General features: G+C 43.3%; 3 protein-coding genes and 1 long non-coding RNA gene across 7 annotated transcripts; 3 read left to right on the forward strand and 1 right to left on the reverse strand.

Moving 5' to 3' along the window:
* Positions 1–2,861: 2,861 nt before the first annotated feature.
* On the forward strand, positions 2,862–5,949 carry LOC120063797 (protein CREG2-like). The gene is made up of 4 exons (XM_039014102.1): positions 2,862–3,409; positions 4,428–4,597; positions 4,747–4,860; positions 5,013–5,949. The coding sequence occupies exons 1-4, from the start codon at positions 2,975–2,977 to the stop codon at positions 5,152–5,154; spliced, it is 861 nt and encodes a 286-aa protein (XP_038870030.1). The 5' UTR covers positions 2,862–2,974; the 3' UTR covers positions 5,155–5,949.
* A 470-nt stretch (positions 5,950–6,419) lies between these two features.
* Positions 6,420–53,987, forward strand: LOC120064309 (alpha-1,3-mannosyl-glycoprotein 4-beta-N-acetylglucosaminyltransferase A-like). Of its 3 annotated transcripts, none has more exons than XM_039014792.1 (17): positions 6,420–6,546; positions 7,057–7,644; positions 40,551–40,718; positions 41,309–41,449; positions 45,754–45,887; positions 47,390–47,436; positions 47,554–47,667; positions 48,254–48,329; positions 49,559–49,673; positions 50,038–50,168; positions 50,258–50,365; positions 50,591–50,665; positions 50,884–51,002; positions 52,054–52,132; positions 52,389–52,449; positions 52,621–52,733; positions 52,872–53,987. In XM_039014792.1, the coding sequence occupies exons 2-17, from the start codon at positions 7,551–7,553 to the stop codon at positions 52,896–52,898; spliced, it is 1,602 nt and encodes a 533-aa protein (XP_038870720.1). In that variant the 5' UTR covers positions 6,420–6,546; positions 7,057–7,550; the 3' UTR covers positions 52,899–53,987. The 3 variants fall into 3 exon arrangements, with proteins under 3 accessions (XP_038870720.1, XP_038870722.1, XP_038870723.1); XM_039014794.1 differs by having other exon boundaries at positions 7,147–7,644; XM_039014795.1 differs by lacking the exons at positions 6,420–6,546; positions 7,057–7,644 and adding an exon at positions 24,120–24,257.
* Positions 53,988–57,326: 3,339 nt separating this feature from the next.
* LOC120063798 lies at positions 57,327–58,950 on the forward strand. 2 transcript variants are annotated; one of them, XR_005478548.1, is made up of 3 exons: positions 57,327–57,882; positions 58,195–58,380; positions 58,503–58,950. It is a non-coding gene; the product is annotated as an uncharacterized LOC120063798 (long non-coding RNA). The 2 variants fall into 2 exon arrangements; XR_005478547.1 differs by having other exon boundaries at positions 57,328–57,427.
* Positions 58,951–63,538: 4,588 nt separating this feature from the next.
* LOC120064310 (inosine-uridine preferring nucleoside hydrolase-like) lies at positions 63,539–71,151 on the reverse strand. The gene is made up of 7 exons (XM_039014796.1): positions 71,029–71,151; positions 67,539–67,636; positions 66,243–66,433; positions 64,915–65,094; positions 64,730–64,841; positions 64,481–64,617; positions 63,539–64,388 (listed from the first exon to the last, which is right to left on the reverse strand). Exons 1-7 carry the CDS (start codon positions 71,121–71,123, stop codon positions 64,041–64,043), a joined length of 1,161 nt encoding a protein of 386 aa, XP_038870724.1. The 5' UTR covers positions 71,124–71,151; the 3' UTR covers positions 63,539–64,040.
* Between the last annotated feature and the right edge of the window lie 391 nt (positions 71,152–71,542).

Here is a 71,542-nt window from a genome sequence, read left to right on the forward strand (position 1 = left end):
ATATGCTACACTAGAATAAAAATGACAGGTTACACCAGAATGATAAAGACTTATTCCTCTGAGGGAACGTTGTGCTTGTTGTAACACCATGACAGTACTATGTGTCATCATGTGAATGTGTCTAATCCCATGTCTACAGTAACCTCAGCCCAGCCTGCCCCCTCATCTCTCACTAAAGAGGCCCAAACCACCCCAGCTATCCCTAAGGTGGTCCAAACCACCCCTGTCCCAGCCATGGAAGCCCACACTACCTCCTCAGCCACTCAGGACCCCACGACTGGCCCCCAGGCGCCCCCCAAGGCTACCGTATCCTGGATTAGCATGGCATGGGGGAAGACCAGGGGCCTCCAGCAGCTCTTCACCAGCAGTCTACCCAGAGACTTCACCGGCATGCAGTCCCCAACTCAACCGCAATGTCAGACCACAACACAACCACAGACGTCGTCACTGGCTCAGATCATGACACAAACTCAGAGACAGAATGCAACACAACCACAGACACAGACGACAATGACACCACAGGCTCAGACCACAGCACAACCACAATCACAGACCCCAATGCAACCCCTGACTGCTAAACTACTGCAGTCACATAATTCATCACAACCACAACAGACAGCAGCACAAACACCCACACAGACCACAAAACAACCGCAGACTGACAAAACACCACAGACACACAACACAACACAACCACAGACAGTGACCCAACCATCAACACAGAACACAAAACCATCAACACATGTGTCAAACCAAACCAACACTCGGGCAGCACAACTATCCACCGCCCCTCAACCGCTAGCGCAATCTACCCTAAGTTCTGTGTCTCAGGTGACCTCACCGTCCAACCTACGAGCAACCCAGCACACCCTGCGCTCCACTCCACAGACCCAAGCCCAAGGCACACTACGATCTGCCCCAATGTGTGCCACTTCCACTCAGCCCCTGGCCTCGTCTTCCCTCTCTTCAAGCCCAAGCTCCACACCCAGCCAGCCCCCATGGAGCACACGAGGTCACAACCCGACCCCTCAGCCCAAACCAGCCTTAGCCCCAACAACAACCCCAGCCCCAGTCCAAGCCACAGTCCCAGCACTAGGGAGAGGTGAGAGGACCCCTGTTCTCCAGGGGAAGAGTGAGGAGGCGGCTATGCCCACAGAGAAGTGGGTGGACAGGCCAGGGACTGTGGGAGGGAGGACAGCCTTTCTGGAGAAACGGGCGGAGTGGACCCCTCTTGCTTGGAGCAAGGTAACCACTTCTCTCACACATCATCTGAGAACAAAGGTGTCAATAAACCAGAGTTTAATTTCACTCTCACTCTCCTCCCCCATGCAGGAGGAGCTCAGGAGAACGAGGACCCCACCTGAGTCTCAACCCACAGCTGAATCTGCTGCTCCTTCCAAAACGCCACCCACTCACAGAAACACTAAAGTTGCTAAACTTGATGGGAGGCCAGGTACAGAGATGTTAATTAAATTGGATAGGTTGAAAAAACTACTGAATTATATGTTATAGTTATAACATTTTATAAATGTTGCTACGGTTGTGCATAGTTAAGATCTTATTAATTTCTATGGTCATTACCGTCTCTCTGTCTTCCTCTCTCAGAATCAAGCCCAACCAAAGTGGCAGGCAGGCTTGCAGACAGAGAGCACAAATGGCTGAAAAAGAACATGGCAACGTCGTCATCTCCTTCATCATTACCTTCGTCATCATCCCCCCTGCAGACCATCTCTGACAGCGGGGGGCAGCCATCTTGGATGGAACTGGCCAAGAGGAAGTCAATGGCCTGGAATGACAAGACCATGGACTGATAGAATGAGAACGAAAGAAACAGAAAAAGAGAAGGGGAGAGGGATAAGGAGAGAGAGAGGGAGCGTCAGGTGGTGGGTATATAGAGATAGGGAGAGATACATAGAGAGAGAGGGGGAGTTCCTTATTTTAATGCACTTATTGTTAGTTGCTATAGACAAGAGTGTCTGCTAAAATGTCTCAATTGCAAGTTGTGAGAGTGGTAGAGACGGAGCAAGACAGAGGGAGAGAAACAGCAACAACAGTAGTGATGGGAATGTAGAGCGAGTGAAGGACAAAGTGAGATGTTGAGTTCATTGAAGTGGAATTGAATTGGCCTTGGAAGCAAAAGCTATAGGTAAGCTGTAAAATCTGCTTCCCTTGAATGTACAGGCTTGCTTTGTTTGTGACATTTTTTTTGTATTGTATGTTTGCGTATGGGATGACCATGATGTAGAATGGTTCACCATCTCTGAATTCTTACGTTTTCTGTCTCTCTTGGTTTTGATCCAAATATATTTTTGTCCCTAACTCTGGGCTTATGTTAGAGATGGGAAAAATATTATTGATATATTGTTTGAATAATATTTTAATTATATCTCAGAAATAAATAATGTATAAGATATTTATGAAATCAATAAATGCTTATGTATGTGACTAAATGCCCCAGTGTTGTTCTAACTATTTATCTTTAATTATTTATGATGAATAATAAAATTACAAATGTTTTCTGTCATTTTATTTTTGCTGACCACACAAACAGAGCAGTTAAAGTATTTAATTTCAAAACTATTTCGGGTATGTTCAAAGCAAATGTACATCTTTAGAAAGCACCACTGAAATATTAATGCACAGAAATATGAAGTTTGCCAAACCAAATTTAAAGCAGCATGTATGACTCTTGTTCAATGTCTGTTGCAAAATACCATAGAGGGGGAGTAGGATAGTAATAGTTCTGGCCTGAGAGAATTTCTCAATATAGAAAGGAGGGAAACGTTCACCCTATTATTCCTTGGCGTACCAGAGGGTGGCGCTGTGGCAATTCTCGTCTACCAATTGTGTAACTTGTGGCTCCGCCCATTCCTCTCCTTGTGTTATGAAAACACCACAGACACACGTGAGTCAGTAAACACAAACATAGACAGAAGGACGAACTGGAGAAGGAAAGTAAATATCCAGCAGTTTGATGAAGCCACATCACCTTTCCCTGGCATTATTTGCCGCGCTACTGCGCCTTTGTGAGAGCTACACTCTCAGAAACTCAGTATCTTGGGCTGTTGCCTCCAACGATGTCGTGGTGGAGGGAGAGCTGGACGCCGTTTCCGAGGAGGAGGTCGCCCCCGCTTTGCTAGTGGACAACAGCGGGCTGTGGAAACAGGCATACCCGCCCTCCGTGTTACGAAATGGTGCGGAGAAGCCCAAAGAAACCGTCAAATCGAAAAAGGAGGATGCAGCGCCCGTGTCATCTGCCTCCAGGGTGTTCTCCTATCGGATGGAGGAGGTGAAAGCGCCCGCCAGTGCCCCCTCACCTCCCCCACATCAGGAGACGGCGAGAACAGCCAGATACATGGCCCACTACAGCGACTGGGGACATCTCGCCACCATTTCCACTCAAGACAAGGTACAGTAAAGCTTGTAGGCCTACTTAAAGTGCCCTCTCCTCAGCATTGCAATTGCTCCATGAAGCACATTAGCACTCAATGTACTAAGCTTTGTTTTCAGACCACAGCCAGGTAGTCTGAAGCCTGTATGTATGTATGTATGTGTAACAGTATAACTTTAAACCGTCCCCTCGCCCCGACACGGGCGCGAACCAGGGACCTTCTGCACACATCAACAACGGTCGCCCACGAAGCGTCGTTACCCATCGCTCCACAAAAGCCGCGGCACTTGCAGAGCAACACTACTTCTAGGTTTCAGAGCAAGTGACGTAACTGATTGAAACGCTAGTAGCGCGTACCCGCTCACTAGCTAGCCATTTCACATCCGTTACACTCACCCCCCTTTCAACCTCCTCCTTTTTCCGCAGCAACCAGTGATCCGGGTCAACAGCATCAATGTAACAGTATAACTTTAAACCGTCCCTTCGCCCGCGAACCAGGGACCCTCTGCACACATTAACAACAGTCACCCACGAAGCGTCGTTACCATCGCTCCACAAAGGCCGCGGCCCTTGCAGAGCAAGGTCCAACACTACTTCTAGGTTTCAGAGCAAGTGACGTAACTGATTGAAATGCTACTAGCGCGTACCCGCTAACTAGCTAGCCATTTCACATCCGTTACACTCACCCCCCTTTCAACCTCCTCCTTTTCCGCAGCAACCAGTGATCCGGGTCAACAGTATCAATATAACTTTAGACCAGTCCCCTCGCCCCGACCCGGGCGCGAACCAGGGACCCTCTGCACACATCAACAACGGTCGCCCACGAAGCGTCGTTACCCATCGCTCCACAAAAGCCGCTGCCCTTGCAGAGCAAGGTGCAACACTACTAGGTTTCAGAGCAAGTGACGTAACTGATTGAAACGCTAGTAGCGCGTACCCGCTCACTAGCTAGCAATTTCATATCCGTTACATATGTATGTATGTGTGTGTGTGTGTGTCTGTACCTGTGTATAACAACTTTATTTTGTATCCTCAGATTAAGGGCCTTCCTTTCGGGAATATCTTCTCGGTCAGTGATGGCCCAATGGACAACAGTACAGGTGTTGTCTACTTCTACGTCACTCTGATGGACAACTCTGTAGCAGACCTGAGAAGCTTCCCATTCGCCTCTCTCACCTTTTCAGAGGCAGAGGGAGACTTCTGCAGGTAGGACTGAGTGTCACCCACCTCCTTTTCTTGGGTGGGTAATCTTGGGTCCCCACCCAGTGTTAGGTTGAAGTGGCACATTTCAAGTCTTGCTGTGTGGGATGGTTACACATTGTGGTCTGTTCGCACATTGTGCTCTGTTCCCACAGGCAGCAGGTGTATGATCCTGAGGACCCACGCTGTGCCAGACTGACCCTGACAGGCAAGATGGTGGAAGTGGGCCCAGAGGAGGTGGAGTTTGCCCAGGAGGCCATGTTCTCTAGGTGTGTGCATGTTAATCACTCGTCCTCCCTGAACATGTTCTGTGTGTGTTTGGCTGTCCAATTGTCTCTCACCAGTAATGAAGTCAGGGACTACACATAGCCTGCCTGCTTGTTTAGTGTGTATAATGCTGTATTTTCTCCTCTCCCTCCAGACACCCTGTGATGAGGAAATGGCCAGTGGGACACAACTGGTTCTTTATGAAGCTGGAGCTCAAACAGGTCTGGCTCCAGGATTGGGTTGGAGGGGTGTCACTCATCCCCCTGGAAGACTACTTCAAAGCCACACCCTACTGAGAGGAACTTCATCCACGGTTTATATTAATTTACTGCACAGTGCCAAATATGACACACGTGTACCAATATAATACAGGGTGTTAGCATCTCTGGGTGCCACAACAGCTGTCCTCTGACCATATTCATCACCACTCAAACACATAACAGAATGGGAGGATCTAAAAGCTCCAGTTCTGGAATATTTTGAAGAGAAATGGGGGGTGGGGGTGTTCAGTTCTAGATCTTCTCAAGGCTGAGTGTGAGTGGTCTAACCATGGTGCATGTAGAGGTAACAACTAAATGTAAGATGTCCCCAATATCAACCAGTTTGCACTAACTGATTAAAGTGCTTCCACAGTTCATGGGGAAAGCTTCTACAAAATGTGAATATAAAGACAAGTAGATATAGACGCCAATAAGCAGACACTGGAGATTGTTCCTATTTATGTAAAGATGTTGTTGAATGTACAGAATGATTTATTTGCTTTGAAAATGTTTTTCCAATGCTACCACCAATCTTTTTCACAATCTTCTGTTCAACAGCTAGACAATGACAAATCAACAATCCACCTAAAGTAGACTCCTCTGGTGGACAATAGATCTTGACTTTGATATTGAGTTTTGTTGAGTGCCGCATACTGTCAAGTCACATTTCTATTTTGTGCTGAGTCTGAAGAAATCATCTTTTAAAATGTAAGTGTCAATGACATTGTGCATGATCTAAAGCAGAAGTTTAATTAATGATACATTGTTATAGATTGTAAAACTGTGTACATGCAATGTTGGGAACATAATACAAATGATTTGGTCAAATAATTTAAATGTCTTCCCAATCTTTCACTTGCTGTATTTTTGAAGCATTGTGTGTCTTGGTGCTTATGTGTTTTCTACTAGTAAAGCTGATAGAACACTATTTTTTTAATCATTAGGTCACTTAATTTAGGTATGCTCTGCATAATTATGCAATGCTCAGATGCATATGTATCTAGCAGCTGTAGAATGATCGTATGAACGCACGTTGGCGATCTTTAAAAATAAACAAAATTATAGTCCGCAAAATAAATGCTGGACCCAAAAGTCCTGAAGTAGTGCTTCATATATTTAGTTATAAAAACTGTAGCGTTTTTTTGACAAACGGTATATTTTCTAATTTTGATGCTGAAGCGAGGCGTGTGTTTTACTCGCGCATCCCATAATACTGTACTGCGCAAGTTCGCGGTGTGTTGATACCCGGCAACAAATGGCGTCTTGAGTGGGCGGCGCCTCGTGCATTGGCAGACCGTTGGCGTTGCCTGACAGAATGTTTTGCAGATAAAGGAGTTTTCCCCCCAATCAATGATTATTCGTGACAAAACACGAATTTGGTCAATTTCGAGAATACACATATTTCAGACTGCAACAGTGTACTAGAGGGTAAGTGTAGCAAACGTCGTTTTTAATTGTTAAACTGCCACTTAGCTATGTATCACGTAGCTAACGTTAGCTAATCATTGCATGTTCAAGAAGCGTCAATAGTATAACCAGCCAGAAGCCTGCGTGGGGGTCTTATCAGACAGGTAACTTATGTATTAGCCTGCCAGCTGCTAGTGTAGGTGTAACTAAGTCAGTGTCTTAATGAATCTATTTAACCTTATCTTGGATAAGAGCGTCTTTTTATTGACTCAAATGTAAATACGATACTAGTTAAGGTCTGTGGAGAAGCACAGTCACCACATATTGGTCTGGTTCCTAGAAAAGACTGGCCTTAACTCTTACCCTCTAGCATCTAAATGTGCCAGTTACAGTAACGAGATAACGTTAGTTTTTTTCTTCAGTGTTTGCTGCTTGTTAACTTTGATAAGTGAAAAAGAAAGCCATCTAGATTAATGCAGATGTTCTCTTCGTGTCAAACCAGTTGATTCTGCTTACTCTTGCCATCCCCAGAATCACCAGAGTGCAGAAATTCAAGGAGGCGTATCGTCAACACTAAGGTTCAGGATCTTTAATCTTCCGTTTCTCCATCATTTTGTGCAGTGACTGCCACTGAGTGGAGGTGAATAAGCATACCGCCCGACCATGCTCACATCACGGGGAGATTCAGATTGTAGAACGCGCAGAAGCCTCGGTGTAGGAAGGGTTGCCTCGTGACTGACCACCCTCAAGCGAGAGGGAAAGAGAGATCGACAAGTCACTCACTCACCGAGACTGCACTGTGAGTGTGGACTCATTGCGACAGACCGGGAACGATTAGAAAAGACATCATCCACCTTTAAAGCTAGCCCAGCTTCTCAATCCTCCTCCCTTCCTTTCCCCGTTCCTACCCGAGGCGAGTTACTGTATGTACGCACCTCTGCCTGGATTGAAAACCCCGAAGGCAGTGAGTGAGGCACGCCGGCCCCGGGGTCCCCGCGCTTCGTTGAGAGAATCGCTGAAATGAGATGAGGCTCAGAAATGGAACGGTTGCCACTGCTATCATTTTCTTCACGTCGTTTCTCAGCCTGTCTTGGTACACAGCCTGGCAGAATGGCAAAGGTAAGCAAGCGAACGCTGTTGTGTTAACAGCTAGTGGCTAGTTACCACTGGATTACTGTAAATCAATTACTGACAGCTGGCTAACCTAGCTAGCTAACGTTTTTGACAGCTGTTTATGACTGGTAGATGGAAAGCAGGCTGGCTAGCTAGCAACACATTTTATAACTGAACTTACTGCAGTGACGGATAGATAGACGGACGAACAGACAGGCACTTCATATGAGGGTCTTGTTGGCTGTCTAATACTTTAGCATCTTCAAAACTAGGGCTGGGCGATATGGCCAGCATATATCACGTAATTTTTTAAAAATGTTTAGATGGTTTGAGGGTATTTTATATTTTTGAATAATTAGTTATACATTTACAAGTAGTGAGTGACCCTATGGTGTCCACATACTTTTGGTCATGTACTGTATGTGGACACATGCTTGTGGAACATCTCATTCCAAAATCATGAGCATTTAATATGGAGTTTGTCCCCCCTTTTGCTGTTATAACAGCATCCACTCTCTTCTGGGAATGTTTTTCACTCATTTTTTATTTATTTCACCTTTAATTAACCAGGTAGGCCAGTTGAGAACAAGTTCTCATTTACAACTGCGACCTGGCCAAGAGAAAGCAAAGCAGTGCGACAAAAACAACACAGTTACACATGGGATAAACAAACGTACAGTCAATAACACAATAGAAAAAATCTATGTACAGTGTGTGTAAATGTAGAAGATTAGGAAGGTAAGGCAATAAATAGGCCATAGAGGTGAAATAATTACAATTTAGCATTGGAGTGAAGGATGTGCAAGTAGAGATACTGGGGTGCAAAAGAGCATAAGATAACATGGGGATGAGGTAGTTGGGTGTGCTATTTACAGATTGTCTGTGTACAGTGATCGGTAAGCTGCTCGGACAGCTGATGCTTAAAGTTAGAGAGGGAGATATAAGACTCCATCTTCAGTGATTTTTAACATTTGTTCCAGTCATTGGCAGCAGAGAACTGGAAGGAAAGGCGGCCAAAGGAGGTGTTGGCTTTGGGGATGACCAGTGAAATATATCTGCTGGAGTGCGTTCTACGGGTGGGTGTTGCAATGGTGACCAGTGAGCTGAGATAAGGCGGGGCTTTACCTAGCAAAGACTTATAGATGACCTGGATCCAGTTGGTTTGGCGACGAATATGTAGTGAGGGCCAGCTAACGAGAGCATACAGGTCGCATTGGTATGTAGTATATGGGGCTTTGGTGACAAAATGGATGGCACTGTGATAGACTACATCCAATTTGCTGAGTAGAGTGTTGTAGGCTATTTTGTAAATGACATCACCGAAGTCAAGGATCGGTAGGATAGTCAGTTTTACGAGGGTATGTTTGACAGCATGATTGAAGGAGGCTTTGTTGCGAAATAGGAAGCCGATTCTAGATTTAATTTTGGATTGGAGATGCTTATTGTGAGTCTGGAAGGAGAGTTTACAGTCTAACCAGACACCTAGGTATTTGTAGTTAGCCACATATTCTCAGTCAGAACCGTCCAGGGTAGCAATGCTAGTCGTGCGGGCAGCAATCGGTTGAAGAGCATGCATTTAGTTTTACTAGCGTTTAAAGGCAGTTGAAGGTCACGGAAGGAGTGTTGTATGGCATTGAAGCTTGTTTGGAGGTTTGTTAACAGTGTCCAAAGAAGGGCCAGATGTATACAGAATGGTGTTGTCTGCATAGAGGTGGATCAGAGAATCACCAGCAGCAAGAGCGATGATATATATATATATATCTGCTGGAGGTCATTTTGCAGGGCTCTGGCAGTGCACCTCCTTGCACAAAGGCGGAGGTAGCGGTCCTGCTGCTGGGTTGTTGCCCTCCTACGGCCTCCTCCACATCTCCTGATGTACTGGCCTGTCTCCTGGTAGCGCCTCCATGCTCTGGACACTACGCTGACAGACACAGCAAACCTTTTTGCCACAGCTCGCATTGATGTGCCATCCTGGATGAACTGCACTAGCTGAGCCACTTGTGTGGGTTGTAGACTCCGTCTCATGCTACCACTAGAGTGAAAGCACCGCCAGCATTCAAAAGTGACCAAAACATCAGCCAGGAAGCATAGGAACTGAGAAGTGGTCTGTGGTCACCACCTGCAGAACCATTCCTTTATTGGGGGTGTCTTGCTAATTGCCTATAATTTCCACCTTTTGTCTATTCCATTTGCACAACAGCATGTGAAATGTATTGTCAATCAGTGTTGCTTCCTAAGTGGACAGTTTGATTTCACAGAAGTGTGATTGACTTGGAGTTACGTTGTGTTGTTTAAGTGTTCCCTTTATTTTTTTGAGCAGTGTATATATCACACACACACACAGAGAAAAGAGATGTTGGAACATTGATGCAGGGACTTGCATCCATTCAGCTACAAGGACATTAGTGAGGTTGGGCGATCAGGAAAGCTTGTGTGGCCTACCGCTAAGCCATTGTTGCCACTTCACAATAACAGTTCTTACAGTTGGCAGGGTAGAAATTTGACAAACATACTTATTGGAAAGGTGGCATCCTATGACTGTGCCAAGTCATTGAGCTCTTCAGTAAGGCCATTCTACTGCCAGTGTTTGTCTATGGAGATTGCATGGCTGTGCGCGCGATATATATATATATTTTTTTTTACTTTAAAATATATATATATACAGTGGGGAGAACAAGTATTTGATACACTGCCGATTTTTTGCAGGTTTTCCTACTTACAAAGCATGTAGAGGTCTGTAATTTTTTTATCATAGGTACACTTCAACTGTGAGAGATGGAATCTAAAACAAAAATCCAGAAAATCACATTGTATGATTTTTAAGGAATTAATTTGCATTTTATTGCAATTATTATTTATTAATAATTATGTAATAATTCGGGCAAATAATTTCGCAATGAGCCAAGCGGCCCAAACTGTTGCATATACCCTGACTCTGCGTGCAATGAACGCAAGAGAAGTGACACAATTTCCGTAGTTTAATATTGCCTGCTAACATGAATTTCTTAACTAAATATGCAGGTTTAAAAATATATACTTCTGTGTAATGATTTTAAGAAAGGCATTGATATTTATGGTTAGGTACATTCGCGCAACGATTGTGCTTTTTTCGCAAATGCGCTTTGTTTAAATCATCCCCCGTTTGGCGAAGTTGGTTGTCTTTGTTAGGAAGAAATGGTCTTTACGCAGTTCGCAACGAGCCAGGCGGCCCAAACTGCTGCATATACCCTGACTCTGTTGCACAGAACGCAAGAGAAGTGACACAATTTCCCCAGTTAAAAGAAATTCATGTTAGCAGACAATATTTGAAAATATATACTTGTGTATTGATTTTAAGAAAGGCGTTGATGTTTATGTTTAGTTACACATTGGTGCACCGACAGTGTTTTTTTTCGTGAACGCGCTTGTTAAATCACCCGTTTGGGGAAGTAGGCTGTGATTCGATGATAAATTAACAGGCACCGCATCGATTATTTGCAACGCAGGACAAGCTAGATAAACTAGTAATATCATCAACCATGTGTAGTTAACTAGTGATTATGTTAAGATTGATTGATTTTTATAAGATAAGTTTAATGCTAGCTAGCACCTTACCTTGGCTCCTTGCTGCACTCGCGTAACAGGTGGTCAGCCTGCCACGCAGTCTCCTCGTGGAGTGCAATGTAATCGGCCATAATCGGTGTCCACAAATGCAGATTACCGATTGTTATGAAAACTTGAAAAACCCTAATTAAACTGTCGACCTCTAATAGTGGGTGTTTTGAATAGTGTTTTACATTACAATGAATGAAAAATGTCAGGGAGGAGTTATTGTGACAGGGTAGAAACCCAAGTGTTCCCTAGGGGACCCTATAATCTTTGGCTACGTTGAATGTATTCTCTTAGCTACTTCATGTAGCTAACATATTCATGCTTCCCATATTCCTCTTTGATTTAGAAGGTACTGTTGCATAAACAACATGCTGATTTCGGTCTACAACATCACTGGTTTTATCAGGCTTTATAGCTAGTTACGTTTGCTTTGACCAAGTACATTTTATTAGCTTTTTAGCTAGCCAGCTAACTAGTGATTAGCTTTGGCGTCTAACAAGATTTAGGCCCAACTTGCTAAGAGAAGACAAACTAGCCATTTTTTGCAGATGTAAGAAACAAACTAGTGTAATTATAGAAAGCTAGTGGATTTATATTAAGAAGTGAAACCAGCATCGTTATCATCAACATTGTTGTTTGTGCTGCATTGACCATGTAGACTGAATGCAAGTGTCTCGTGGTCAAGCAACAACAGCGTCCTTGAGTGATGGAACGGGGCTACGTCTGTGTGGAAAGCGGCATGGAGAGAGAGGGATGACTAACGTATCGGAGTGAACAATAAAAATGGACGTTACACACGGCATATCGCATTGAACAAATCTAACATTAAAATACCATTAAAGAAGGTAAAGTAAAACCCGAAACCGGTCCGTGCATCAATACCGGTATATTGTAAAATACGGTATACCACCCAGCCCTATTCCAAACTGGATATTGACACAGATGGCTATGTAACAGGTTCCTCTTTGTGCAAGGGCTATAGATGGCAACCATCCCTATACTATCACAGGGGGACATAGCTGTCCATAAAAATGATCGCATCTGGCTGGCTGTGTGAAAATAGCAGGTTATTCAAGCCAGATACAGCAAAGCTATGAAAATCCACACCCATTGACTTTTGCATGCAGGCTAGCGTGCTGAGGACAAGATCAATGCTCATGTATTTTGACAGATCATCATTCAGCAGTCAATTATTTCCTGGTTTGACTTGTCTATTTATTGATTAGAAGCAATTTTACATGCTCCGCCATGACTGCTTGCTGCTCATTAAAAGTGTGTGTGGTGTGCGTGCTTGTGAAAATGTAGGCCTAGTATGTTAAGATGCCAGCTACGTCTTCTGTTTCCCCCCTCGTTTCTCTTTTGCTTCACTTTCTTTTTGCTTCACTTTCTTTTTGCAAATAACGAAAGCAACGTGATTCATAGGTGTGTTCCTTCCAACTAAATGCTTCGGTGGTTACTCTTCACAACTCAGTTTCAGAAACACACAGACACACACACACACACACACACATTCAATACTGTAATATATGTGTCTGGTCCAAGGTTAACTCAGTCCAGTGTGGGAACTGAAAACGGTTATATGGGTGGCGGCGGCTTGTTATCAGCAGAGTGTAAATTAATTGTGACCTTTTAGATAAATTCCAAGCCCTCACAGTGATTTAGGTTTTTTAAAAGCTCAATGGTATCATAGCTACACAGCTCTCGAGGGAATCAAGTGCCTTTACTGCCTTAGCTAGGTCAGGCCAGCAGAGTTTCATTGCTTGGATCAAAATGAAGGACAAATTGGGTGTGTTGTGTACCAAAGCAAGGATGTAGGCTAGTACATAAGAATCCTTAGTATAAGGAAGGATTGTACATCATAAAGCATCACTCCTCTTTTCATGCTTCTATTGGTACCACCCTAACTGTTTAAGTTAAGCTTGTATGGAGAGGGCAGGCTTTTCCAAATTGCGTGTATGAGAGGTGTGGCTCATTGTGAAACCAAATACTGTTTGTTTTGTAAATGGGTTGTTCCATTTGATTTCAATCACGTTTTGACTGTACCCCTTTTTAGATTTAAACAACAATTTTAAAGCTTTCAAAGCTTTTTAAACTATTTAATAATTTATTGAAGAAACTACATTTTCACACTACATGACCAAAAGTATGTGGACACCTGCTCGTCAACCATCTCATTCCAAAATCATGGGCATTATTTTGGAGTGCCCCCCCCCCCTTCTGCCATAACAGCCTCCACTCTTCTGGGATGGCTTTTCACTAGATGTTGAAACATTGCTGTGGGGACTTGCTTCCTTAAAGCCACAAGAGCATTAGTGAGGTCGGGCACTGATGTTGGGTGATTAGGCCTGGCTCGCAGTCAAGGTTCCAATTCATCCCAAAGGCGTTCGATGGGGTTGAGGTCAGGGCTCTGTGCAGGCCTGTAAAGTTCTTCCACACCGATCTCGACAAACCATTTCTATTTCTGTATGGACCTCGCTTTGCGCATGGAGGCATTGTCATACTGAAACAGGGAAGGGCCTTCCCCAAACTGTTGCCACAAAGTTGGAAGCACAGAATCACCTATAATGTCATTTGTATGCTGTAGCGTTAAGATTTCCCTTCACTGGAAATAAGGGGCCAAACCATGAAAGAAAAAAAATCCCCAGACAATTATTACTTGTCCACCAGACTTTACAGTTGGCACTAAGCGTTGGGGCAGATAGCTTCTTCCTTGCATCTGGCAAACCCAGATTTGTCCGTTGGCCTGCCAGATAATGAAGCGTGATTCATCGCTCCAGAGAGTGTTTCCACTGCTCCAGAGTACGATGGCGGCAAGCTTCACACCACTCCAGCCGACGCTTGGCATTGCGCATGGTGATCTTAGGCTTGTGTGCTGCTGCTCAGCCATGGAAACACTTTTCATGAAGCTCCCGACGAACAGTTCTTGTGCTGACGTTGCTTCCAGAGGCACTTTCCAGAGGAAAGAAAATGTAGCATTTTTAAAGCCAATTTCCCGCAATTCTATACATTTTGCATGGGGCAGAGATTTATTTGTTGCTGTATTAAAGCTAATTTCCTGCAATTCTATGCCTTCTTCCATGTCTTGTGTGTTTATGATACAAGGGGTCGAAGCCTGAAACGTGTTCAAAAAATATATATTACACACACGGTACCAGTCAAAAGTTTGGACACCTACTCAGAAACTATGAAATAACACACAGAATCATTTAGTAACCAAAAAAGTGTTAAACAAATCAAAATAGCTACCCTTTGTCTTGACAGCTTTGCACACTCTTGGCATTCTCTCAACCAGCGTCACCTGGAATGCTTTTCCAACAGTCTTAAAGGAGTTTACACATTTTTGGGGGGTTACTACATGATTCCTTATGTGTTTAGATATCTTCACTATTATTCTAGTGTGTGTGTGGATATAAATATGTTTTTTTCTGGGACCTGCACTCTGTATTAATCCCGTTCTAGGTACAGATCTGGTCCATGGTCCACCAGTTGAGTATGGAGAATCTAAGGTGTTTGTTGTGCCCGCCATCAGTTGAGACACTGCATACTCTTGAATACAGGGTGGGTGCCTTTTCAATCCTAGAAATAGAATCAGACCACTGCAATTTAGCTGGTACCAGGGTTGGGCGGTATCCAGATTTTCATATGGTCATACCGTCCCTCTCTCAAAACCGATTTACAGTATTACTGGCTTAGTACGTAAGGTGGTGCCAAAACATGCAAAAAAAACACCCTTTGGGCTTCTATTACCAGAATGCTAACAAAATAAGCACACGTAATAGCACATTTCCATGGAGGCTGCTATCTAAATATGCTAACGATTGCAAACTGTTTTTATTTTTAGCAAAGAAAGGCAGTACAACTCATAAAGTTGTGCGTGTATACACTACCGTTCAAACGTTTGGGGTCACTTAAATGTCCTTGTCCTTGAAAGCACTTTTTTTGTCCATTTTTTAAATAACATCAAATTGATCAGAAATGCAGTGTGGACAATGTTGTAAATGACTATTGTAGCTGGAAACGGCAGATTAAAAAAAAAGAATATCTTCTTAGGTGTGCAGAGGCCCATTATCAGCAACCATCACTCCTGTGTTCCAATGGCACGTTGTGCTAGCTAATCCAAGTTTATAATTTTAACAGACTAATTGATCATTAGAAAACCCTTTTGCAATTATGCTAGTACAGGTGAAAACTTTTGTGCTTTTTCCCCGAACAAGAATAGACTGCCGAGTTTCAGAAGAAAATTCTTTGTTTCTGTCCATTTTGAGCCAGTAATCAAACCCACAAATGCTGATGCTCCAGATACTCAACTAGTCTAAAGAAGGCCAGTTTTATTGCTTCTTTAATCAGAACATTTTTCAGCTGTGCTAACATAATAGCAAAAGGGTTTTCTAATGATCAATTAGCTAATCCTAGTTTATCATTTTAAAAGGCTAACACAACGTGCCATTGGAACACAGGAGTGATGGTTGCTGATAATGGTCCTCTGGATGCCTATGTAGATATTCCATTAAAAATCAGCCATTTCCAGCTACAATAGTCATTTACAACATTGACAATGTCTACTCTGTATTTCTGATCAATTTGATATTTTAATGGACAAAAAAATAGCTTTTCAAAAACAAGGACATTTCTAAGTGTCCCCAAACTTTGAAATGGTAGTGTATATAGGTAAGAGCTACCAAATTTCATTTTTGAACATGTATAACGTGACCCCTGTCAATATACAGTTGGACTCACATGTTCCCGCTTTCTCCAGTTGTGCTCTTTACAAATACGTGACTGGCTCATCTGTTCTGGGGAACTACGGTAAGCTTCATAATGTGACCGGTGAATTGAAGAACACAGTCTGCTTTATCTTAACATATTGCACAAGTTGACTGCAGGTATTTACTTAGAAAGGAGCTGCACAATATAATAATAGTTATGACGGTATTGGCAAAACCATTCCATGGCTATTTCCAAATACCCCGGTATACCGCCGAAGCCCAGCTTGTATGTCACTGAAATATTGAATTGAATTGAATTGAAATGGACTTCCAATTATTACCACCATGATGGCTGCTGGTTTACCCACTGTCAAATGTTTATTTAAGTAGGAATATCTATAATTGTATATTTCTATGATTTCAATAGGTTTCATATACTGTCAATTCTCTATAATTTAAAACAGATATTCACATTCAATTCAACATTGTGTGGACTCAACCATCTTTGATACCATTTGAAAGTTTACAATTATCATCCGAAATGAGACACCCAGCCTGTATTCAAGAGTATGCTTTGTCTCAACCAAGGGCATAACACAAACACATCAGATTATGTAAAATAGGGTCTAAGCTACAATATATTTGAAAATAAAAAAAGTTTGCGTTTACGCGGTAGGGTGGGGTGGGTGTATGCAAACAGCAGGTCCGGAACAAGGTAGCACGTCCGGTGAACAGGTCAGGGTTCTATAGCCGCAGGCAGAACAGCAGAAACTGGATTAGCAGCATGACCAGGTGGACTGGGACAGACACGAGTTATCAGGCCAGATAGTCCTGGGGCATGGTCCTAATGCTCAGATCGCCTGGGAGAGAGAAATGGGAAAATTAGAGGTTGCCTACCTAAGATCACACAGGACACCAGATAAGACAGGAGAATTACACCAACAGGCTGATCCTAGCCCCACGGCACATGGGCTATTGCAGTATAGATACTGGAGACTGAGACAGGGGGGTTCGGGTGACACTGTGGTCCTGTCCAAAGTTTCTCCCGGACAGGGCCAACCAGTCAGGATATTGCCCTACCCACTTTTCCAAAGCACAGCCCCCACACTACCAAAGGGATATCAACCGACCACTAACTTACTACCCAGAGACAAGGCCAAGTATAGCCCATGAATATATCCACCACTGTACAAGCCCGAGGGGGTGCAAAACCGGACAGACAGGAAGATAACGTCAGTGACTCAACCCACAAAAGTTGTGTATAGTGTAAAAAAAGCCTGCTACATGGGAGAGTGTGAGCAAGCCCGTGACTAAGCCCCTGTAATGGGATCAGAGGCAGAGAATCCCAGTGGGGAGAGGGGAGCCTGTTGTTGCAACCGTTGTCATGGTAACCTGACAGCTACATGTTCTAAATTCCTCAATTTTAAAGGGTAGGAAGCATGTTTTTATTCCAAGTAACAACAGTGTGGGCAAAGAAAGACTTCGGTAACCATATTGTTACTGTAACTACAAACATGGTTATGTTTTATTTTTTAAACACTTTTATTCATTCATTTCCAGTTATCTTCGGAACTACCCACAATCCACTATTTCTACTTTATGCTACCGAGTTTGTATGCTAGCTCAAGCTGTCTAACATTTAGTCACACCTCATGCTCCTCAGACTTTGTGCCTATGTTATCTAGTGTGAACCCCGGGATGCTCTGGGGCCTTCTTGCCGTGGGCTCAAAATAAAATTATACCTTCTTGCTCTAATTGTGTAACCGTGGTCCCTCGTTTGCTCCTTTTTTGTTTTGTCAACTTTTCGGCATGTTCTCTGAAGTAGGCTTGGAGTTTTGTAACTTTTTCCACCTATAATGACAAAGCGAAAACTTTATTTTTTTAGCTAGTGTGTGTGTGTGTGTGTGTGTGCAAATATTTTTTTGAAATAAAATGTAGGTATTCAGACCCTTTGCTATGAGACTCGAAATTGAGCTCAGGTGCATCCTGTTTACATTGATCATCCTTGATGTTTCTACAACTTTATTTGAATCCACCTGTGGTAAATGTATTGATTGGACATGATTTGGAAAGGCACACATCTGTCTATATAAGGTCCCACAGTTGACAGTGCATGTCAGAGCAAAAACCAAGCCAAGCTACGGAGTTGTCCGTGGAGCTCCGAGACAGGATTGTGTCAAGGCACAGATCTGGGGAAGGGTACCAAAAAAGATCTGCAGCATTGAAGAACACAGTGGCCTCCATAAAATTTAAATGGATTAAGTTTGGAACCACCAAGACTCTTCCTAGAGCTGGCTGCCCGGCCAAACTGAGAAATTGGGGGAGAAGGGACTTGGTCAAGGAGGTGACCAAGAACCAGGTGGTCACTCTGACAGAGCTCCAGGGTTCCTCTGTGGAGATGGGAGGAACTTCCAGAACAATCCTCTCTGCAGATTGGCCAAACGGAAGCCACTCCTCAATAAAAGGCACATGACAGCCCACTTGGAGTTTGGTGAAAGGCACCTAAAGGACTCTGACCATGAGAAACATTCTCTGGTCCGATTAAACCAAGATTGAATTATTTGGCCTGAATGCCAAGTGTCACGTCTGGTGGAAACCTGGCACCATCCCTACGGTGAAGCATGGGGGTGGCAGCATCATGCTGTGGGAATGTTTTTCAGGGATTGGGAGACTAGTCAAATTCGAGGAAAGATGAACGGAGCAAAGTACAGAGATCCTTGACACAAACCTGCTCAGGAACTCGGACTGGGGCGAAGGTTCACCTTCCAACAGGACAACAACCCTAAGCAGACAACCAAGACGACACAGGAGTGGCTTCGGGACACGTTTCTGAATGTCCTTGAGTGAACCAGCCAGACCCCGGACTTGAACACAATGGAACATCTTTGGAGAGACCTGAAAATAGCTGTGCAGCAACGCCCCCCATCCAACCTGACAGAGCTTGAGAGGATCTGCAGAGAAGAACGGGACAAACTCCCCAAAAATAGGTGTCATACCCAAGAAGACTCAGGCTGAAATCACTGCTAAAGGTGTTTCAACAAAGTACTTAGTAAAGGGTCTTGAATACTTACGTAAATGTGATATTTCAGTTTTTTATTTATTTGTAATACATTTTATAAAAAACAGTTTATGCTTTGTAGTTATGGAGTATTGTGTGTGTGTGTGGTTTTAATACATTTTAGAATAAGGATGTAACCTAGCAAAGTGGAGAAAGTCAAGTGGTCTGAATACTTTCCGAAGGCACTGTAGCTATTGGATTTTTCATGATTTTGGTTTAATTTGAAGTTATTTCTGTTGCATTTAACATTTTCGGGAATAGGCTGGCTTGCCGGGTACTCCATTTTATTACACCACCCCATTTTCCCACATGACTTCGGCGTTCTGATCAGGAACAAAAACGATTGAAAAGTGAGGTAACTTTGCATTGGGACTTGATGCGTATGCTAATCCATATGTTACGTTTATGCTACCTACCATTTTAAATTCAGACCTTCCACTGCTTTAATTTCTTCACATTCACAACATGAAGTTAGCAGCTTGCCATAGCCTACTTGTAAATTACGTTTTTTCCTTTTACTGTGAATAAAAAGTATGCTTCTCAAAACGTAAGATATGTTCTGGTAATTATATGAGCTGACTAGACAAATCCGTTATTTGTTTATACAGGTCCTAAGAAACATCAAGACTAATCAAATGTATATCAAGAAAAAAATATTAAATAGCGGTGTGCTACACTGCATTCCCCCAGGCTAAATTCCAAAGCATTTTTGTGGCAATGGACAAGAACAGCTCAAGGACAGAACTACATACATTTTAAATAGAGAGAATAAATGTAGCTCATTTCTGTGAAGCTTTGTGATTATTGAGGACAAGTTTGATGTCAGACAACAATAGAATGTAAATGAATTAATGCGTGCCAAAGACGTTAAGGTGAAAGGTAATGTTTATAATGAGGGGTTGGCAGGACTTCTAAATACATTACCGCAATCATGGCTAGGTTGGTTTGCGGAAATAAAAGTACAAGGCTTTGTTGCCGGCATTACCGTTCAAATATTAAGAGAAGGCAGGGAAGTTGGCGGCGTGGTATAATTGTCCGAAAAATGTAATGGTATTAAAGTTGTATAATAAGTTACTTTCTTACCACTTCTACCATAGGCAAATAGGTCTAGAAAGTTTAGTTTTTAAATCAAAAGGGGTGCCAAAAAGTGGAACGATCCTAATGTCAACCTGCTGTAGGCCTAAGTGCTGTGCTCACATTATGAGAAGACACAACCCACACATGATGTGCTGTAGCTTATGTTATGACGTGTCACTAAATATAGACATTTTCTAACAGCAGGAAATTAATTTAACACGTTCTTTCTGACTTATCGTGAGTTAGTGTCAGTGAGGTATTACGAATTGTTTAGATGATTTGTTGGTATGATACATAGAAGTAGAATGAGACTGTATTATTGTCTGTGGTATGCTAGTGTATTTCCTTGTTCTGGAATGTTTTTTTTAGTCCTAGAAGTGGTCAGTCCTAGGTATCTACCAGACATTGATTCAGTGGGTTAAGATCAGAGAACGGGAAAACGTTGATTTCCATCTAAAACGCCATCTTTGAGGAAGAGGTTTGAAGAGACTATTGACACAAGCTCTGGGGTTCAGACCCTCCCTTCAGTAGAAACTTCACTGTTGTTCAGTCTTTACTCTGTAATGTTACACGGTGCTGTTCTGAAATATTGAAGGGATTCCACACAAATATACTGAAATCAGAAATCCTCACAAATGAAGAGTGAGAGAGACACACAGGAATAGGCCTCAATCATGCACTGCATTTAAAAAAAAAAAAGTATTTGGTTGTCGTAGTTAATGGAATGATTTATAAAACTGCACTACTGCACACATTCTTCCACTCAAGCACCCAACCTTGTGCGTGCATGGCATGCGTGGGTTTACTGTTTGTCTGTGTTTCAGAAGGAGGAACACAGACGGGCAGGCAGATAAATGTCTCCCCAAATGTCAGCCAGCGGGATGTTGAAGAGCAGCGTTGTGGCACAAAGCTTTGCATTCATAAACACTCGCTGGCTGCTCCCGCTGGCCCAACAGTCAGAATCCATAGCAAAGCTGTGCTTTGGATCAGTGTCTCTTGTGTATCTCACATTCAGACCAGTGAGGGCTGTTGCTTTGGTACTACAGTAGTGTTACTCATCCTACCCAGCACCACTCCCTGGGATATTATTTATTTTTATTTTACCTTTATTTAACTAGGCAAATCAGTTAAGAACCCATTGAAAATAATAATGACAGCCTAGGAACAGTGGGTTAACTGCCTTGTTCAGGGTATTCGATCTTGCAACCTCTCGGTTACTAGTCCAACGCTCTAACCACTAGGCTACCTACCACCCCAATGTTGCTGACCTGTACCTCAGGCGGGTTCACTGACATAATTTAGTTTCAAGTTCTTTTCAAATGCTAGTTTTAATGGAAGCGGACGGTCCTCCAAGGTGGATGAACCATAGCCTGGCTGTCCCTGGTATGCGTAAGGTTAGCAGACCTAAAATGAACACCTGCCAAATGCGGATAGATTTTGGCAGGATTGGTAGGATGTCTATTTCACCAGCCACGTTGGCAGGTGGTCAGGGCTCCACAGTGTGACAATTTCACTCGCGTTGTGAATAAAATGGTTACGTACGATCATATTTATAGTAAAATAAATGCTGCAGTAAATGTTTTTAAAGTATTTCTGCCGTTTTTGTTAAATAGCTGGTAAATTAATCGCACTGTCAAAGAACTCCAAATCCCATATTACCCTATTCCACTTGCGCTGCAACACTGCCTGGCTGGAGGTTGTACGCACATGAAGAGCTGCACACAGGCAGAAAAGTTGGTCTAATTTACTTGAAATGAAAGTCTACTGAAGTGAGACTTTGTCCTTGTGTTTCTTGGCTCTTTATACGAAACAAAAATGTAAAATCAACATGTGAAGTGTCAGTACCATGTTTCATGAGCTGAAATAAAAGATCCCAGAAATGTTCCATACGCACAAAAAACGTATTTCTCGCAAATGTTGTGCACAAATTTGTTTACGTCCTTGTTGGTGAGCTTTTCTCCTTTGCCAAGATAATCCAACCACCTGACATGTGTATTTTAACACCAATATACCCATCCATTAAAAAAATGAATTTAATATATGTCAATCTAGCAAACCAGGCAACTAAAACCAACTTTATAAACAACTAGGTTCAATGATAAGATAGCTAACATTAGACTATAACTGGCAATGGAAATGGCACTGAGATACAAATTGCATTAGTACACAGATCATACACTTAACATGAGCTAGCTAGCTAACAGTACGCTTTAACTTGGATGAGCGCTTCTCTCCCTCTGTCATGGATGCCATGGTTGCCCTTGGTTTTAAGATGTAATCCGGAGATGGGTGTTTTATACAACAGCCTTCTGGGTTCTCTTTTCGACTCCCTCATATTTGCAATCAAACTCTGCTTCCACCAGGCATTCCACTGATTTCAAAACTCGGTCCTCCAGAAAGTGGAGAGCAAGAGTTGTGGAGTTCATGATATCTTTAAAAAGAACAGCATTAGAAATTATTACCTACACATACTAAGCAGCTCATGTTATAGACAGAAGCATGCTACATGGCAGACCAATCCAAACTCCTCTCTCGGCATGTCTAGCCCATCCATTATCTCAGCCAATCATGGCTAGCGGGAAGGTTCCTGTATTTTTCCGTGGCTAAACCAACTAGACTCATAATTGTAACTATTTGCAGATGTGATACAAGTTTATTATTAAGGCACATGAAAATTCACATTCCAGAAGGCATTTCTACCAAAAAACATTTTTTCTTTTTCGTTCAAATGCCTCTCCTGTGAAGAAGTGACGTACGACACATGCCTAATTTCTTGAAACGAGTCACATTTTATGCCGTGAAGGGTAGATACACGGAGTATCCAAGTAAGCCTAAAGAGCTTGTTTTACAATGCATCCCTTCCCCTTTTACTCTCACACCCTTTCCTGTCTTTGTCTCTATAAACCTCGTGTTCAATCTTTTTTCTCTGCCGAATCTTGCCCTCTTTTGCTCGTCTTCGACTCCATCCCCCTCAAGGTCTGTCTCCATCGCTCTGAGTCTATCTTCATCTCAAGGCCTCCTCTATCTAGCGTCTTTCATCCTCCCCCTCTCTCACACTCAGGGTCCTACTTTCTGTAATTTCCGTTTCAGTGTGGGTGTTCAGTCAGCCACAGGCAATGAGTCACTCTGAAAGTGAAGTGTTTGAATGGTCAGTGTTAGTGCATGCAGAGAACACTGTGGGAATGGTGTGGATAGACCTTGATGCTAACTGTCTGTATGCGTGGCTTTAGGCCTATGTTTCTTGGAATTTTTTGGGGGGGGACTGTTTTGTGTGTAAGCATTTTGGCGACTGATTTTGTGTGTGTCGGTAATTGCAATGAGAATCGGCTGTCTAAGTAGTCAAGCAGCCTACTGGATGACCCTCAAGAATGTGCACTTCTCAGTGCAAGATCTCTGAATGTAGGACTGCAAGATCTCTAACAGAAGTACTTCTCAGCAGTTTGCTGCTCTATTGATTGGTATCTTATTGTGTAGGAAGAGACCTTGCCAATGGAGGTCAGTGCAGAACATATGGGTCAAAAAGTGCTCGGTGGGAACAGGTCTGAGTGCTGATATCTGGGGTCTGTGCTTAGTTGGCTGGGAGACAGGAGGCTGTCAAGACCTTTGTCCTTCAGTAAAAGTGTCAGGAAGGGAAACGTCACTATTAGGCTAATCAACACATTTGAGGATAGAAAGGAATCAGGTTGAAATAAATCCCCTCCCGCTCTGCCTTTCTACCTCCATTCTCTCCGCTTTCTTATCTCTCTCTCGCCGTCTGTGGGCATGTTTCTCTTAGCAGCGCTGCTCTGTCGTTCTTTCGTCAGTTCATTGCAAACACAATGGTCCCAAAATAGCTGGAGAATGGCGTGGTTATGGCAAACGAATGCTACTGACTCGGGAGATAGTAGGGGGAGCCAGGAAATGTGCTGCCCGTACCTTTGGAAAGAGGCAGAGACGGAATGAGAGAGCCTGTGTATCTCTTTTTGTACTTTTGTGGTCTGTTTGGGTTGGTGTGTGTGTGTCGTTATGGGTTGTGTGGTGTATTTTCTGACTGAGGGAGAGGGACTCTTGCCAGAAACTTCTAAGATGGACCAAATGGAGAGGAAGCGTGCGAGAGAGAGACAGTGAGGAGAAGGGCCCAGATTTAAGGAGAGAGAAGGATTGCGAAGGGGAAGAGTGCTGACCGGAGCCTTGGCCCTGAGACACTGGTAAAGTGTTTTGCTTTGCTCTTTAGGATGAGGGTACACACACACACACACACACACACACACACCAGGTTTTTTTCCTGGATCAATAAGAGGCTTAAGTGGTTGGCCGGCCCATCGGTGCAGCTTGATACATTTTTGGGGGGATCATTTTAGAGGTGGTGTAGATTTTCTTTTTTTTGGTAAGCATTTCACTGTAAGGTCTACACCTGTTGTATTTTGCGCACGTGACAAACTTTGATTTGATAGCTAACACAATGTGCCATTGGAACACAGGAGTGATAGTTGCTGATAATGTAGATATTCCATAAAAAATCTGCCATTTCCAGCTACAATAGTCATTTACAACATTAACAATGTCTACACTGTATTTATGATCAATTTGATGTCATTTTAAATGGCAAAAAATGTGTTTCTTTCAAAAACAAGGACATTTCTAAGTGACCCCAAACTTTTGAATGGTAGTGTATTCACCCAACAGACTCCTCTTTTCCGCATCTCTGGCGCCATTTATATTAAGCGAGCCTACCCGAAGAGTCTCCATAAGAATTGGGAGAAAAGCCCATATATATATATACACATACACACATATATACATACATACATACATACATACATACATACAGTGGGGCAAAAAAGTATTTAGTCAGCCACCAATTGTGCAAGTTCTCCCACTTAAAAAGATGAGAGGCCTGTAATTTTCATCATAGGTACACTTCAACTATGACAGACAATGAGAAAAAAAATCCAGAAAATCACATTGTAGGATTTTTAATGAATTTATTTACAAATTATTGTGGAAAATAAGTATTTGGTCACCTACAAACAAGCAAGATTTCTGGCTCTCACAGACCTGTAACTTCTTCTTTAAGAGGCTCCTCTGTCCTCCACTCGTTACCTGTATTAATGGCACCTGTTTGAACTTGTTATCAGTATAAAAGACACCTGTCCACAACCTCAAACAGTCACACTCCAAACTCCACTATGGCCAAGACCAAAGCACTGTCAAAGGACACCAGAAACAAAATTGTAGACCTGCACCAGGCTGGGAAGACTGAATCTGCAATAGGTAAGCAGCTTGGTTTGAAGAAATCAACTGTGGGAGCAATTATTAGGAAATGGAATACATACAAGACCACTGATAATCTCCCTCGATCTGGGGCTCCACGCAAGATCTCACCCCGTGGGGTCAAAATGATCACAAGAACGGTGAGCAAAAATCCCAGAACCACACGGGGGGACCTAATGAATGACCTGCAGAGAGCTGGGACCAAAGTAACAAAGCCTACCATCAGCAAGGGCATTGAAGATGAAACGTGGCTGGGTCTTTCAGCATGACAATGATCCCAAACACACCGCCCGGGCAACGAAGGAGTGGCTTCGTAAGAAGCATTTCAAGGTCCTGGAGTGGCCTAGCCAGTCTCCAGATCTCAACCCCATAGAAAATCTTTGGTGGGAGTTGAAAGTCTGTGTTGCCCAGCAACAGCCCCAAAACATCACTGCTCTAGAGGAGATCTGTATGGAGGAATGGGCCAATACCGTAGAATAGTTTAGAGTACAGTTTACACATATGAGATGAGTAATGCAAGATACGGAGACATTATTAGTGACTAGTGATCCATTTCCTTGAGGTGGCCTGTGATTTTAATCTATGTCTATAGGCAGCAGCCTCTGATGTGCTGGAGATGGCTGTTTAACTGTCAGTGGTGTAGTATAGAATACAATACATATGAAATGAGTGATGCAATATGTAAACAATTTTAAAAGTGACTAAGATACTGTAGAATAGTGTGGAGTGCAGTTTATACATATGAGATGAGTAATGCTAGACACGGAACATTGTTAAAGTGGCTAGTGATCTATTTCTAAAAGTGGCCAGTGATTCCTAATCTATGTCTATATGCAGCCGCCTCTAATGTGCTAGTGATGGCTATTTAACAGTCTGATGGCCTTGAGATGGAAGCTGTTTTTCAGTCTCGGGCCCAGCTTTGATGCACCTGTACTGACCTCACCTTCTGGATGATAGCGGGGTGAACAGGCAGTGGCTTGGGTGGTTGTTGTGCTTGATGATCTTTTGGACCTTCCTGTGACATCGGGTGCTGTAGGTGTCCAGGAGGGCAGGAAGTTTGCCCCCGCACCAACTTCTGGAGAGCTTTGCGGTTGTGGGCGCTGCAGTTGCCGTACCAGGAGGTGATACAGCCCGACAGGATGCTCTCAATTGTGCATCTGTAAAAGTTTGAGGGTTTTAAGCCAAGTTTCTTTAGCCTCGTGAGGTTGAAGAGGCGCTGTTGCGCCTTCACCACACTGTCTGTGTGGGTGGATTTCAGTTTGTCAGTGATGTGTAAACTGAGGAACTTGAAGCTTTCCACCTTCTCCACAGCGGTCCCATTGATGTGGATGGGGGGTACTCCCTCTGCTGTTTCCTGAAGTCCACGATCATCTCCTTTTAGTTTTGTTGACGTTGAGTGTGAGGTTATTTCCCTGGCACCACACTCCCAGAGCCCTCACCTCCTCCCCGTAGGCTGTCTCGTTGTTAGTAATCAAGCCTACTACTGTTGTCGTCTGCATACTTGATGATTGAGTTGGAGATGTGCTTGGCCACGCAGTCATGGGTAAACAGGGAGTACAGGAGGGGGCTGAGCATGCACCCCTTTGGGGCCCCAGTGTTGAGGATCAGTGAAGTGGAGGTGTTGTTTCCTACCTTCACCACATGGGGGCAACCCGTCAGGAAGTCCAGGACCCAGTTGAACACGGCGGGGGTCAAACCCAGGGCCTCAAGCTTGATGATGAGCTTGAAAGGTACTATTGTGTTGAATGCTGAGCTATAGTCAATGAACAGCATTCTTACATAGGTATGCCTCCTACCCAGATGGGACAGGGCAGTGTGGTGGCGATTGCATCGTCTGTGGATCTAAGACGTCGGTGTCCGCCATGTGGCTGGTTTTCCCTTTATAATCTGTGATTGTCTGTAGACCCTGCCACATACGTCTAGTTTCTGAGCCGTTGAACTGGGACTCAACTTTGTCCCTATACCGACGTTTAGCCTGCTTGATTGCTTTGCGGAGGGAATAACTACACTGTTTGTATTCTTCCATATTCCCAGTCTTCTAGCCCTGGTTAAATGCGGTGGTTCACACTTTCAGTTTTGCGGGAATGCTCCCTTTTATCCACGGTTTCTGTTTGGGGTAGGTTTTAATAGTCACAGTGGGTACAACATCTCCTATGCACTTCCTGAAACTCATTCAACATATCGATATTTGTTGATATTGTTTTCTGAAGCTCTGAACATATCCCAGTCCGTATGATCAAAACAATCTTGAAGCATGGATTCCAATTGGTCAGACCAGCGTTGACTAGTCCTCATATAAGGGCCTCCCCCACCTTCCTGTTTGAGTTTCTGCCTATAGGAGGGGAGGAGCAAGATGGATTTGTTGTCCGATTTGCCGAATGGAGGACCTTCTATGCATTCTGGAAGGTACTATAGCAATGGTTGGGGGTTTTAGCAGCGCCAACGGAGATGGCAGCATCGCGACTAGTTAAGGTTCTTGGTCACCTCCCTGACCAAGGCCCTTCTCCCCCTATTACTCAGTTTGGCCGGGTGGCCAGCTCTAGGAAGTCTTGGTGGTTCCAAGCTTTTTCCATTTAAGAATGATTGAGGCCACTGTGTTCTTGGACATTTTTTGGTACCCTTCCCCAGATCTGTGCCTCGACACAATCCGGATTTTGGAGCTCTACGGACAATTCCTTCGACCTCATTGTTTTGCTCTGACATGCACTGTCAACTGAGACCTTCATATAGACAGGTGTGTGCCTTTCCAAATCATGTCCAATCAATTGAATTTACCACAGGTGGACTCCAATCAAGTTGTAGAAACATCTCAAGGATGATCAATGGAAACAGGATGCACCTGAGCTCAATTTCGGAGTCTGAATACCTTTGTAAATAAAGTATTTCTGTTTTTATTTTTAATATATTTGCAAAAATGTATAAAAACCACAGTTTTTGCTTTTTCATAATGGGGTATTGTGTGTAGATTAAGGAAAACATTTAATTTAATCCATTTTAGAATAAGGCTGTAACATTGTGTAGGCTAGGCTACCTAGGCCTTTTTAATCCCAAATTGACTGGAATTAATCCAACACGATGCAACCCTACATACAGCAAGCTCAGCCCTGTTAGTGTTTGTCCAATAGCATTTGTCTGTTTGTGTAAAGGGTTTTCATCCTCTCTAGGGCCAAGAGTTTTTTATTTTTATTAACCTCTCTAGGCTAGATGGGACGCTACCGTCCCACCTGACCAACATCCAGTGAAAGTGCAGGGCGCCAAATTCAAACTACAGAATTGTAAATATTTAACATTCTTGAAAATACACATGCAATATGTCAAAATAAATCTTAACTTGTTAATCCAGCCACGGTGTCAGATTTCAAAGGCTTTACGGTGAAAGCAAACCATGCAATTATCTGAGGACAGCACCCCATCAAACAAACACAGACAATCATATTTCATCCCGCGACACAAATCTCAGAAATAACGTATAATTCATGCCTTTGAAGAGCTTCTTCTGTTGGCACTCCAATATGTCCCATAAACATCACAAATGGTCCTTTTGTTCGATTAATTCCGTCGTTATATCTCCAAAATGTCAATTTATTTGGCGCGTTTGATCCAGAAGAACACTGGTTCCAACTCGTGCAACATGACTACAAAATATCTAATAAGTTACCTGTAATCTTTGTCCAAACATTTCAAACAACTTTCCTAATACAGCTTTAGGTATTTTTTTACGTAAATAATCGATAAAATTTAAGACGGGATAAACTGCGTTAAATAGCAGATTTAAAACAAAGTTGAGCGAGCTTTCAGGTCGCGCGCCCCAACCACAACAGTACACTAGACTCGACCCTCGTTCTGAACAACCCTACTTCTTCATTTCTCAAAGGATAAACATCAACCAATTTCTAAAGACTGTTGACATCCAGTGGAAGCGAAAGGAACTGCAAGCAAGTGCCTTAGAAAGCTAGATCCACATAGAAAACCCATTTAAAAAGAGTGACCTCAAAAACAAAAAATCCTGGATGGTTTGTCCTTGGGGTTTTGCCTGCCAAATAAGTTCTGTTATACTCACAGACATCATTCAAACAGTTTTAGAAACTTCAGAGTGTTTTCTATCCAAATCTACTAATATCCATATCCTAGCTTCTGGGCCTGAGTAGCAGGCAGTTTACTTTGGGCAGACTTTTCATCCGGATGTGAAAATACCACCCCCTAGCCTAGAGGTAAATTTTTGATTTTTTTTACCATATGACCTGATTAGAAAAAAATAATCTGTTCCCATCATAGTCCATATGAAACATAACATTTTTGGGGGGGATTTATTACTATTTCATAGGCTACAACTACGGTCTGGAGTTAGGTTAGCCTACTACCAGATAAAGAAAAACTCTATGCCCCAGGAACAATTTCTCCCCCCCCCCCCCCACCACTCTGGGACATGTGGTGCCACCTCTGAAATCACCACACAAAAACAACTAAAGTGTGATCTGTTTTTAGTGGTGGAGATGGGCTTCCATAGTTTTAGGAGGCTCGGTGCAGCCGGCAGCTACTGCGACAATTTAAGAATGTAATTTCAGAATGTCTCTTAGACATTGTAGCAAATCTCTAGATTACTTTTAGCTGGATCCACTAGCTAGCCGAACCTTTTTAACCTACTTCCTACGAAAAACTAAAGCAGGAATTGGGGGCTGTGTATACCCCACCAGGTAGAGCCTGTGATTGGCTGACCAGGGAACACATGACACTAGCCAGGTGAGCATTGCCCCTAGCAAGATAGGTGTGAATTGCCCTCTGGAACCTCTCTGGAATAGTCAGGGGGTGGCATCAGCGCTCACCTACAGTGCTTTCAAAAGTATCTCATTTATGTAATCATTCACACCCCTGAGTCAATACATGTTAAAATCACCTTTGGCAGCGATTACAGCTGTAACTCTTTCTGGCTAAGTCAGAGTTTTGCACGCCTGGATTGTACAACATTTGCACATTATTCTTTTGAAAATTTCAGCTTTATCAAGTTGGTTTTTGATCATTGCCAGGCACCCATTTTCAAGTCAGTCAAAACTGTAACTAGACAACTCGAACATTCAATGTAGTCTTGGTAAGCAACTCCAGTGTACATTTGGCTTGTGTTTTAGGTTATTGTCCTGTTTTAGATTATTGTCCAGGTTTTCCTCTAGGATTTTGCCTGTCCTTAGCTCAATTCCATTTATTTTATCCTAAACTCATTAGCACTGTTCCCTCTAATTTTTACTGGCACTGAGCAGATTTCAGGTCTGCTGAGCGCACACTTGACCATTGTGAAAGTGATGTGCAACTTCCAGCATGTGTTTACTGTCGACACTGAGGCTGTACCCGCTTTAAGTTAGTTTTAAGTGGCCAAGTAGGCTACTGTAGCTATTTGATCATAATGTATGCCTACCAGAGTGGCCTACCACCAAAAGCAATGGAGAAAATCCATCCAATAACATTTTAACATGGAAATAGCTGTTCTATCGTTCAGCCTACAGTAACAGCCAATGTGTGGTGTTCAAAGGAGGCCTACATTCCATGAGACTTTTGAAACAGACACGCAGGGCTTGACATGAACCTGTTTATTCACTGGTCCTTCACACAAGGTGACTGAGTACTGTTGTGGTGTTTGATGCAGCAGCAGTGTAAAATAGGGAGGGGGAACAATGCAAATAGTCTGGGTAGCCATTTGATTAGCTGTTCAGGAGTCTTATGGCTTGGGGGTAGAAGTTAAGAAGCTTTTTGGACCTAGACTTGGCGCTCCGTTAGTGCTTGCCGTGCGGTAGCTGAGAGCACAGTCTCTGACTAGGGTTGCTGGAGTCTTTGATAATCTTTAGGGCCTTCCTCTGACACCGCCTGGTATAGAGGTCCAGTATGGCAGGAAGCTTGGCCCCGGTGATGTACTGGGCCATGCGCACTACCCTCTAGTGCCTTGCGGTCGGAGCAGCTGTAGAAATCTTTGAGGACCCATGCCAAATCTTTTCAGTCTCCTGAGTGGGAATAGGCTTTGTTGTGCCCTCTTCACGACTGACTTGGTGTGTATTGGACCATGATAGTTAGTTGTTGATGTGGACACCAAGGAACTTGAAGCTTTCAACCTGCTCCACTACAGCCCCGTCGATGAGAATGGGGGCGTGCTCGGACAATCATCTCTTTTGTCTTGATCACGTTGAGGGAGAGGTTGTTATCCTGGCACCACACGGCCAGGTTGCTGACGACCTCTCTATAGGCTGTCTCATCGTTGTCGGTGATCAGGCCTACCACTGTTGTCATCGGCAAACTTAACGATGGTGTTGGAGTCGTGCCTGGCCGTGCAGTCATGAGTGAACAGGGTTGTCAGGAACAGCTGATGCTCTCATAAATGCTTCAGCGTTGCTTGTCTCGACGCGGGCATAGAAGTAATTTAGCTCGTTGGGGTATGTACGTACAGTCACTGTGGGGACGAAGCCAGTGACTGATGTGGTGTACTCCTCAATGCCATCGGAAGAATCCCGGAACATATTCCAGTCTCAGCTAGAAAAACATTTCTGTAGCTTAGCATCGTGTAATCTGACCAGTTCTTTATTGACCGAGTCACTGGTGCTTCCTGCTTTAATGTTTGCTTGTCGACTTACCAACCTGAGGATCATTGACGTCATGATTTTTCAGTTGTCTTGAAAGCACCATAAGTCAGTCGAGTGAACTATCCCTTGTTATAACATCTTTGGTCTGACAGACGCTTACGTGACAACCAGAATGCATTGTATGATGTCAACAAACATGGTGCCACACATAGCCGGTAAATAGCTTAGCATTAGCTCATCATAATCATTACAACATTCAAAAAAGTGTTTTACACATGTGTCCTGTCCACTGCAATCTATGCAAGAATCGGAATGCATGTTTTGTCACCAGTACTTGAAAAGGTGAATAAAACAGTAAATGCATTATGATCCATACGTGTGTGCTACAGCAGAAACGACAACACGATATACAGAAAATAAGCCACTTACTTTGATAGGAATGCACATGTGTTCAAAGTCCAATTTGTAAGGAAAACAACCATGAAGGCAATGTGGGCGCCAGCCAGAAAATGTGCTGGGGGAAAACGTTTGTTCAAGGTCTGTTCTGCCTAGAGATGCGCAATGTCTTCATACTTGATCTGGGGAAACACTAGGGAAATGCTTAGCCTCTCATTGAAGAGAAGTTTTCCATCTCCAGTAAAGCCTCAAACGTAAATTGTCCAACGGTGAAATGGGCAACTTATGTGAATTAACGAGAAGGTGGAACACACCTCAATTCAAACTGTTAGAAAATATTTTGAAATTGAGAAGTTAAAACGGCCTATAGATAATTAGCAGGCAGTGTGCCTTGGTTTGAGGGCAGCACAGCAGGTAACTATCCTGTTGCATAACAATCATATTTTGGAACAGTGAGAGCATTCTGACATCACGCGCATGAGAACTCACACAGGAGTGACGGTTAGAGATATTTTTGGAACTCGTGCATGAAAAGGTTCAAATCAAGTTAAACATTATTATTGCACACAGTCCATGCAACTTATTTGACTTGTTAAGAAGTTTTTACTCCTGAACTTATTTAGGCTTGCCATAACGAAGGGGTTGAATACGTATTGACTGAAGACATTTCAGATTTTTATTAATTTCAAAAAATATAATTCCATTTTGACATGGGGTTGTGTGTGTAGACCAGTGACACACTTTCTATTCAATCCATTTTGAAATTCAGGATGTAACACAAAATGTAGAGAAAGTCAAGGGGTGTGATTACTTTCTGAAGGCACTGTACTTTATATCTGGTTCAAGTCGTTTTAAGTTTAGACTGAGTTTTTCAACCCCAAATGTGTTTTTACATTTTTATACACACTGGTCTCAACTCTGGATAAACAAGAACAAGTGTCCACAGTCCCTCAGCCTAACTAACGCTCCATTTTCTCATGATCTTCCTCTTCCCAGGTTGTCTGCTCTTCATTCATCCCTCCCGTTCCCATTCGCCTCTGCATTCCCCACTAACGGGACAATTGTCACAGTTTTAGGGTTTTTCTTGTTCCCTATTGACTACTGTGCTGACCACATGGGCAGCATTAGACACACACACACCACCACTTTCCTTTTAATGCTGCTGCCTGACTGAACTGTCGACATGTTTCCTACTGCTCTCTTTCTGTGTCTTATTTAGCCTGTCTCTGATCTTACACAATCAGCAATATGGAACTACCTTGCCTCATAGTGATGTAGTAATTTCCTCTGTCACTCATGGTCATGCCTGGGTGAGGTTCATTTTATAGTGCACAAGTCCATTGGCTGGTTTAGCATTTGTTTGTGGATGAAGGGAGATGTAAGATGGGGACAGAGAGCAGGGTGAGAAGTGTAGAAGGAGCAGGGACTGATGGAGGGATACTGAGTGTGTTTGTGTGTGCGCCAGCCTTGAAAGGGCAAAGGATTTTGGCATGGTGACACGAGAGGGCATTACTGGCACATGCCAACCATGTCACATGGGGGGGATTAGAGGGAGAGATGGAGTGAGTGCGAAGTAGAGCTGGGACAATATACCGAAAAATTGTTAAATAACGGTTCTGCAGATGTCTTTGTTCGAAAACCATTATTCGGTCAACAGTAATAGCCTATGCATTATGCTGATTCCTGCTATAAAATGATCTGCCTGTCTTCATTTCACTGTTGGCTGCTTTGTGAGCGAGCCACTCACTTCCTCTTCCCACTGTGTGCACGGAGGAGGGGGAGAGATTCTGAGAAGCGTAACCATTTGACCGTTGCTCGATGTTTTCAAAACAACTACTGAGAAAGATGGGCATGTGAGAGTAGGGCTCACGATATGGGCAAAATATCATGTCACAGTATTTTTGTTGTTGACTATTTTATGTTTTTGAATAATAAAAGTTTTTTAGTAGTGCGTGAATGTTTTAAACTGTTCAATTCAACCCCAAAATTTTCTGCACTCATTTGTGAATTTCCACACTGCCACATAAATTCACTCTGGCTATCTACTCCGATTTTCAGAGCACTCTTGTCTGAGTGTACCAGAGCGCACAATAACTTATGAATTTACAAACGCACAACCTGGTTGGATATGACCGGTGTCGGTAAAAAAACATCATTAAATTATAACATCACAGTTAGTCACCAATGCTCTAGATAACAGTTCATATTTAAGGTGAAAACCAGAGGGAGGTGGTAAGCAGTTGGAGTACGTGGTAAGTAAAATGGTCCGTGAGTTGTTCTCTCATTTGTCTGGAAGTAGCTAGCCAACTTTAGCCAGTTAGCTTGGGTGCTTGGCTGCCCTTGTTAGGTCAGAACACTCGGATCAACCCTACTCCTCGGCCAGAGCGTCCAGTGTGTGCTCTGAACGCTCCGAGAGCAAAATGCTTTGAATTTACGCACTCTGGCATTCCAGAGTGAATATACAAACACACCCTTGGGTGAACTGTTGTTGTCATGGAAATAGAACGTTAATTCTACACTTAGAATATAAATATATAGTGGGCACTTAAGTGTTTGACATGACAATGAATCAAAATGCCAGGGAGAAGTTATTGTGACAGGTTAGGAAGCAAAGTAAGGGTGTGTTTCCTAGGGGACCCTATAATCTTTAGCTACATGAACTTTATCTTCAAGTAGCCAACATATTCATGCTTCGCCTCTTCCTCTTTTGATTTAGAAGATACCGTAGCACAAACATGCTGATTTAGGCCTACGCCAGCACTGGTTTCAGGCTGTATTAGCTAGATACGTCTGCTCTGACTCAGTACATTTATTAGCTAACATGATTTAGCTAAAACTTGCTAAGAAAATACAAAATAGCTGTTTGCAGATGTAAGAAACAAACTAGTGTATTTATAGAAGCTAGTGGATTTATATTAAGAAGCGAAGTGGAAACAGCATTGTTGTCATCAACATTATTGCTTGACATTGACTATGTAGACTGAACACAAGTGTCTCCTTCTCAAGCAACAACATGCAGTCCTTGAGTGACGGGACGGGGCTAGGTCTGTGTGGAAAGCGGCATCGAGAGAGTGATGACTAACGTAGCAGAGTGAATAATAAAAATGGACGTTACACACTGCATATCACATTTAACAAATCTAACATTAAAATACCATTAAAGGTAAAGTAGAAACCCAAATCGGTCCGTGCATCAATACTGGTAGATTGTAAAATACGGTATACCGCCCAGTCCTAGGTGAGAGAAAGATTTAGGGCTGTGGTTTAAGCATTGTCAGGAGTCTTGTTCTTGGAGGCTGAAACAGTAGAGGTTAGAGGTCGACCGATTTTATGATTTTTCAACGCCGATACCAATACCGATTATTGGAGGACCAAAAAAGCCAATACCGATTAATCGGCCAACTTTCTTTTTATTAAAAAAATATATATTTGTAATAATGACAATTACAACAATACTGAATGAACACTTATTTTAACTTAATATAATACATCAATAAAATCAATTTAGCCTCAAATAAATAATGAAACATGTTCAATTTGGTTTAAATAATGCACAAAGTGTTGGAGAAGAAAGTTAAAGTGCAATGTAAAAAGGTTAATGTTTAAGTTCCTTGCTCAGAACATGAGAAAGCTGGTGGTTCCTTTTAACATGAGTCTTCAATATTACCAGGTAAGAAGTTTTAGGTTGTAGTTATTATAGGAATTATAGGACTATTTCTCTCTACGATTTGTATTTCATATACCTTTACATTTACATTTAAGTCATTTAGCAGACGCTCTTATCCAGAGCGACTTACAAATTGGAAAGTTCATACATATTCATCCTGGTCCCCCCGTGGGGAATGAACCCACAACCCTGGCGTTGCAAGCGCCATGCTCTACCAACTGAGCCACACGGGACCACAGCCTTTGACTATTGGATGTTCTTATAGGCACTTTAGTATTGCCAGTGTAACAGTATAGCTTCCATCCCTCTCCTCGCCGCTACCTGAGCTCGAACCAGGAACACATCGACAACAGCCACCCTCGAAGCAGCGTTACCCATGCAGAGCAAGGGGAACAACTACTCCAAGTCTCAGAGCGAGTGACGTTTGAAACGCTGTTAGCGTGCACCCCGCTAACTAGCTAGCCATTTCACATCGGTTACACCAGCCTAATCTCGGGAGTTGATAGGCTTGAAGTCATAAACAGCGCAATGCTTGAAGCATTGCGAAGAGCTGCTGGCAAAACGCACGAAAGTGCTGTTTGAATGAATGCTTACGAGCCTGCTGGTGCCTACCATCGCTCAGTCAATCATAATTCTAACATAATAACACACAGAAATACGAGCCTTAGGTCATTAATATGGTCAAATCCGGAAACTATCATCTCGAAAACAAAACGTTTATTCTTCCAGTGAAATACGGAACCGTTCCGTATTTTATCTAACTGGTGGCATCCAGTCCATCCATCCATCAACTGTTGCCTATACCCTGACTCTGCGTGCAATGAGCGCAAGAGAAGTGACACAATTTCACCTGGTTAATATTGCCTGCTAACCTGGATTTCTTTTAGCTAAATATGCAGGTTTAAAAAATATATACTTCTGTGTATTGATTTTAAGAAAGGCATTGATGTTTATGGTTAGGTACACGTTGGCGCAACGACAGTCCTTTTTCGCGAATGCGCACTGCATCGATTATATGCAACGCAGGACACGCTAGATAAACTAGTAATATCATCAACCATGTGTAGTTATAACTAGTGATTTATGATTGATTGATTGTTTTTTATAAGATAAGTTTAATGCTAGCTAGCAACTTACCTTGGCTTCTTACTGCATTCGCGTAACAGGCGGGCTCCTCGTGAGGCAGGTGGTTAGAGCATTGGACTAGTTAACTGTAAGGTTGCAAGATTGAATCCCTGAGCTGACAAGGTCAAATCTGTCGTTCTGCCCCTGAACAAGGCAGTTAACCCACCGTTCCTAGGCCGTCATTGAAAATAAGAATGTGTTCTTAACTGACTTGTCTAGTTAAATAAAGGTGTAAAATTATATTTTTTTTAAACGGCAAAATCGGCGTCCAAAATTACCGATTTCCGATTGTTATGAAAACTTGAAATCAGCCCTAATTAATCGGCCATTCCGATTAATCGGTCGACCTCTAGTAGAGGTGTGTGTGGGGGGGGGGGGTGGTGGTTCTCTGTGGCAGCGTGTATGGGCTCTATCTCTGTGGCAGCGTGTATGGGCTCTATCTCTGTGGCAGCGTGTATGGGCTCTATCTCTGTGGCAGCGTGTATGGGCTCTATCTCTGTGGCAGCGTGTATGGGCTCTATCTCTGTGGCAGCGTGTATGGGCTCTATCTCTGTGGCAGCGTGTATGGGCTCTATCACTGTGGCAGCGTGTATGGGCTCTCACTGTGGCAGCGTGTATGGGCTCTATCACTGTGGCAGCGTGTATGGGCTCTATCACTGTGGCAGCGTGTATGGGCTCTATCACTGGCAGCGTGTATGGGCTCTATCACTGTGGCAGCGTGTATGGGCTCTATCACTTATAGCGTCACAAGATCAGCCCGCACTGGATCGACACACCTCTACCCTGAGGGGAACACGATCAGAGATCAATAACCACAACTACTGCAGTGTGTGTGACGTGTGTCTTCTGTGCATGTTTTGCAACGGCAACCTGCTCATGCTGTGTGTTTTAACTTCAGAGGGATTGACTTGTTGTGCCGTCGGTCAGTTGATTTAGCGTTCACCTCCACATCAGATGAGATGGAGACATTCCATTATATTAACCTGGGGATAAGTGGCTTTGAGACTATGATTTGACTGCTCTTCTCTGTTCTGTGTTCAGCATTCTCTCTAGATTTCTGTCTCTCCCTCTGTTGGAACGGCTGACCTACTTTAAGAAAATAGCTTAGAAACGTGTTGCTGTGCTCCAGGCAGAAAGATCACAGCCGCAAGGCATTGTGGCATGGCAAGGAGGTTGTAGGTGCACCTCAACTGGGAGACAGTCACTCAGACACGTGGCACGTCACCTGCTTTCCCCTTCACACATTCTCCATGTTTACTCTATAATGGGTTTGAGCCAGCAAACAAAGCACTAATGGATGTCTTGATTGTTTGCTATTGTGCCAGTCTTAACGTGTTGTATGGGAACTCCTGTCCATATACAGGGTGTTGCTGTGAAGGCTAAGATGAGATATTTGGAGAGGGGTTGTAAAATGGTTTGAGAAAATCAATTGACCTGATGAGAACTTTGGTGAGATGCCTGGTTCTCAAGATGAAGGACACTTGGAGAGAGGGACAGTGAGAACAATTCAGCGTCAAGTTAACTCACATAAATACTGTCTCACACACACTAAAACTGCACAAGTACCTCATCAGCACTCATGAACACACCGTCAGCAGCATAAATCAGTGAGGGGTATGGAGGTCACACACACACGAGGTCAGTGTCACAGTAGGAAGTAGGTGCGCAAAGTCATCAACGGCATTTTGGGAGTGTGTGGTTCATGTTGCTAGTAGCTATGTGTGGTAGTGATTTTGACTGCACATCATAAAGCCTGTTTTTCTTTTCTTTTTTTTCTCTCCCTTCACTGCCAACAAAGAGGTGTGGGAGTGTGTTATTGATCCTATCAGAGACTGAATAACTCCAGGAGACTGAGTGACTTGATCCTGTGTGTTAGGGTGGTGTGTTCTCTCATTGTGTGCTCCGTCTCAGAACCGGCAGTTTCTTCAGCATTTCCTCCTTAGTGACTCCACTTCCTGTTGATCCTGGGTGGCCCCCTGCGCATGCTTCCTCTCTGGGGTTAAAGGGGGACAACCGGGCAAGCCAGGGAGGGGAAGGATGGAGGACGAGAGGGAGGTAGAGTTTGGGTGTGAGACTAGGCACACACATCAAACAGCAATGTCATGAATCTAGACTAATTGTGTACCGTATAACTTTCACTAATAGCCCAGGCGTTTTATATGCTTCAATCACTGAACACAACCAGCTATAAACACAACTGCCGCTTATTAGAGACAGGCTTCTATTTGAGCCAGGCGTCTATTTCCTTAATGCACACAACTTTAGTCAATAAAATGTTGAAAAGACTACCACACTGTTTGTGACTGGTATAAACATAACAAAAATCCATTGCAGATCAGACTTGCAAAGACTAGGCTGCCTATCATACACCCTCGATTTTGTGCTTCAGCACCATAATCTCTCGTTCTGCCTTGTATCCCCTGTTGCAGCAAGATCAAAGCAGATAGACTTCAGTATTCAATGTTTGTCCTGGTCCCCAAGATGTCGGGGGATGTCTTTAATACCAGCCACTAGGGGCAAGCTAACCACGTATTACTTTATGCTTAACATCAAGTTTTTTTCTGTTTTAACAACCTTCGGTAGAGGGGGATAAAGAGATGGAAAGAGATGGATGAAGCTCTAGGAAGAGTGAAAAGGAGAATGAGGTAGAAGATAAAACACGAACACACTTGCGTAGGCACACACAAATAACTACTGTACATTGAGACGTTTCCACATTGCCGTGTGTGATCTAGCATCTTGAATGAATTCTGTAAGAACATTGTCTTAGTGGAGCTAATCCTCCTCGCGTGTTGCCTAGGGTTTAGGAAGGTTGAGGTGCAGACTTGCTCTTTTGCCCTTACGCACACATACATATGTGTGACCCAATTCAGGAAACTAGGCGTATGTCACAAGTCACGACTTCACAGGAGAGACGTTTTGAACGTAAGCATTTAAAAAAAATCAAAATTTAGTTTTGTGGAAAAATGCTTTCTCGAACATGTGAACTGTCGTGTGCCTTAATAACAAACTGTATATAAATGCACACTTTTGTGTATGCACGCAAACAAAGACACTGTAACAGGCTGGTTTCTCAGTAAAACCCAGGCATGAGCACTGCATCACTAACCTCTAACAGCAGAGGTTAATTCCAGTAAAATTACCCCTCTCAATCTCCTCCTTTCTGACCACAACCTCCCCTCAATCTTCTCATTCCTCCCTCTCACCAGTCCAGATAACAGTACCAGGAACAGGGTTACTCATAACACTCAGTATTTCCTAGATATGACACCACTGTCTACTACCACAGCACTAAGGGGGACGTATACTGCCCCCGCAGTTTGTAAAGATTCTTACAACACTTAATGCTCTATTTTTGTATTAGAAGTTGTTGCATGACTATTAGCCTACACTGGGACACAGTGAGATTTAATGTTGGAATAAAGAGCAGAAGATCTAATCCTTCCCCCCTCTATCTCCCCCTCTCTCTGTCCCTATAGAGAAGTTGGTAGCGTACCAGAGGGAGTTCCATGCCTTGAAAGAGCGCCTCCGTGTGGCCGAGCACCGGACCCTGCAGCGCTCTTCAGAGCTCAACAACATCCTGGAGCAGTTCAGACGGGCCATCGCTGAGACCAACGGCAGCAAGGACGCTCTCATCAACTTCTCAGGTAGACATACACACACCCAATATATGTTACTATCCTTGTAGGGATCTAAAATTGATTTCCATTAGAAATCCTACTTTCCCTAACCATAACCCTAAACCTAACCCCTAAGCTTAAAATAGCCTTTGTCCTCGTGGGGACGTGGGAGATGTCCCCACGAGGGAGAATTTTCCTTGTTTTAGTATCCTTGTGGGGACTTGGGGGATTTCCGATTCCCACAAAGATAGAAATACAAGCACACAATACACACAGGATGGATCTACATTCACTAGTTTCAGGTCACTGATCACAATATACTCCCACATCAAGAAACATGCAAGCTGAATCCCCCCCTTTCTTAATTGGGAACTCAGGTTGAGTAGACTGCATCATTTAGTTCTCCTCTTATCTAATAGCGTCTGTCCCCTCACTCTGACTGCTGCCTTCTGGCTGTGGTCCATCTCTATCCTACCCAGCCCTTTAGTAATGCTGAACTATAAGTAAAATGAACATGAAACTCTAACCCCCCCCACCACCAACCGTTCTACCAGGTGTAACTTTATGATTCTCAACTATTCTACCAACTCTGATTCCTTCTTGTATTTGTATGGCAGATGAGACACAGAAGTTGCTGAAGGAGCTGGCCAGTAGGAAGCCCCTTCAGGTGCCGAACATCTACCACCACATGCCTCACCTGCTCAACAATGAGGGCAGCCTGCACCCCGCTGTCCAGGTGGGCATGGGCCGCACTGGAGGTGAGACACACATACAGGCGTACGCACGCACACACATTTGCTCGCTCACATACAGTACCAGTCAAAAGTTTGGACACACCTACTCATTCCAGAGTTTTCTTTATTTTTACTATTTTTCTACATTGTTGAATAATAGTGAAGACATCAAAACTATGAAACAACACATATGGAATCATGTAGTAACCAAAAAAGTGTTAAACAAATCCAAAATATATTTTACATTTTTCAAAGTAGCCACCCTTTGCCTTGATGACAGCTTTGCATTCTCTCAACCAGCTTTTGTTTAAAAACAAATGATAAGCCATCCCATCTGGTTTGCGCTTAGTAGGACTATCGCTGCAGAATGCTCTGGTAGCCATGCTTGTTAAGAGTGCCTTGAATTCTAAATAAATCAGACAGTGTCACCAGAAAAGCACCATCACACCACCTCCTCCATGCTTCACGGTGGGAACCACACATGCGGAGATCATCCGTTCACCTACTCTGCCTCTCACAAAGACCAGGCGGTTGGAACCAAAAATCAAACATTTGGACTCATCAGACAAAAGGACAGATTTCCGCCGGTATAATGTCCATTGCTCGTGTTACTTGTCCCAAGCAAGTCTCTTCTTATTATTGGTGTCCTTTAGTAGTGGTTTCTTTGCAGCAATTCGACCATGAAGGCCTGATTCACGCAGTCTCCTCTGAACAGTTGATGTTGATGTGTCTTCCTTTCCTGTGGCGGTCCTCATGAGAGCTGGTTTCATCATAGCGCTTTGTTTTTTTGCGACTGCACATGAAACTTTCAAAGTTCTTGAAATTTTCCTGATCAAATGACCATGTCTTAAAGTATTGATGGACTGTCGTTTCTCTTTGCTTATTTGAGCGCTTCTTGCAATAATATGTACTTAGCTCGATTTGGTCAAATACAATTTTCTTCGCCTCACAAGTCCTCAACTGGCAGCTTCATTAAATAGTACCCGCAAAACACCAGTCTCAACGTCAACAGTGAATAGGCGACTCTAGGATGCTGGCCTTCTAGGCAGAGTTGCAAAGAAAAAGCCATATCTCAGACTGGCCAATAAAAAATTAAGATGGGCAAAAGACTGGACAGAAGAACTCTGCCTAGAAGGCCAGCATCCCGGAGTCGCCTCTTCACTGTTGACGTTGAGACTGGTGTTTTGCGGGTACTATTTAATGAAGCTGCCAGTTGAGGACTTGTGAGGCGTCTGTTTCTCAAACTAGACACTCTAATGTACTTGTCCTCCTGCCTAGTTGTGCACCAGGGCCTCCCACTCCTCTTTCTATTCTGGTTAGAGCCAGTTTGCGCTGTTCTGTGAAGGGAGTAGTACACAGCGTTGTACGAGATCTTCAGTTTCTTGGCAATTTCTCACATGGAGAATAGCCTTTATTTCTCATAACAAGAATAGACTGACGAGTTTCAGAAGAAAGTTATTTGTTTGTCTATTTTGAGCCTGTAATCAAACCCGCAAATGCTGATGCTCCAGATACTCAACTAATCTAAAGAAGGCCAGTTTTATTGCTTCTTTAATGAGAACAACAGTTTTCAGCTGTGCTAACATAATTGAAAAAGGGTTTTCTAATGATCAATTAGCCATTTAAAAGGATAAACTTAGATTAGCTAACACAACGTGCCAATGGAACACAGGAGTGATGGTTGCTGATAATGGGCCTCTGTACGCCTATATAGATATTCCATAAAAAATCAGCTGTTCCCAGCTACAATAGTCATTTACAACATTAACAATGTCTACGCTGTATTTCTGATCAATTTGATATTTTAATGGATTTTTTTTTTTGCTCTTCTTTCAAAACAAGGACATTTCTAAGTGACCCCAAACTTTTGAACGGTAGTGTGTGTTCATAGACAGGGTTAGGAGGATGAGCAGGGTCAAGAGCCGGTGAGTTGTGTTAACATGACTAATTGGACTCTCCAGTGACTAGACAGTCTTTAGGGAGGACAGACATGTCCTAAAGGGTAGAGGACACTAGCTAACACTGTCTTTTGTATGTCCTTTGTCTCATCAAAGCCCAGTGACGGACTCGGAGACAAAGAAAGAGGAAAACAACAGTTTTTTGGTGTGTGTGTAACCTGTGTGTCCTCTGTGGATGCAGACAGGTCTTTATGAAGGCTCGTTGTCTGGTTTGTCTCTGAGGTAGAGGCTCTGATCCTCTCATAGGCTGTCTGTTGAGATCCTACTCCACTGTGATGCCTGCTCTTTTGTTGCTGTTATTTGCGGATTTAGTTTAGGCTAAGAGTTGTTTAAATGTCTGTGTTCTGGCGTGGTGCGGGTGGGTGTGTAAGGGGGGTCATACTGCATGGAAACTTGTTGCTCTGCTGCTGCTCTCCTGACAAATCAAATTTTATTGGTCACATGCACGTATTTATCAGATGTTGTTGCGGGTGTAGTGAAATGCTTGTGTTCCTAGCTCCGACAGTGCAGTAGTATCTAACAATTCAGTTAGTATCTAACAAGTGAACAGTAACTTGGTTTAGAGTCAAGAGCGCCCTACCTGCCCTCCTCTCTCAATCTCCCCCTCAGTAAGTCTTTTTAATTTTATATCCTCCCTCATTCGCTTTCTGTTTTCTTCCACAATTTCTCTCTTTGTGAGGGTGTGGGACATTAAGGTTATTTATAGCAGTGCAAATTGGGACATCAGAATGCAGAGAGAAAATAAATGACAAAGATCTGAGAATGTGAGTAGGAGTGACTCTCTCCAGCCTGTCTTTTAGGCATGACTCATAGGGAACATCTATTCATATGTGTTCAGGTTTTATTTTGGTAAATTTTCTATCGTTTTGTATAATTGTGTGGGAATGAGTGATTGCCATGTAGCGGCCCGCGGGTGGTTTTATTTTGTCCCCTAAGTTTTCTTAGCTCCGAAAATGAAATGTTCAGGCCCCCTGACCATCCGCTTAAGAAAAAAATTGTCCCGCAGCTGAATCTAGTTGATGACCCCCCTTGTCTAGGATCTAAACGCATCACTCCTCTGTATCTCTACCAGGCCTTACTTATACACCCATGGACACACTGGACCCCCCCCCCCCCCCCCATTCTGTCTCTGCGCAGACGTCAGCTCACCAATCACCATTTACTTCTCTGTCAGAGGAGCTGAGGCCCAGATGGGATGTGGTGATCAGGGTTCTGTTCTGAGAGATGATGGGGGGGGGGGGGGGGGGGGGTTGTTGAGTGATGGCATGAGAAGTAAAGAAAGAACTGGAGGGATGGTTTGTTTCCCCCCTCCCTCATTGTCCCTTTAGCTTCCCTTTGCACTTGTTCTCTCTCACCATCTTCTCTCGTTCTCTCTCTCACCATCTTCTCTCTTTCTTTCCTTTTCTCTCTCTCTGCCTCGCACTCTTTTCTTGGTCTCTTTTCCTTTCCCTCCCACTCTCTCTCCTTTCATCCTCAACCTACTTTCCTGGTCCAGTGTGTGTCTGTGCTGTTCTCTGCTGTGTGGAGCGACACAAAGCGAAACGAGGATTGATTCGCCACGCTGCACGGATCAGTCCACCACTCTTTCATCTCAGTCTCTCTGTGTATTGTCTTCCCCGACCGTTCCCCCTTATTTTCCCGTGTTTGCCCTAGAGATGCTCTCCATATTAGCCCCATAATAGAGATGAAACACCCACACACTGTAGGCATGTGAGGCTCTGTACCATAGTGCTACAGTCACTGTTTGGGGTACTCCCTGTTCTCATTCTCACTCCTGGTGCAAATGGATATCGTTTTGGGGAGAAAGAATACATGTGAATGTTTTCCTTTTTGTCTGCCCCACAATTTGAATATTTGGAAGGCGAACATCCCACGCTCTCCAGTCTAAAATAAGAGAGGGTGGGAGCGAGGGAGTACATTTCGTGGTCCTCAGTGAGAATGAAGAGCGGAGTGCTATCGAGTACCACACACACACACCCCTGTTTCCCAGCGAAGGGATCCCTGGGCCTATTGTCTGTGTGGTACAAATGGAGTGATATGTCTGTAGTACAGTCTTCCTTTCCAGTGGGGTTTTCAGTGAATCTCCCCGTCTAAGGTACAGAACTGTCTCTATTCCCCATTTAGGACACATACAATAGGACTGATAGCCAGGAGAATAACAATCTGCTGTCTCACCCATCTCCCTTGCTCTCTGTCTCTTTCCTTAGTTGAACTTCTGCCCTCCATGAACTGAAAATGTTTCTTTTCTTGTAATACAATGCGACTTAGGAGTTACCACATTTAACACGTCCTGTTCTCTGCCTGTGTTTTTGTGTTTCTTCCTCTATGGTCTGACCCTGTTCTTACCCGGGGCCTCTCATCTCCGCCTAGTCTCCATGGTGATGGGTATTCCTACCGTAAAGCGGAAAGTAAAGTCGTACCTGGCCGAGACTCTGCACTCGCTCATCGACAAGCTCTCACCGGAGGAGAAACTTGACTGTGTCATCATCGTCTTCGTTGGAGAGGTGTGGGGAAATGCATTCTCACAATCGCAACTCACTATATATAGTGCATGACACAAGTAATTTTACCAACAATTATTTACAGACTGATTATTTCACTTATAATTCACTATCACAATTCCCGTGGGTCAGAAGTTTACATACACTAAGTTGACTGTGCCTTTATACAGCTTGGAAAATTCCCGAAAATCATGTCATGGCTTTAGAAGCTTCTGTTCGGCTAATTGACATAATTTGAGTCAATTGGAGGTGTACCTGTGGATGTATTTCAGTGCCTCTTTGCTTGACATCATGGGAAAATCAAAAAATCAGCCAAGACCTGATTTGTAGACCTCCACAAGTCTGGTTCATCCTTGGGAGAAAGGAAAGGACCTTGTGAAGATGCTGGAGGAAACGGGTACAAAAGTATCAATATCCACAGCAAAACGAGTCCTATATCGACGTAACCTGAAAGGCTGCTCAGCAAGGAAGAAGCCACTGCTCCAAAACCGCCATTAAAAAAAGCCAGACTACGGTTTGCAACTGCACATGGGGACAAAGATCATACTTTTTGGAGAAATGCCCTCTGGTCTGATGAAACAAAAATAGAACGGTTTGGCCATAATGACCATTGTTATGTTTGGAGGAAAAAAGGGGAGCCTTGCAAGCCGAAGAACACCATCCCAACCGTGAAGCACGGGGGTGGCAGCGTCATGTTGTGGAGGTGCTTTGCTGCAGGAGGGACTGGGTGCACTTCACAAAATAGATGGCATCATGAGGATGGAAAATTATGTGGATATATTGAAGCAACATCTCAAGACATCAGTCAGGAAGTTAAAGCTTGGTCGCAAATGGGTCTTCCAAATGGACAATGACCCCAAGCAAACTTCCAAAGTTGTGGCAAAATGGTATAAAGACATCAAAGTCAAGGTATTGGAGTGGCCCTGACCTCAATACTATAGAAATTTGTGGGCAGAACTGAAAAAGCGTGTGCGAGCAAGGAGGCCTACAATCCCGACTCAGTTACACCAGCTCTGTCAGGAGGAATGGGCCAAAATTCACCCAACTTATTGTGGGAAGCTTGTGGAAGGCTACCTGCAACGTTTGACCCAAGTTAAACAATTTAAAGGCAATGCTGTCAAATAATAATTGAGTGTATGTGAACTTCTGACCCACTGGGAATGTGATGAAAGAAATAAAAGCTGAAATAAATAATTCTCTCTACTATTATTCTGACATTTCACATTCTTAAAATAAAGTGGTGATCCTAACTGACTTAAGACAGGGAATGTTTACTAGGATTAAATGTCAGGAATTGTGATAAACTGAGTTTAAATGTATGTAAACTTCCGACTTCAACTGTGTGTGTGTATATGTGTGTGTGTGTGTGTATGTGTGTGTATATATATATATATATATATATATATATATATATACACTGTGACACACTGTGACACACTGTGACACACTGTGACACACTGTGACACACTGTGACATGCAAATAATATTGTATTCTGTCTTTGCAGATGGACACGGAATACGTCCAAAGCGTGGTTACTGGACTGGAGAAAGAGTGAGTGACATCACTTCCTATCCTTAAGCTTCCTGTCTTTGTGATGCTTCCTGTCTGATAATCCCCCTGGCGGTTTAGCGAGAACAGAAGTAGGATGACAACATGTGTCTATCCCAGGTTTTCTACAGAGTTCAGTTCAGGTCTGTTGGAGCTGATCTCTCCTCCTGCCAGCTACTACCCAGATCTCAAAGAACTCAAGGAGACTTTTGGAGACTCCAGAGAGCGGGTCAGGTAAGAAAACACACAAAGTGAAACAATCATTTGATTCTGTAAAGAATCCAAGGAAGTTCATCTTCAATTGGTGCCAAACGGTCAAATAACAGCCACACGCCGTCACGCCTGTACCTCTCCAGCCGATCTCCACCGCTCACACCCCAAAATTGATTTGTTCTGGTTATTTGTCGTTGATGTGCCACGTCCGGTGGGCAATACCATTGACAATACGGCGAAGAGGGGAGGGGGATGAACTGTAAGGGGTGGGCCAGGTACTCAGTATTCCACAGGCATCCCTCAAAGTGAGCTCAAGGTCGACTGCACCCCTCCCTATCTCCTTCCCTTCTCCCTGCCTCCCCCTTCCCCCCACTCTCCTACATTGACTGTGCTGTGGAAACCTCTGTCTCCATCTCTCTCTATTGTTGCTCTCTGTGTGTGCGTGTGTGGGTGGGCGCTCGCCCACGTGTGTGTGTGTTTGTATGCGCTTATGCTGGTCCCAACACCGTTCATCAGGCAGTGATGTGCACACCTGCTCCCTCCAGCCACCAGTCATTTAGTAACTGGGTATGAGGAAATTATTCATCATCATGTGTTTGTGTTGTAGATGGAGGACCAAGCAGAATCTGGACTATTCCTTCCTCATGATGTATGCTGTGAGCAAAGGAGTCTACTATGTCCAGGTGTGTACGTCCTTGGAACAGACACACATTCTGCCCCTACTAAACCTGCGTTCCCATGGCAACCTGTTGGAATGTGCCCGGCAGGAGCGGTATTAGTCTGGGGCAGAGCTGTAGTACACCTTGTACCAACACACTTCAGCATCATAGGGTTTGTTACCACGGAAACACTGGTGAGCCGGCAGTTTGGAACAAGGTGCGCCCAATTTGGACGTGTTCTTTACATTACGCGAGGCCATTTGCTAGTCTGTGTTGGTACAAGGCGTACATACTGTGTCTGAGAGTTGGGTAGCCCTTTTCTCTTCTTAGTGAATATAAAGATCAGACATACTGTACAGGTTGTTGTACATCTTCTATCATACCACCTGCTGCTCCCTTCCTCTCTCCCATTGATGACAAACATACATACACTGAGTGTACAAAACATGAACAACATCTTCCTAATATTTTGCCCTCAGAACACCCTCAATTCGTTGGGGCATGGACTCTACAAGGTGTCGAAAGCGTTCCACAGGGATGCTGGCCCAGGTTGACTCCAATGCTTCCCACAGTTGTGTCAAGTTGGCTGGATGTCCTTTGGGAGGTGGACCATTCTTGATACACACAGGAAACTGTTGAGTGTGAAAAAGCCAGCAGCGTTGCAGTTCTTGATATACTCGAACTGGTGCGCCTGGCACCTACTACCATACCCCATTTGAAAGGCACTTAAATATTTTGTCTTGCCCATTCACCCTCGGAATGGCACACAGACAATCCATGTCTCAATTGTCTCAAGGCTTAAAAATCGTTCTTTAACCGGTCTCCTCCCCTTCATCTACACTGATTGAAGTGGATTTAACAAGTGACATCAATAAGGGATCGTAGTATTCACCTGGTCAGTCTGTCATGGAAAGGTGTTCCTAATGTTTTGTACACTGTGTATAATGAATTAACACATTGGATCTCATCCTCTCTTAACCCCTTCTGTTGTTCTTTCTGTCCTTCTGTTTTGGTTGTTTTCATCTTCCATCCTGTGTTCTCCACTCGGGAGGAGTGGGCAGAGGTACTGAATGCTGTCATTGACAGTGTAGTTCAGTCTATTGTAGGCCGTAGACATCATACAGTGCCTATAGAAAGTAGCTTAGTGAGAGACTTGTGTGGTGGTCCATGTTTGTCAGCTGTTTGTGTGATTAGTAGATGACTAGATGTGATGGCCAAACCCCTGCTCACCAGTCCCCCCCCTCTCCCTCCAGTTGGAGGATGACATTGTGGCCAAGCCCAACTACTTTGCCACCATGAAGAACTTTGCCTTGCAGCTCTCCTCCGAGGACTGGATGATCCTCGAGTTCTCCCAGCTCGGCTTCATCGGTAAAACGCACGCACACACACACAAACTCTGGGCATTTAGCAACCCTCTAACAAGCTATTAGTCAGCAATTAATGGTCCTTAACGAACGGTCACTGGGGCTTAACGAGGAATCCTTGACCCTTAACGAACACTGACTGTCAGCTAAAATGAAAGAAAGTCAACAAACATCAGGAGACTTTTTGGAGTGCAAAAAAAACAGAGCAAGGTTTGAATAGCCAGCCCACTGGTTGTCCTGCTCTGTCCCTCCTTCCCCTCTTTTTCACCTTCCTTTCCCTCGATCTCCATTCCCCATACCCCCCTCTCCTTGTTTCACACACTCCTCTTTCCACTCTCTCTCCCCATCTACCTCTCTCCTTCTCTCAGGTAAGATGTTCCAGGCTCCAGATCTCAATCTGATCGTAGAGTTTATCTTCATGTTCTATAAGGAGAAGCCCATTGATTGGCTACTGGACCACATCCTCTGGGTCAAAGTGTGTAACCCGGAGAAAGACGCAGTACGTACACGCCCTGTTTGGTTGTTTGTGTGTGTGTGGTATCTTCATCAACTCTCTTGACTCTCTCCATCTACCCTTTCTCCCTACAGAAGCACTGTGAGCGGCAAAAGTCGAGTCTGCGTGTGCGGTTCAGGCCCTCTCTCTTTCAACATGTGGGGCTGCACTCCTCTCTGGCCGGAAAGATCCAGAAACTCACTGTGGGTCATAAACCTCTATCACACTCCCTCTAGATCACTCGCCCTGCATCAGCCTTTGATAAAATGTCCTGTACCATATTTCCTAAATACCCCCAATCACTACCCCAATATGTCCTCAACCGACCAACTCACGGCCATTATACTAGGCCATGCTGACTTCCCCCCCCGCTGGTATGACCACTTCCTGTCGTCCCTGCTGGTGTCTCACTTCCTCTTCCTGTTTAGGATAAGGACTTCCTGAAACCCTTGCTCCATAAAATCCACGTGAACCCGCCTGCTGAGGTGTCCACGTCTCTCAAGGTACATCACCTTTAAAACACAAATTTCTACCTTGGCCTTATGAGTTGAAAAATGTATATTGTTTTAACGCCTGTTTTCATTATTGGCTTTTTATTTCAATAAGGTAGTATGCTCGGTATTGAGTGTTTGGAATGCATTTTAAAAGTTTGATTTGTATAATTATTTGAGAATTGTACTGAAAGGTTTTGAGTGCATTTAGCTAATGTTGGGCTGTGTAGGTGTACCAGGGCCACACGCTGGACAAGACCTACCTAGGAGAAGACTTCTTCTGGGCCATCAACCCTACTGCTGGAGACTATGTCCTCTTCAAGTTCGACAGGCCCGTCAGCATAGAGAGGTGAGGAGGGAGTTTGTGTGCACGCACGCTTTGTGTGTGTCAATTCTGAGAGGGAAAAGGGAGGTCGTGCCACACACACTCTTCCACAAGCTTTAGCGTGCCTGTCTCTCTGGGGCTCAGTATGCTAATGAGTGTTCTAAAATAAGAATTCCCAGGACTGCCTTCTAGGAGAGGGAGAGAGATTCACGGAAAGAAAGAGCGGAATGGTTTGGAGGGAGAAAGGAAGGGCTAAGAAAGGGATGTGGAAGAAGGGGCTAGGTGAGGGGATGTGGAAGAAGGGGCTAGGTGAGGGGATGTGGAAGAAGGGGCTAGGTGAGGGGATGTGGAAGAAGGGGCTAGGTGAGGGGATGTAGAAGAAGGGGCTAGGTGAGGGGATGTGGAGGAAGGGGCTAGGTGAGGGGATGTGGAGGAAGGGGCTAGGTGAGGGGATGTGGAGGAAGGGGCTAGGTGAGGGGATGTGGAAGAAGGGGCTAGGTGAGGGGATGTGGAGGAAGGGGCTAGGTGAGGGGATGTGGAGGAAGGGGCTAGGTGAGGGGATGTGGAGGAAGGGGCTAGGTGAGGGGATGTGGAGGAAGGGGCTAGGTGAGGGGATGTGGGGGAAGGGGCTAGGTGAGGGGATGTGGAGGAAGGGGCTAGGTGAGGGGGTGTGGAAGGGATGAATGAGAAGAAAGAGGCTATAGGGGTGTTAGAAGTCAGGGAGCTTCAGAGAGACAGAAGGAGAGACCAACTCATCACTGTTTCATGTGTAGTGTTTCTGTTCACAGCAGTCCGTGACCTCTCTCCAGTGTTGGTGTCTGGGCTTGATTTGCACCTGTTAGCCATGTGATGTGTGACAAGATTCATTAACAGCTTAAGTGGAGGGGTGGGTGTGTGTGTGCTCGTGTGCCATTGCTGCCTCAGGCTTAGTTTAGACTTGTCAGATGTGTCGTTCTAAAAGCACAGCACATTGTGTGACAGGACAGTGTTGCGTGTAAGGAAGGTGTGAGTATGCGTATTCATGAGTGTGCCATGGGACGTGAATATGCATTAATAGGTGTTGTGTGATTGGCAGGTTCCTGTTCCGCAGTGGGAACCAGGAACACCCTGGGGACAGGATAGAGAACACCACTGTAGAGATACTGCCCTTCTTGGTAAGTCGACAACATTCAGACAATGCACAGACAACAGTGTGCAATGATGTGTAAACAGAGGCAGGGTACTCTGACACTCAATGTGTATCGATTTGGTTATTGACAAGATCATGAGCATTGCCTGCTCCAATCAATATCAGTGCAGGAGGCGGGAGATGAGCACAGTGTGTAGTTTTCTGTATGTTAGCGTTAACAAGGCTCTCTACCTAGTGTATGCAGAACCTTACACAAATAATCCCAAAATGTCTGTCTGAAGGAAACTGGACCAAAGACCAAAGAGAAGTACAAGCGAACTGAAGACCGCTACTACAGAATCGGTGAGTGGACAAGCACCAACCCTCCTGTCCTGTTAGCTTTCTCTACTCAGAACGCACCCTGATCCCATTACCCACTCGCATTTTTCCTGCCACAGACTGATAAACAATGTACAAACTCAATCCCAGCTCTTATTCCCCCTCTCTCTTTCTCTCCCCTCCTTCCCTCCCTAGGTCAGTTTGAGAAGGGTGTGGCGGAGGGTGCTGTAGACACCTCCTTCAACCCGGTGGTGGCGCTGCGTCTCTCTGTCATCAAAGACTCTGCTGTCTGGGCCATCCTCAGCGAGGTCAGCCAATCACACAGCGTCATCTGTTTTTTAATCTTTTATCAAATGTATCTATTGTTCTATGTACCCAGGGTAATGTTATCCTATATAAAGACGGGTGTGTGTGACATGTCTGTGTTCCTCTGTGTCTCTTTGTAGATCCACATAAAAAAGCTACCAGGCTGACATAAGGCGGGGGGCCACAATCCAGGCCCCCGGCCCCGGGGTGCTCGCAGACGCGCCTAAAACTTGCTGACCAGGGGCCCTCTGGCAACCAGCAATGACATCCTCAGAGCTCACCAGAGCCACTCCTCTCAGGGCTTCTGTCTGAGGACACTCTCATTCAATCTCTCGCTCGCTCTCTTGCTCTCTCTCTCACTTGCTCTCTCTCTCTCTCTCTCACACTCTTTCTCTCCTTCTCTATCTTTTTGCGTAAATGTGAATACTACTGTACAAAAAAGAGACATTTAAAATATCAGAAGGAATTGGGCGTGTCCTGCAGAATTCCGTTCCCAGCTCTGACAGTTGAGGTAACTGTGTGTTACACAGAGGGCTTGTGACTCGGAGAGACTGACCTGAGGGGCTGATGTCACCCAAACACTTGTGCAAAGTAGGTGCTCCATGTGCTCACTACCATCCCCATCTCTGGTCTGGTCAGCTGGGGTATTGCACTGTCACTGGAGCCACAGAGCCCCCTGCTGGTGACTGAAGAATGTCTATTAGCCTCACGGATCTGTTGCTTTTTGTTGTGTTCCACAGGGATGTGTGTTCTTGCTAAACAGCAAGTAATAGACCAAGTAAGGTGTCAGTCATCTTATGGTGGTGGATAACTGCCTTTGTCCCTTTCTTCTCAGCTCTTCTTTTAAGGGAATTACAATGACGATGGCAAACAAAGCGGCGCAGATCTAGGGTCAGCCTACCTGTCCCAGCTTACCTGTCCCGGTCCCAACCGTTATCATTCTAGAGCAAAAACCTGTAACCTACATTACCTAAGAGCTGTGTCTGGGACAGTTTAATCCTATTCATTATTAAATGAATAATCTTGGTGACTGAAGGAAACCATATTTATCGTTCTACTTCGTTTGACAGGAAGCCAGGCTGAAAGACCACCTGTGTCCTTTTTAGTGGTAAACCAATCAGACTTTGGCCTTGACTTCGCTTACCTGAAGGGATATTGCTATATTGATGATATTATTACTACTATGACAATGATCTATGAAGGTGAATTAATTTATTTGAAATAAATCCTTAATTTGTACAAGAGGTTAAAAGTCAGAACTTGTATTTTTTATTCTGTGAAGAGTTTATACTACGGTAGTTGATATGTGCCTGCACCCGCTCTTTTTGTTAAATGAATAATTGTTTTCACAGTGCGGCTTGGTGTTCCATGTTCTCTTGTCTGCTGGTTGGTTCAGATAGAGGTTGGCTCCAACTGCTGGTCCAGAGTCTGTTTTTGGATGACCTTTCCTAGACAGTCAAAGTTAAAATAAGAGATGTCAGAACAGTCCTTGAAGCTAGAACCCTTAATTGAAACATTAAGTTCAACCTGTCTCTGTTTTGGTTTAAAAAAAGAACAAAAAAGCCTGAGATTGGCCTGGAGAAATGTAACCACGCTCAAATTCACAGAGGACTGACCATCCAATATGTCAAAATGACAGATTTAACCAAGTTGAGGCTATACAGTGTTTGTTTACATATACATTGTTTACTAACATTTGAGTAAAACAAGCTTATGTTGGGTTCTGATGGGGTACGACTGTTGAACCAAGTTCATGAGGCATTTATAAGTTATATTATTCACGAATCAATGGGTGTATGTGTGTGTGTATATATATGTGTATATATATATATATAATTCCAAAATTGGATGTAGCAAGTTTAAGCCAGAGATACTGGCCGAGGCTGTGCTAGATCAGACCCAAGTGCCTTAAAATCCTGCTCATCCGAGAGTCTGAAGCAGAACTTCCTGAATGGCTCTGTTGCAAACCTTTCACTCCCTCCTTTTCCTCTACCCTACATAGGGCGTGTTGACTCGCCCTTGGGGGTTTGAAATGCTATAGGTCCTTACAGAATACATGATACTTGATTGACAGATGGCTACACAGGGGTAGCGGTTCCACCATAAATCACCACCAATTGTACAGTGTGCCCCATGTTTACCGTCAGCAATGGGGGATATATTTTTGGGGACATTATTACATTTTATTTTCTGTAAATTGGGAAGGAATCTCTGTAAATTGATGATCAAATGCTATTTAGAAAGTTGCACTGAATTTGTTTAATGTTCTATACTTTTTTTGGTGTGCTTTCATTTACCATCTCCAATGGATGTCATTTCACACTTCTCATGAGTTCTACCCCATGTGATGCCTGAATCTGTCCAATCTGAGACTGCTGGTAGTTAGTTGTTGGACAGGATGTCGACTGCTGTACTTTTTCTATTTGCCGTCTTGTTGCAGAGGGCTGCATGCAGACAGCCAGGCTCCACTTGGAGTGGCGCCTTATTCACTCTGTAGATATACAGAAAAGCAACTTGCATTGTCTAAACGTCCTACATGCTCTTTGCCTTGTTTCAGGATAGGTCAAAACTGTTTTCCATGAGATGTTTATACAGTAAGAGATTTTATGAAGGATTTTTTTCTGCCAGAAATCCATCCACGTTTGTGAAGATAGTGATCGATTTATTTGGGGGTGCTATTTTAAATGTTAAATATGTGCATGCACACACACGTCCAACTCTAAATAGCCCCCTAGCCCCAACCCCTCAGCACTTAATGTTGATCTAGAAGGGTTGGACAACTATAAGGAACAAATCCAATCTACACTATAAGAGAGCAAGGTGGTGCTATTGCTAATTCCTACCCAATCTTTTTTTTGTTTGTTTTTTGTCCTAGCTAGGATACAGACTAGGGATCGATAGAGCCCCACAGTGGAGGAGTCATAATACCCATAAAACCTGGCGGTCAAACAGGGAAATAGTTCCAATTTCCCCATAGGGGATTCTAGAAACACTTAAAGGGTTGTTTCGTGTAGGCTTACCCTGGTGTGACGTTTTGATAGCCATGTAAATTTCTCTCGTCCAAGGTGATTTTTTTTCAATATATTTAGGCTCTATTTACTTTGAAATTTGAAAATAATAATTAGCGTCAAAACAGACATCACGCAAAACTACAAATCCCTGCAAGCCCCTGCATGTCATCTCTAGCTGATACCTTTTGCTAACAGGTGTTGTGTAAATGTAAAACTTGCACAAGACTGTTCAGAGTTGTCCAATCAAAGAAATTAATCAATTGTATTCATTGCTACATTTAGCTAACATTAGTTAATCCAGAGATCCTTACCTTTGACTTGATTTGGCAGTCTCTTCCAGATCATGGCATTTGTAGTTCTTTATGTTGGCCACATTAGCAGCTAATTAGCATTTCAATTTTGGGGGTAAAAATTCAAGCAAATATATTGATACGTCACCTTGTCCTAGAGATATTTACACTGCTATCAAAATGTCACGTCAGGATAAGCCTACACGAAACACAGCCCTTAGTGTTTCTAAAATTCCCTATGGGGAAAAATGATTGGAACAATTTCCATGTTTGACCGCTAGGTTTTATGGATATTATGACTCATACTGTGGTACTCTATTGGGATTTGGGCAAAACTTTCGAAAGCTGGACACTTTGTACCAGGTTTGCTTGTTTGTACATGTTTGTTATTGATGGTGTGTGTGTGATTTGATTGGTCAACCAACCACCTTTGCATGGAGCTGGCCCTTCCCCTGAGCCCCCTGGTCAAACCAGATCCTCGCTCACGCCTGGGGCTTATGTAAAGAGTGCAACATTCTAGAACCTTCGGATAGAAATGTATTATTTAGATCTGATACTCTAGAACTGCGAATCGTGCCAGATATATACATTACTTCGCCAGAGCTTTGCAGATAAATGTATTTGAGACTTCCTGTATAAACTCCTGCCATTCATGTGGAGGATGGCTGGGGCTGTGGGTGTGCCTCAGTAGTTTAAATTGGGTTCCTTTCATCTTTGTATTTTGCCCTTCATCCACGCTTATCGAAGACTGTATATAAAAGCAATATGGAGGATGCCTGCCTAGACCCTAAAAGTGGATGAAGGATAGACTATTGAGACAGCCAGGCTCTCCCACCCCTGCCTGTCTCCACCTACTCCCCATCAGTCCATGTGCCTTCATGTACATTAGTATGTCTGCCTCTGCTTTTGACATGGATGTACATTCTCATCGTTTTAAATAAATCAAACTTGTTGAAACAATTCATGCCCATCTGTTCTCTGCCTTGGTGTCATGATTTCAAGTAATGTAGTCGCTGTTTGACAGGAGAATGACTCATTACCATCAGCCACACATCCATGTGGAACCAGCCAGCCAGCCAGTTTCAAATCAATGAGATGGCATCAACATGTTGGAGACAAAGTTGCTATATTTGAGTTATCCTTGCCATCGTGCTCCTTTTGATGTTCTGTGAGCCTTGAGTGGCCCCTAGCAGTAGACTTGAAAAAGTACGTTACAATCGTTAACTTTTTATTTTTTTTACAGGAGCTACAAACACTCCCAGCATGCATCTAGTTCACTTCCGCATTCCCGGGATACTTTGCGAATTAAAGATGGTGGCTTGCATAACTACGACCGTGTCAAATAGTATTTTCTTATATATTTCTTGCGTAATTGATCCGATAGCTGTCTTAAATGTAAGTACAACACAATGCCTAAATGCTACGAGGACAGGGTGGTAGGGCATGTATGCTTTGGAATCAACGCATGTCTCCAACACGACTGCGTTGTAACGTTAGGAAAGCCTAACTGAGGACCAGGCTGCTAGCTAACGTTGACAGTTTAACTTGTATACCATCCTTTATTTTAAAGCGTAGGCCTACCATTAATTGTGTTGGTTGGCTAAACCACACTTCCATTGCAAAGTGCACAGCTTTCTGCACCAGCCTGATTAATTCCGAGTCATGTATATGGTGTCAAATCCGATCCAAAAGTCGAATGAGCACTAGATGGCGCGCGCGAGCAAGATGAAACCTCATTGCGTGAGCAAACGCTTCAGTCGAGAGAGAAGAAATGTGGTCGAGCGAGCAGAGGACGGGTCAGGGGGCGTAGACCGGTGTGGTGATCGCAAATTACATTTGAGAGTTTACGAGTGAGTGAGCAGAACCCGCACGTATTAAATTAATTAGAGAAGATGATTTTTTTTTACCTGAAGAAATATTTACTACATATCAAGATTCAGAAATTACTGCACTCTCACAAATACGGTGGTGACTACCAACTCATCTTATGCCTTAATTAAACAACTTTGCACATATGTATCGCTCCACCTTCCTCAAACTCCATTGTCATACTTTTGTTTACCTTTTTACAAATGTCTATGGATTGTACAAGGATTTTAATTTGGGACTTTGACTCCATACTAAATCTAATTCCATCTCCTGTGTTGTTCTGACCTCTATAGATTAAGCTGATGCCCGACTGAAAACCTGGAGATCTTCACTGGTTCTGAGAGGTGACATGGCCACAAACAGTACCTGGGACACCTTCTAGGGCTACCGTTTTCTTGAGGACAGCCAGAGGGTGGTCAAGACATCGGCCGCAACGTCATTTTTTTGTGTGCCAGCTCTGCTGCACCTGGGAGTTAAAGGTATGGCACCACACTCAACAGTCATGTATGCTTAAACATACTTGTATGCTCATTTATTTTTTTCTTAAAGCGGCAATCAGCAGTTGAAACAATAACAAAGCATTCTTCTTGCCCCTGTTTAGTAAAAAGCTGAGGGATGGGGCTGGAGAAATGTAACCGCTCTCAAATTCATAGACAGCGTTATGGATGCAAGGACTGACCATCGCGCCGCCTCCTAAAACCACCATAAGAGGAGATGACCCAAAGTTCCTTGCCTAAGACCTCCTCCAATGGGTTTTGAGAAGGAAGTGAAGAGTTGAGCAAAGATTCATTGGGACAGGGCTTATGTCATTGTTTTAGGTGGAATCTTATGTCAAATGATACATTTATTCTGTTCGCACTTACTGTAAATCTTTGTTCTACTTTGTGCTCTTTCCTCAGATGGCTCTGGCTTGCTGATTAACATCTGCTCTGATGAGACTCCCTATGCAATTTGACTCTATTACTGACTATACAATAAAACAATGTCAACTATAGATAATAGTAGTTCTTTATCAGTCAATTACTATTAAAAAAAATCTGTTTTCCACAGTACAATTTTTGGTGAATGCATGGTGTTTTGTTCTCAGCCCTCCTTTGAATGCTGTGTGTACTGATTCAGTTCTAAATGACCACGAGTCCATCCTCACCACCTCCATCACTGCAACGGATTGTCTGGTCTGCTGAGAGGGTCATTGGCTGTCCTGCATGAATCGAAGGCAAGGAAGTGTGCTGGAAAGTTCATTGCCGACCCCTTCCACCCCCTCTTCCAAGCATTCCCCTCTGGCAAAACCTCCTGCCACAGAACAGTTTCTTCCCCTGTGCCATGGCCCTCACCAACCGTCCACCTGGTCCTCTCATCCATGGACTTTGCACTATTCATTCACAGACTATGTACCCTGCACTATCATCCCAAAACTACACATTGCTCTTTGCACTCCTATTATATGCATAATTTAGCGTATTTGTTTACATTTTAGTCATTTAGCAGACACTCGCATCCAGAGCAACATACAGGAGCAAATAGGGCAAAGTGCCTCGCTCAAGGGCACATCGACCGATTTTTCAGTCTGCTCGGGATTTGAATCAGCGACCTGGAAGAACAGCCCAATCCTCTTAACCAGTAGGCTACCTGCAGTTTAAAGTGTACATATTGTATGTGGGAAAAAGCTGACCGCTTTTCGTTTTGCTGGCTAATAAGTAATTAGCTAAGTTTAGCAAGTACATTCCACTCAACGTGACTGCCTGAGTGAGTGAGTGAATGGTGGGTAGGGCTTGAGGGGTGTGTGCGTTGATAGAGCAAGGTATAGTGTACCTATTATAATTTATTTCCCAATTCATTTGGTTATCAAGCTGCTGGGTATTCCAAGTAGTCGGGTTGAGCACTAAGTGCCGAACTACAGTATCTAGTTAAACAGACGGTTTTGCAGTGTATCGCAAACAGAAGGCTCGTAATAGCCTATCACAACGCTGGACTGGCCAATGGTAGGAATTTGTTACTTCGTCCATCACACCAGTAAAAGTGGCCAATCTAAGGTGTCTAGACTGTAAACCCGCCCAACCATCAGACTGAAATCCAAACCAAAGGTCAGGTTTGCGACGTTCGTGGTTTTCCTGAGAATTGGGACAGGGCTTACTTTGAAAACGATGTCGCGGGTGAAAATGTATTGCTGGAGGGTTTTTGTGCTTCTTTTAAATTGCACCGCGGCCGCCATTCCATTTCTCTTTAAAAACAAATCTATATATTTCACTGTTACCTGCTGCTGCTGACTATCAGGCAGTGAGCAGGCTGTAACTGAGTGAGTGAATGAATGGTGGTGAGGGCTTGACGGGTGTGTGCGTTGAGAGAGTGCTGCAGCAAGGTATAGTGTACCCATTATAGTTTATTTCCTAATTAATTTGGTTATCAAGCTGCTGGGTTCCTCAAATCGTTCGGCACTTATTGCTCAACCGGCTATCTAGCTAAACAGACGGCTTTGCAGTGCATCATAAACAGAAGGCTCGTAATAGCCAATCACACCACAACACAATGGCAGAAATGTAGCTAGTTCTTCCGTCACACCAGTGAAAGTGGCCAATCTAAGGTTTCTAGACACGCACCCGTCTGTAAACCCGCCTTCCATCAGACTGAAATCCATACCAAAGGTCAGGCTTGTCATGTTCGTAGTTTTCTTGTGAATTGGGATACTTTGAAAAATGTATTGGTTGCGGGTGGCAAGTTTTTGGGCTACTTTTAAATTGCACCGCGGCCACAATGGCATTCTCTTTAAAAACACATATGTATTTCAGATACCTGCTGCTGCTAACTATCAGGCAGTGAGCAGGCTGTAACTGAGTGAGTGAGTGAATGAATGGTGGGGAGGGCTTGAGGGGGGTGTGTGAGTTGAGAGAGCCCTGGTTGAGAGACAGCTGCAGCTGTCATGGAAACAGAGCAGCGCGCACGTTGTGACAACTTTTTACCAGTTGAAGGTAGGCTATTTAGATTGGTTATTATGGAGACACCCTTTTTCCATAAAACATATTAACCCGCTAGAACTGATATAATCGCCACAAAGCATTGGAAAACGACTTTAGGTGCCCTGTAGCTATTTAGATAAATTCGCTCAGAGGTGGTTTAAAGTAAGCTGCATTCTAATATCGACTTTTCTTATTGATAACCGTATCAAACGAAGGATTTACTCATGCTCAGTTATAGGGTCTGGAGAGCTGTGCGAGTGGAAGTTATGGAATTCCCTCCCGTGCTTCTGTTATGGGAAAAATTCCACAATGAAAATGACATTACACGTGGAGAATGATAGGGTAACATTTGCATCTTTTGGCCATCAAGTAGGCTATTCATTTATATACCATTGTAGGCTACGTAGCTTACCATTTGATACAATAAATATGTTTGAAATGACGTTATCACTGGAGTCATTGCAAATCAATTTGTGCCACTTGTGTAGCCTACCTGGAGCTGGCAAACGGATTTAATAAATAGCATATAACTACATTTTTTGTTGTAGCCTTGTGTTATGCAATAATGAATGGCCATGTTTAGTTAATTAAATTGAAATGTATCAATTGTGATCATGGCCACAGTTCTATCGCAGATGTGTCATTCTCCACATTTAATGTCAGTTTCAATGTGGACTTTTCTCTGAAATTAGATATTGGCATATCAGGGGCTATATGCTACTCGCATCTAGCTCAGCAAACCATGGCAAAGTTGAATTGCTATTATAAACCCAGATTTGAGTCAATAGCCTATGCCTATTGAAATAACAAGTCAATCTCGCAAATGGGATTTTTATAACGGGTTATAGTCTTAACACCTGGCACATCATAATGGCACAATTGCCAGAAAATAGCCTAACATTCGTTTTTTGAAATTCGTCCAAGTGTTTCTTGAACAGAGATTTTGAGATCCTAGTCCAACTTTCATCACTCAAACTCTCCTGTCGGAGAGTGTAGTTATGAACATGTGCAGACAGGATTTGTTTGCAATTATAAACTGGGTGGTTTGAGCCCTGAATGATGATTGGTTGAAAGCCATGGTACATCAGACCATGCACCACGGGAATGACATTTTTTAAAACTGTTTTAATTACATTGGTAACCAGTTTATAATAGCCATAAGGCACCTCGGGGGTTTGTCTTATATGGCCAATATACCACTGCTAAGGGCTATGTCCTAAAACAGCCCTTAGCCGTGGTATATTGGTCACCTCCTCTGGCCTTGTTGTTTAATCATAGCAGTCAAAACAAGTAAAATTATCTGGAGTGTTTAATAAGGGCGATTTATCTTTTCTCTTGTGACATATTCTTAAACTCGCAAGAATTATAATTTTGATGGAAAACAGAATGTTGCTTCTTAGCCTATGCTGTTAAAAAGTACGTTGATATTCCTTAATTCGCTCGATAAAGTTCCGGGGGAAAAAATATTGGATTAATGTGGCAACTCTGCTCTTGCTGCGAAAAAAACATTTTGAGTGAGTTTTGTCATTGGGTTATACATTTTAAGCTAGACCTGGCAACCCTGCCAAAGGTGACAAGCCTTGAGAGAGCAAGTTGATCAATTGAGAGCGAAAACTTGACAATGACAAGTGACTATTTCTGGTGGTGCACAGTTTAAAGCGTTCCCCCCCAAAATGTATACGTTTAATTCACGTTTATTTTCTTATAGTTCAATATTTTTTGTTGTTGTTGATCTGTGACAATAATGTTCTGCTTACTTAAAGTCGCACTTGTAAACTCTCAAGTTTAATTTTCACTCTTGACAGTCTGTGCACTCGCGGGACCCGTCCTCTGCTGGCTTGACCATTTTCTTCTCTCTCGACTCAGTGTTTGCTCATGCAATGACGTTTCATCTTGCTCGCCCGCGTCATTTAGTGCTTGTTCGTCGTTTGGAACGGTTTTGACGCCATAGTTATGCCACGTTTAAGACAACTGGAAACTCGGAAATCTCCGACTTCCGAGTGTTCAAAACAACATTTTTTAACTTCCATTTACTTTTGTACTTAAGTATATTTAAAACAAAATACTAGACTTTTACTCAAGTAGTATTTTACTGGGTGACTTTCACTTTTACTTGAGTCATTTTCTATTGAGGTATTTTTACTTTTACTCAAGTATGACAACTGAGTACTTTTCCACCACTGGATATAGTGATCAAAGAATGTGTGGTAGACTTTTTTCCTCCTGCCATGATGGGTAGAAACTAAAGTTTTGCTGTGAATAGGCCTACCACAATTACAACTAAAGACATTTGCATGTGTGTGGGAGAACTCTATGCTGGGCTGTATTTCTGCTTCCATGTTCTGCAATGAGCAAACTTCTAGAAACTCTATAAAGCAGGGGAGTATTCATTACGGACAATGTTTACCATTTAAGAACCAATTGGAAACAGAACGAAACGGGGAGGGACCTACCTGAATTTGTCTAATAGAAACTCTCCTAAACGGTTTCTGTTGTGAAACGTTTTGCAATAGAATTGGCGTAATGATTATACCCAGGACTGTCCTTCCCCTTGACTGCTCTGAAGATAGATTTCTAAATTGTGCATCTGTTTTGAACAACTGGGTGTAATAAATGTATCAATAAAACGGATGAAGTGTTGCGAATGTGCTTGTGACATAATGGAGTGTTTAATGCACACGACTGCTGGTATGAGTTGTAACTCAATCGATTTATTTAAAAATGTTTATCTAAATGACAAGGCATGATTCTTAACATCAACGTGAGCTGACAATACAGTAAAAGGGAAAAGGGTTGCACAACTGAATGCATTTAACCGAAATGTGTCTTCCACATCTAACCCAACCCCTCAATCAGAGAGGTGTTGGGGGCTGCCTTAACGTCCACGATCTTGGGCTGACTGGTTGAGGTTGGAGTTGTCACTTTTCCCTGGTTACGGTCCCATAGAGCGTTCCCGTAGTTGTTTTTTTACTTCTACAGTCTAGTGGTTAGCTGTGGCAGACCTAGAGATTACTTCAGAGCGTCCATCATCATCTGCTCACGTGTAGTGGTTAGTTTATTTCTACAGTCTAGTGGTTAGCTGTAGCAGACCTAGAGATTACTTCAGAGCGTCCATCATCATCTGCTCACGTGTAGTGGTTAGTTTACTTCTACAGTCTAGTGGTTAGCTGTAGCAGACCTAGAGATTACTTCAGAGCGTCCATCATCATCTGCTCAAACCTCACCATGTTCACCTTCTTCATGACGAAGGCCTTGTGAGTCTTCTTCAGCATGCCCAGTGTGTCCAGGATCATCATGCCACGCGTGTGTGTGCCCGTCAGCTCCACGCTCACCGCCATGTGGTCGCTCTCTGTGACAAAGGTGTTGTCGATAGCTGCCGCCATGGCGTAGGAGTCACATGACACAAAGCCCATGCCGTCAATCATCTCCGCCTGGGAGCGCTCACTGTACGACTCCTCCATACTGTGGCGGAAGATCTGGGCCATGAAGCGAGCCTTCTCTGACTCCTGGGCCAGCCAGTCATCACACCACGACTGTCAGGTGGAACCAGAATAGGAAAACAACATCAATCATAATGTGGAAGGTAGTGTTTCATAATTTATTGATTACATAAAATGAATGTTACCCAGGGCAGCTTGCTGTAGCAGGTGAACTCCCAGCTGGCTATGTAAGTAGGACACAGGAAGTCATTCAGTACGATGTAAGCTGCTTCCGGGTCGGCAGCGAAGTTAAACTCTGCACACACTGTGGTGTTTCCTCTGGCTGAAGACAGGTACCACATTATTAAAACCTATGGCAATTGACCCATTTATCTATTTACCATTAGTAGACTAGATAAGTTGATCTTCTGAAGCAAATAAATCATAGCCCTTACACTCTGTGTTGCCTCCCATGATGTAAAGGCCTTTAAGTTTGCTGGGGAAGGATGGCTCCATTCTTACAGCCAGAGCTAGGTTGGTGAGGGGAGCCGTGGCCACCAGAGATACCTGGGAGAAACACCTGCATTTACAACAGGGACACACACACATATTGAGTAGCCTGCGTCTACTGCTCTCTCACCTCTCCAGGGTTTTCGTTGACTATCCGGATCAGTGCAGATACCGCTCCTTCCATCTGCAGCATGTCCAGCCCCGGAGCGTTTGGGTCTGGAGCATCCCCCAACCCGTCCTGGCCATGGAAGTGTCCCGCACTGATCACATTCCCCAGGATAGACTTGGCAGCACCACGGAATACTGGGATCTAGAACACAGAACATAGGTCAGAACCCTGAATGCAATAGTTTCAAATCGCAACATTTATAGTATTCCCTCTACACTTTCACTTGCTATGAATTCAAGAGCCCAGCTTATGTAAGTGGGCATCCCAAAACACGGAGTCAAAAACTAGTCTGGGTGCCAATCTGTTTCTTAAACCAACTACTTTGTTTTTGTCATGGCAACGTTTGATGTAAACTCCAGCCTCTCCACAATGATGCTCTGTCTATGTGCTACTGCTGTAAACAGAACATTATGTCAAATCAGATCTCAGTTTCCAGAGCTCTAGAATTGGTTAGAGCTCCACAGTCATGTGTCTGAGACAGAGAACAACAGTGTATTGTCAAAGAGGAAGAGAGAGGTCAACAGACTATCATCGCATCCTTCCCCATCATGTGATCTCTTCCCCTCTGTGTAAGGGTGCATACATTAGTCTATACACCGAATGTACAAAACATTAGGAACACCTTCCTACATTTGAGTTTGCCCTCAGAACAGCCTGATTTCATTGGGGCATGGACTATACAAGGTGTCAAAAGCGTTCCACAGGGATGCTGGCCCATGTTGACTCCAATGCGTCCCACAGTTGTGTCATGTTGGCTGGATGTCCTTAGGGTGGTGGATCTTTCTTGATACACACAGAAAACTGTTGAGTGTGAAAAACCCAGCAGCATTGTAGTTCTTGACACAAACCGGTGCGCCTGGCACCTACTACCATACCCCGTTCAAAGGCACTTAAATGTTTTGTTTTGCCCATTCACCCTCTGAACAACACACATAGACAATTCATGTCTCAATTGTATCAAGTCTTAAAAGTCATTTTTTAACTTGTTTCCTCTCCTTCATCTACACTGATTGAAGTGAATTTAACAAGTGACATCAATAAGGGATCATAGCTTTCACCTGGATTCACATGGTCAGTCTCATGGAAAGAGCAGGTGTTCCTAATGTTTTGTACACAATGTATAAGCTTTACCGTTAAATGCACGTTCTATATATCGTGATGATATAAGCACATTCCCTGTATCCCATTGGGTGCTTGTTTACTTCAACAAAGACAATTTTAGCTAAATAAACGATATAATCTAATTGAAAGAGACTTACATTGTCTACCAAAAATTAACAGCACTATACCTCCAGTCTGTTGCAGGCTTGAAGCACCCGCAGCGTGTTCTTGCACACATTCTCCACATTGGTGTTGCCATGGACACAGGTGATGCCCAGGACCTCTACATAAGGGGTGGCCAGTGCCATCATGATAGCCTGAGCATCATCCACCCCACAGTCCACATCCACCAGCAGCTTCTTACTACTCATACTGGAGCCTGAGACACAGAACACAAGGAAAGATCAAATAACCTAACCACTATGACACATTAACACAGGGACAGATCAAAACGTATAACCTAACCACTATGATACATTAACACAGGGACAGATCAAAACGTATAACCTAACCACTATGACACATTAACACAGGGACAGATCAAAACATATAACCTAACCACTATGATACATTAACACAGGGACAGATCAAAACATATAACCTAACCACTATGATACATTAACACAGGGACAGATCAAAACGTATAACCTAACCACTATGATACATTAACACAGGAACAGAAATATTGGATTCAATCTTAGAATTGGTCAATGTTTCTAAACTGAAACACCCATTAATATTCAATTTGCAGTCTGATCCAAGCTTTCAATAAGTAGCATAGTTATGTTTTTTTTTAACTAAAAAGGTAACTGAGGTACTGTCTGATTTATTTATTCATTCAAGTTGAACAACCTCTCACCCAACGAGATACCAGAGTCAGACCATGCACGTGATACTGGAACAACACACATGTTCCATATTACATGCATGGTCTGACTCTGCTGTCTCGGTGTGTTCTGATCAGGCGGTGTTCTAGGCTCCAGTATGAGTCCATTAACCTCTATGATCTTTTTGCCTGTCTCACAAGCAGGTTAGCACTGCAGAGTGGTCACTAGCTGGCACAGCCACAGTCATACAATCTGATTTTAAACCTAACTTTAACAACACTGCTAACCCTAACCTTAAATTAAGACCAAAAAGCACATTTTTGTTTTCATTCATTTTTACTTTACAGCTGGCCTATCTATGGGGAAATCGCTCAGTTCTGCCTCCACGACAAGACTCATGGCAATAAAAGCAAACCTGCATCTCACAATCTCTCTCAGCAGTGTCTCAATATGTTCACACCTGTCCCGGTATTGTGAGATCTGATCATCTGCAGTTATTGTTGCACAATTGCAATAAAGACAACATCGACCATACCCATATTATTCAGTGGCCTGGGATTTAGAATTACAATGAAGTGGGACAGCATAATCACACAGGACCCACCGACAATCATATGAAGTGTGTACATGACATCTTAGAATAGAGGTACAGCCTACCTGTAGTTGAATAGAATAGGACTGGGCTGTGTCGGTGTGGACAGGCTGCTACTCCTCTTGGCCTGGCTAACAGGTGACCGTCACATGCAACTGGGAACCTTTGAGCGGCCAGGAGGGTTGAGAAAGAGAGGGAGGAGTGAAGTCAGTGACTATAAACTAGAGGAGAACTTGCCTAATAAATCAGACTGAGATACCAATTGTTGGTATACAGTTAAACAAGCCACTGCAAAAACTTGGAAAGTTTCCTAAAGGACAGAATGTTTAATAAAATGACATTTCAACTTTCTCTACCGGTTGTCTGAGCGCTTGGTCCTTCAGTGGGATGAAATTTCAGATAAAATATCCCCAGGATAAGTATTACTTAACCACTGGTAGTGTATCACCTGGCACATGGGCAAAACCGTGTAAACACCTGCAAGACTTCGGTATGCATGCATCGGGAGCATGCACTTCTTGTCCGTGGAGTTGTGCATGTGCCTTAGGTCTGTCTGTAGCAAACAAATATTGATTGCTACAGACAGAGACTTGTGTTTTGAAGTCGGTTTATTAATACTTTCCTGTGGATATTTTGTCTAAAATTTTGACCTACTGAAGGATCAACTCCACTGACAATCTTCAGTTCAAATATAATTGTATTCAACATTCCTTGACAGACAAGAGATGTTTAGTTTTTCCCCTATGTAAATCGAATGTGTCTCCACAATCAGGACTAGAGAAGAACAAGACTGAATGAATGATCATGCAGAAGTCTGAATGGCTTGAATTCCTGTATGATTTGCAGTCTGCTACAGTATAGAGTTTTATTGTGTAAACACATCAATATTATTTAAAGCTGCAATATGTAACTTTTTAGGCAACCGAACAAATTCACATAGACATGTTAGTTATAGGTATGTCATTCTCATTGAAGGCAGGTCTAAGAAGCAGTAAAACTGTTCTGAGCTATTTTCAATACTTGGCTTTAAAAAGCAACAAATCCCTTTGAAAACGCCCTGTGGCATTGATATGAGTCAGTTATTCTAGTGTCAAACTTGACTATAAAGTGTAAATTGGATAATTTTGGTAATAAAGTCAGTCTCGTCTATAACGGAGTTCGGGAACTTCACTGCGTCACAAAGGGTAAATGCAGGTTGGGTTTTGATTTGTCCATTTTCCCACTAACATGTGGTGAACAGCTGTGGTGATTTCTCTATCCAATAGCATAGTGAGACGACTGTTACACAAGCACTTTAAAAAAAACTTGAGAATCGGCCAGGAAACACCTCCAAGGCTGACATCTCGTTTTTCAAATGAGCAACAGAAAAACACACATGCCAAACGCGTTCTAGTGGCCTTTACGTTTTTGCGTCTTTTCAGTTTGGTTTTGTACACCAGCTTCAAACAGCTGAAAATACAATATTTTGATTAATTTGTCACATAAACGGAAATTAGGCAAACTCTTAGAATTTTAGCAACTAGGGAATAGTGGTGCGACTTTTGCATATGCACCTTGAAAAAGACGGTGTAACCTTATAACAACAGTGGTGCTATTGAACCTGTCAAAGGCAATACAACTCCGCACATGGCAGCGAGTCTGAATGCACAAATCTTTCGCTGAATGTAAACAGCCTCTGAATTTGGGGAATATTTATGGAACCATTTGGGTCTTTGCATGTCAAAAAAGATACACGATTTGACGTGTCAAATAAGCTTGTTGACTATGCGTTCCATAGTTGACCAATCAGGACCTGAATATGACTCCACGTCATATAATAATTTAACGCGTTCATCATTTTTTAACGTAGTTATTACACATTGATTACACTATCACTCGTATTTCATATGAAAAACGATTCATTGATACGCATGCAATGATGGTGGTAAAGTTGTCTCGCGCACTTACAGTGCTGGTCATAAAAGAAAGCTAGCTAACTCATGGATGCAAACAATGTTCTTCCCCAAAAACATAGCAAAACGACATAATCAGTTTCAGTAATTATAGTTAGCTAGCTAACTATATAGCTATGTGTCATCATCAAAAATAACCCTCATTTATAAAACAGTTCTCATTTGATTAATGGTTGTCGGACCCATTTATGTGAAGCTAGCCACAATAGTGGACTTTGCGGTTAGCCTTCAAAATAAAAGTATGTAATGGACAGCGATACAAATTAATACAAATATAATTATGCCATAATTGAATAGATCATGCTAAACGAGGTTGAAATGTTGTTATATAAAATCAACAAAATACAATAATTTGTTCATTTGACACAAAGCTGTTGAAATCAAACTGGATGTATTGGACTTTAGAATTGCATTGGGGGCATACTTATTTCACTGTACAGCCTTACCTATGGATTGTGGATCAATGACATAGGGTATCAGTCCACTCAGTGACACCCAGAGAAACATCTGAAACAACGGTGAATTGAGCCACATTTATTATCAACCCATGTGTATTGAACACCATTCAAGAGGAAAAACAATACTGCGTGGATGTTTTGGAGTCTGATAACTGAGGAGGATGTTGGGAAAAAATATATTGGGTATTGAGTAGACTGATAACCCATTTAATTGAACCCCAATCCTTAGGTACAGCTGTACAGTGCAATATGAATGTCAATACACACAATAGGCTGACTGGGGAGGTGATTTCAGTCACAGTCCTGCGATAAGAGCTACAACACTAACATTTGCATAAACTCTTCACAGTTGTGTTCTGAGGGTGTCACCGAGTAGACTGGTGGCCCATTTCATTGCTCCACATTCCAACCTTGTTTAACATTATCTAGTCTAAATATGGCATAATTCCACCAATTGTAACCTTCTGCGTCACTTTCAAATAGGTACTTTTATTTTGAAGGCAATGCTTATAACGTTAGCTTTGGGCAACAGGGTTAAGTAGCTGGCTAGCTAATTATTTTAATGAACTGAATTTCAATAGGCGAACAACAAGTGGCTACCTAGTTAATACTTACTCACAAGGATTCCTAAATCATTGTTAATGATAATGAAAATGACTGCAGTTTCTACTGGTCATTGTTTTCAGGCTGGTTGTATTGGTGCTAGCTATGTACCAAGCTAAAACTAGCTACCCCAGAAATTGCGGTCGAACAAATAATGCCTTATTACCATCGCGTTATTGTAAACACATCGTTCGTGGCCAGTGTGTGCTTGTAGCAGACTTTTGGGTGCTACTGATAGTGGTGGCGCTTGGCTTACAAGTGCAAATTCATCACACACAACATTCTAATATAATTGTGTTATTTGACGTGTCAAATTAAAAGGTTATTTAGACACGTCAAATATATTTTTTTGACACGTAAAGACCCAAACGGCATTCCATACATATTAGCTACGGGAACACACCATTTGGGAGTCTGTGTACTGGTTGAACGAATAAAGTCTCCCGATGTTGTGTCCCAAAGTTATGGCATAAACTCTATCCATAGGCCTCGCTTTAAATTAATATTCGTAAGGTTTTAATCCAAAATAAATGTATATGCACCTGTTTTCCGCTAACCTCCGTGTATGTCTACAGTAAAGATGAACACACTCCAATGCGCCTTCAACATTTAATCTCGATAATCTTGCCGCCGTCATATGCCTTTCTCTCGTTTCCGGGTTGGGCCATCCGTGCGCTGCATCCCAATATGGCGGCCGGAGCGGTGTTGCCAAATATATATATATATTTTTAAATATTTGTTATTATTATTAACAACAAATCAATACAGAGAGTACATGAGGGAACACAAGTATATAGATTATATACAATGGACAATTGAGCTAGGAGGTACAATATCACATTACACATTACCCCTGGCTGGGGGCAGTATTGAGTAGCTTGGATGAATAAGGTGCCCAGAGGTGCCCAGAGTAAACGGCCTGCTACTCAGTCCCAGTTGCTAATATATGCATATTATTAGTATATTTGGATAGAAAACACTGACGTTTCTAAAACTGTTTGAATGATGTCTGTGAGTATAACAGAACTCATATGGCTGGCAAAAACCTGAGAAAAA

The sequence above is a fragment of the Salvelinus namaycush genome, chromosome 19 (genome assembly GCF_016432855.1).
Source record: "Salvelinus namaycush isolate Seneca chromosome 19, SaNama_1.0, whole genome shotgun sequence".
Classification (NCBI taxonomy): domain Eukaryota; kingdom Metazoa; phylum Chordata; class Actinopteri; order Salmoniformes; family Salmonidae; genus Salvelinus; species Salvelinus namaycush.

Bases quoted from the DNA above. Each gene is read 5' to 3' on its own strand.
- LOC120063797 (XM_039014102.1), top strand. From the start codon at position 2,975: ATGAAGCCACATCACCTTTCCCTGGCATTATTTGCCGCGCTACTGCGC. The intron at 3,410-4,427 runs GTACAGTAAAGC...TTGTATCCTCAG, and splicing joins CCATTTCCACTCAAGACAAG to ATTAAGGGCCTTCCTTTCGG. The intron at 4,861-5,012 runs GTGTGTGCATGT...CTCTCCCTCCAG, and splicing joins CAGGAGGCCATGTTCTCTAG to ACACCCTGTGATGAGGAAAT.
- LOC120064309 (XM_039014792.1), top strand. From the start codon at position 7,551: ATGAGGCTCAGAAATGGAACGGTTGCCACTGCTATCATTTTCTTCACG. The intron at 7,645-40,550 runs GTAAGCAAGCGA...CTGTCCCTATAG, and splicing joins AGCCTGGCAGAATGGCAAAG to AGAAGTTGGTAGCGTACCAG. The intron at 52,734-52,871 runs GTCAGCCAATCA...GTCTCTTTGTAG, and splicing joins TCTGGGCCATCCTCAGCGAG to ATCCACATAAAAAAGCTACC.
- LOC120064310 (XM_039014796.1), bottom strand. From the start codon at position 71,123: ATGACGGCGGCAAGATTATCGAGATTAAATGTTGAAGGCGCATTGGAG. The intron at 67,637-71,028 runs GTGCATATACAT...GGCCGCTCAAAG, and splicing joins CGGAGGTTAGCGGAAAACAG to GTTCCCAGTTGCATGTGACG. The intron at 64,618-64,729 runs GTAAGGGCTATG...ACCTGTCTTCAG, and splicing joins CATGGGAGGCAACACAGAGT to CCAGAGGAAACACCACAGTG.